A 72,089-nucleotide genomic window follows, 5' to 3' on the forward strand; every position below is an offset into this window, starting at 1 on the left:
GCGCACAACTATTCCGCATCGTTCGCGTTTGAGGACGATAGCTACAATTTTTCCGATATTGATCAGTGAACTTTTGGTTCTAATAGAATCTTCAGCATTTTTCCTGTATGTGAGTGGGATTTCATAGAATTTCAGTCGCGAAATGTGATTCAAACATGCATAAATATTAACTGTAAACAAGGTACGGGTCACTCAACTATAAATTTGAGGTAAAATGTGAATTTTTTCGTTTTTTTTTACATTTTTATGTGGCGTTTTTTGCGATTTCGGTCCACACAAAGTTCTGTGAGGCTAATCTACGAAGTCTCGCGCGTACAGAATGTCATTAGTACGCAAAAATGTGCGTGTCCGGTAATACCATGGTGTCCGGTGACACCATGCTTGCCCCTACAATTTTATGTGACTTTGTGAACCTTTGCGCAATTTTGCATAACTTTGTGAAAAGTTAATGTAACTTTGTACAACTTTGCGCAATTTTTTGCAACTTTGTGAGAAGGTCATGCAACTTTGTACAACTTTGCACATTTTTGTGCAACTTCGTGAGAAGTTTATGCAATTTAGTGCAACTTTGTACAATTTTGCGCAATTTAGTGCAACTTTGTACAATTTTGCGCAATTTTTAGTGCAACTTTGTACAATTTTGCGCAATTTAGTGCAACTTTGTACAATTTTGCGCAATTTAGTGCAACTTTGTACAATTTTGCGCAATTTAGTGCAACTTTGAGAAAAGTTTGTGCAACTTTGTACAATTTTGCGCAATTTAGTGCAACTTTGAGAAAAGTTTGTGCAACTTAGTACAATTTTGCGCAATTTAGTGCAACTTTGAGAAAAGTTTGTGCAACTTTGTACAATTTTGCGCAATTTTGTGCAACTTTGTGAAAAGTTTATGCAACTTTGTACAACTTTGCGCAATTTTGAGCAACTTTGTGAAAAGTTTATGCAATTTTGTACAATTTTGTGCAACTTTGGTCAATTTTGTCAATTTTTGGCAACTTTTGTCAATTTCCACTGTGACATGGGGCCTAGCTCTATGACCCGTAGTACTGGGCTGTATGACTCAGGGGCTGTATGACTCGTGGGCTGTATGACTTGCAGGTTCGAACTGGTGACGAGCACCCATTTTGAGGGCCCCAGCAACAGTATTCAGCTATGTTATGAAAGAGAAATACTGTTTATTGTATAATTCAATGATACATTGGATGTTTATATTATTTGATTTGTCTTGGAAAAGTTTATGTTACTAAAAGCTTTATGTTATTATCATTTTATTTTCGTTTGTATAATGAATGTATTCCTGAAAAAAGTAGCACAAAAATTGAAGTAACCTCTCATACTGTATGATGTAAGTGTTGACGCATATATTCTTTTCCTACCTTTGAATATTGTTATCTAAACTTTATAGATTGACAGCAGAATTGCATATGTACAAGGAACATTTGATTGGAAAAACTTTTTTTTTTCGTTGACAACGCTAATATCCGACATTGTCGTGTCTTTTGTGATTACAAACTTGTTTCTGTGACTCACGCTTTAAGAGTCATAAGATGAAACGTTTCATTATTTTAAGTAAACGAAGAAATACTAGCTGTCTTCTGCCCGGCATGTTTCCATGAAATTTATTGAGACTATGGTTACACCATAATAACCAACCACACACCAAGTATACAATGAGAGTATAATCATGTCAAAGAAAGAAATAGAACCATTGTTTTATACGCTTTTCATACAAAAAAAAATATCGATAACAGACTGCATAAGTATGATGATACCTTCAACTGGAAGGTCTACCTACTCTATTAACTCTTTATGTGCCACGTTCGCACGTCCGACTCAGTCGACGGCGTGCCAACTTCGCATATTCTGCTTAACAAACAAAAAGCCAAAACCGATCGATAAATCACTAATTACTGCTAATCCGGCGGCACAATGAAAGCGTTTCTCGTGCTTTTGTTCACACGGATTGCATTCCATGTGGTGATTGACTATCAAGTGGCGTTCCCAACTAGATTTACTCGAACATTCTAAGTTTTTGTCACGGCTTTATGTGCAAAAGTCATGCCTTTACAGTAATGTAGCAACTGGTCATTCAAAAGAAAAAAAATCAAATAGATTTGTCACACAATTTATATCGAAATAAAGCTTGGCATTCCTCTTTAACTTTGCCTACTATTCTGCCCATCTTAGCAGAAATTTGTAGAAGTTATACAAATTGGAAAAACAGAATTCTTTCTCAAAGCATGACTACCTTCCTGTCTCAAAATAACGTGGCACACAGGGGGTTTCCACCATGGCACATAAAGAGTTAAGTATAATGCAGCTTTAAACATTTCAAGGTTAATAATGTCTGCTAGAATGAGCAGTTAAGGTGCAAGTAATGTGGATGACTACTACTTATACATTGATGTTAAAGGGATAGTACAGTTTTGGTTGAGATGAGAATTAGGCTTTTAAATTTTTGCAAGATACCAAGAAAACACTTATGATATGGTACAGAGCCTACCGTTTTAAGAGGAATTCAAAGTTTATTTGATGAAAATCGGGTTTGGAATAACTGAAACATCCAAAAACAAAGTAAAACAAAGCGATCGTTACAAAGTGTGGGTCCCACACCTTACTAGAATCGTTCTTTTTTGGATATCTCAGCCATTTCAAAACCAATTTTTATCAAATAAACATTGAATTCCTCATAAAATTGCATGCTCTTTCATATTTCATATGAGATTTCTCTTTATCTCACCTAAAAATGTTAGAAACCTGAAATTACGTCTCAACCAGAACTGTATGATCCCTTTAAAGCGACACTCGATGAAATCGTTTATTATCGTTGGTCTGATGCTTCCCGGACCAATATTCAAAATGAAATACAAGTCTGTCTAAAACACCAGCTAGCACATTAACCACAAATGTTATATTTGACTTCATGACGGTACACCACGTCTCTCATCTTCATAAATCTACATAACTTACTAATGTACAACTGAAAGGCTGGCAAACTGATAACATTTTAGCGATTTTAATGATTCTATAGTTTCATATTCAAATTACCAAATAGGCTTGATGGTTATCTATTCCGAAACTTCGTTTACCCAAAGTTTCACATTTCCGAATGTGAAGTAAGGTTCGGTACACTGAAAATGAAATAGGGTTCGTTTATCCGAAAAGGCCTCTGAGTGGTCCTTTAGAATGACCTTTTCTTCACGCTTGTTTCATCGTGATGGTGAAGGGGGGGGGGGGGGGGGGTGAGAAGGGGGTGATGAGTGAGAAGAAGGGGAGCTGGAGGAGAGCATAATAAACTCCAATTAATTTCATCAATAAAACAATAATGATATTAACAAATCACGATAGTTTTGTATTCTTTTTTTTTAAGTTTTCAATCTTCAGTAATAATAAATGTGTGCATTTGTGTATGAGTGCCATGAATATGTGTGTGTTCGTAGAAAGTTATAAGTAATGCCTATAGGTATCCCACTGTCAAAAGTGAACGTTGCCTTTCCTGAAAATTATTGAAAATTGAAAATGGTTGTGCTGAAATTCACACGTGAAGTTGTAGGAATGCAGATGAGCAGAAGGGAGGATGGGGTTTATGGGCACACAGCAATTTTACGGGATGGTGACTACAAAATGACTTTTCGGTGAAACAAGTCAAAATGCTTTACTTTTTACCGATCCCATAATCACTTTTAAGCTAACAATCATAATTATTGTAATCATTATCAGGAATGATGATTATCGTTGCACAATCATTATCGTAATTATTTCTGTAAATATCATCATCATTACTAGTGGTGGTATAAGAATACGAGCAACTTCTGATCCCTGTCCTTCCATTCTCCATAAGAGAAAAAAAATTCTGAGTCGGAAACCTCTTTGCGCCATTGTTCATGTGGAAAATTGTGTATTTTGCGAAATACAAACTCATGAACTATCGTCCCCTGACACTATCATATACTGATAATTTGATACGTCGTATCCCACTATCATTACACCGTGTACACATTTCTCACTAACACAACTTTTTGTTTGTTTGTTTGTTTGTTTTTGGAGCAGTGAACCCTCTTTCATTTTCTGATTAACGAGCTGTAACCATCAAAAGACGATAACATCATTCTGCCATTTCTTATAACATTTACAAATTGGAATTATTATATATATATATATATATATATATATATATATATATATATAATATATATATATATGACCCTGCACCACAAACCAACAAAAAGTCGCCAGAAAATGGATTTTCAGTTAAGGACAGATTCTAAAAGGGCAGACTCTAAGTTTTAAAATGATATATGGCTTAACTCAAATGGATTCTCCTAACCTACATAAATATTGGAAAGAAAGCCTACACTCTGGAAAAGTTTGAACTGAGAAAAGAGGTTATGAAGTATAAGGTCTATTCAAGTGCTTAATCTTTACTAAGCCGTGCTACCTGTGCCATGAATGGGACAAAAAACATGATGTAAACTACTGTAGCAACAACAATGAAGGAATTATTAGATTAAGTTGTAAAAACACATTTTGTTCACAATAAAGGTAAATTTTCAAAGCAGTAGCATCATCCCTTCAAGAGTTATTACAGTTGAAAGTGAAGAGTGTGCAAAGGATTTTCAAGAAGTGAGAAGGGACCTCTAAGAAAAACCTGATCACACTACTCTCCCAAAAAGGGTTGTAGAAAACTGCTGAAAACCCACTTTCCCGTTCAATTTATGATCCCAAATTGAAGAATAATGTAGATGAAGAATAGCTCTTTCAGAAAATATGGAAAACTTAGAATTGACTTGGTTGACCAATTTCACCTTTCTTGAGTCCTCACTTAAAATCAAGGGGTGCTACTTTTTGTTTGTTTCGCGATGCACGGTCATGTATATATACATATATATATATATATATATATATATATATATGTTATGATACAAAATATTTCAACACGTGTGCCCCCTTTACTACTGCTTATTTCTGTGTATTTTTGTTAATGCGCATGCGCAATTGTTTGTTGTTGTCATAGAAGAAATCATAACAAAAGAACGCTTTCATCCACTGAGCTGATCCGAGTCCAACGTTACCGGACACCCCGCACTCTCGCTTGTTTTGTGGATAATTTATCCACATTTAACACCAGTTAATATCGGTAAGTTTGATAAGAAATATCATTTTATTCATTGTGTGACAATGTATGCAAATATTGATTATTTACAGAGTTATTTGAAGTAATTTTATTGAAATTTATTAGGCACTCGGATGCTGAAGTAAAGGAGAGTTATTGAATATTGATAGATTACACTTTGTCGAATTCTAGCCCTAATGAATTCATTTATAAGGCTAAATGTGTGTCATTTAATTTAAGATAAAGAATTTCGTTGACATTCTTTGAGTAAGTGCATCTTGTTCAAATCTTTCCTGCCTCTCTGATGATATGATTTATTTGATGTTGCATTGTCAATGCGAAGGATTGAATTGTTGTAAATATAGATTTATCTAACATAAAGAATAAGAAATTTGTGGATTTTGCCATTTTCGTGTGCGGTGTGCCGGTGTTCAAATGCGCTATGTGGATTACTTTTGGGGCACGCGCGGGGTAGCGCTTTCTTGATGCGCGCATCCTTGTAGGTGCACGCGCGTACCCCTGCTTGCTACCCTGGATGGGAATATGACGAAATAATGGCCATTATGACGTCAACAATACTGTTATTATTATGTTAACAATGATCTAATTAGCATATGCTGTGTAATGAAATTCCTTCTGTTTACATTGCATTATTTACATGTAATCTACTTGACAGTGAGTAATGATGAAATGGATATGTTTTGCAGGTGGCTGAGGCATACTCTCTCCATCACGGAGTTTGTCAGGACTTTGTTGTCTGTCTCCTGTTTTAACGGTAATTATAACCTTTGTAAATTGTAAATATTTTTAATACAATATTACGTTGGCGAGGCTTATAGCCAATATGTCTTTTTGAATATTTGTATCCTTGTTTTGCGTAGGTCGCCAATAGTTTGTAACTTGGTGTGAGAGGTTTTGCAGGTCTTTGTAAACTGTAAATATTTTTAATACAATACTACGTTGGCGAGGCTTATAGCCAATATGTCTTTATGAATATTTGTATCCTTGTTTTGCGTAGGTCGCCAATAGTTTGTCACTTGATGTGAGAGGTTTTGCAGGTCAATAATAATTTTCGTATGAATGTATTCGTAGAAGTAATACCAGTTGTACCATAATGTGTTTTATTGTAATAATCAATGTCATCCATATTAGTATTGATTTCTTTTGTTAAAATAAGTGAAAGTACTATTTCACTTCATCGCTATCTTCTTCTCCCTCTTTTTCTTCTTCGTCTTCTACTTCTTCTTTTTTACTTCATCTTCTTATTTCTTCTGGTGTGCACAGCCTGAGTGGATCACGATGAAGATGGTGTAGCTCTTATGGTTTAGCTCTTCACCTTGAACACAGTGTTGCGTTGTTTTAGGTTTAAATTTTAATTTCATTCTTTTTATTCTTGTATTCCAAAAAAATGTATTGTTTTGTAATTGTTATTCAGATCTAAAAAATAAATGAATAAATAAATTCACTATTCAATTTAAAAGAATTGCTAATAATGCGTCGTTCTTTCTCCCCCAGTCTTCTTATTTGAACAACAGATTTAGAAAATTGCTCTCCCACTTTGATATTTATATTTCTTTTGTATTTACTTAAATACCGAGTGGACGCCTATTTGTCCCGTCGGTGACATATATATATATATATATATATCATACACACACACACACACACATATATATATATATATATATATACATATATTATACATATATATATTGTGATTCAACGGGTTTACGAATGAAGCGTTCCCGGTAGAAAGTTCTCATTTACATAACATTGGTAACACAGAGTCCATATCAACCAAAGGCGATAGACACAATGATATTACACACTGTCGTGACTGTTGTATGAAGATTGACTACAGTTTGCTTTATCATGAGTCAAATTTGACGTTGATAAATCATCCAAATACCTATCGAAGCATAAATCTCAGATTCAAAACTAGATGTAAATAAGATTTCCTCAATGTTTGCAAATGTCAAAACGAGGAAGCATACTGTTTTGTTGAATAAATATCATAAAAGTGAGATTAGTGTTTCAGTGTGATTACCTCCATAAAGTGAGAATGTGAACAGTTTGATTGCAAAAAGACTCAATTCTTGTCAATTTGAGATATTTGCGATGAAATCTGCTAAAAAAAAAAAAAAAACAGGGAAAACAAAAAATGACAGAAGATATCTTTTAATCATAGCTTCAAGAATGTTCCTGGAAACGTCAACTATTGCATACATGTGACAGGAGATGTGCCATCCAAAGGTTTTAGTTTCCTCTATCTGATGATGGACTTCCTTTTCAATATTATGCTGTAAAAGTGGATATTTTCGCTCGACTAATTTTTCGCGCTTGGCCCGGTGAGAAGAATTTCGCGTGTTTTTAATTCCGCGGAATCAAGACAGTAAGTACAAGAACATAAATGGCAAGCAAAAATATTCGCGTGCTTTTATTTTCGCGCTAGTTTCGGGCTGCGCGAAATGCGCGAACATTGCAACACCGCGAAAATTTCCACTTGTACAAGGTTCAAAAATGCCGCTTAATTCAAACTCTTCATCTGTTTCTAGATTTCATTTTCTTTTTAAATCTTGTTATTCACAAAGATTTGCAAGAGTACGACCACATTTTAAGCAACAAAATTCCTAGAACATAGATTTATAGTCATTTGAACCTGTGTCCCGTTTCATAAAACTTGTTATCAGTAGCAACTGCCACATTTCTACGACAAATTTGCTCCCAGCCAGTCAGATGCAAGGATTTCAGTAGCTTATAACAACTATCGTAACTTGTTATTAATATGATATGATAAGGTCTTATTTACTCAGGGTAGCCTCTTCAGTGTTGCCACTGCTTTACCAGAGGGCCCTGCTGTTATTATTATCCTAGCGTCACCAGGTATCTAAAATACACCTGGGTCGAGAAGGACATGGTGGGTAAAAACATCTTGTCCGAGAACGAAAGCACTGGGTGGGATTCGAACTCGGGTCTTCCGATTGGTGTCCGATCGGGAGTCGGGAGTCTTATCCACTATGCCATCAACAAGTTTTATCAAACGGGTCCTTGATTCCTGCACTCGGCATGCGCCTATGAGCTCCTGAGCGAATATGAGCTCCCACGAACTACACATGCTGAATCGCTGCTGATATTGTAGGCATATTTGGAGCTTCTGTTCTTCCGGTTCTTCCTTTTGTAATTTCCGCATCCACGAAGCGCCGTAACCATGGAGATGGTTTGGGAATTTCTGACCACCGACGTCGGAATACGCAGAGGGAGATTTGACGGAAAAGTGGCTGTTTGAAACAATAGATGAAGGGGTTGATACAGGAATTGATGGAGTACACGACGGCTGTGAATTTGAAATATTTCAGATAGCACGATTCTGTCATTACACACAGCGAATTCGGGAGGACGCAGATAAAATATCCACAAACAACAAAGAAAAGATTCTTTGTGATTTCAATCTCACGTTTGTCGATAGTCATTCGCATATTAGAAGAATCATTTTTGTGTGGCGCCGCAGACTTGTGGGACTTCTCCTCGTAAAACTTCAGGAGGCTGCGGTGCTGCTTCCTTACGTACAGGTAGATCCGCACATAGCATGATATAATGATGGAAAAAGCGATGGCAAAGCTTACTGCTGCGAAGACGTTTAGCATCCGAAGCTGTAATTTAGTTCCGTCGTACACACAAAAGTAGTTTTTTGCATTGTACCCGAGGCTTCCAAAACCTAGAGACGTTGGCAGGACAATCGACAAAAGCGGCGCCAGCCAGGCAAGCCCTATCATCATTGCGATATTTCTACCAATGTACAGTCGCATGTACCTCGTTTTGGGACGGGTTATGAGAACAAACCGATCAACGCTTATTAGTGCAAGATGGGAGACACTCGCAATGAACGCTATAACGCATACCCCACCTGTCATTTGACACACCCATTCTGGTAAAGGCCAACCATCCAGGTTTAATAGTGCCACTATTTCAAGACTCAGCATGCCGCATCCGATCAGGTCGGAGAGGGTCAGACTCACCACGAAGACGTTGGTGACTGTCTGGAGCTGGCGGGACAGGGAGACGAGAAAGATGACGAAACTGTTGCCGAGCACGCCCGTGATCGTGATCAAGGCGACTACACAGGCCAAAATGCCATTACCGATAATCAATACTAAGTCGTCATGTGGGTTGTAGATGCTGGTAGCAAACGTCGTATTCATCCTGGTATCTGCCGCTACTGGACATTTTGAGGGAATTGATTGATTTAAGCAGATACCGAATTAATCGATCGCTTTCGAAGATACATTTTGAGTAGAAGAACAATACTGACTTTCACATCTTCCATTCATATTCCATACATATTCTTATGAGTTTTACATACAAAAGTGGCAGCCACTCCAACATTTGTTTGTGTTAATGGTAACCCACGACAGAATTTTTAAGAAAAAAACTATACAATGACTTTAGATTATGAACTTGTACTATGCCGATATAGAGACAACGTATATTCCATGGAGGGCTAAAAAGTTTGGAAAAAAAAAACTTTGATAGAATGAACATACTCAAGGCAAAAGGGTGAACTGCAGTCAGTACTATCAAAGAATAATTCAAAGCCTGTCTCAGGATGCGTTAAACGTAATCAGCTCTGTCGCTGTGAAACAGAACACAATTATAACATTAACGAATAATAGCGATTAGACTAAAAAGCGATGCTTCAATGTGGTGTTTTATCATTTTATATCCCGACTGTGATGATGCACCTTACACTTTGAACAATCTTTCAACATTGATGTACTGACTCTTAATCAAAATCACCAAGTCAAGTTTTCCTTGTTTTGACGGGACATTACAAAAATATCACGAGCAAGAGTTCTTCTCTCGAAGTTGACATCCTTCAAGACGAGTAAGGCAAGTCCTATAACTAATTTTCTTTCTTTTTTTCACATTGGATACATGACCTCTTATACGAAATGTCTGAAAACTTTCAGTGTGAAATCGCGTTTTTTACATTACTTCAAGTGAATTAGCTTTCTTACCTGACACGGCTTCACGGTTTCGAGGAGATTCTGGGAGGCAAGAGTTTAACTAGATAGTAGGAATTCGACTGCCACGCTATTAAATCTGTCGGCTCCTTCAAACGATGGTGACATGTGTTGAATTATCAACCCTTATCACCGATTATAAAGCGTTCTACGAAAGACAGACGATTGGCTCTTGGTCATGACGTATTATATGAAACATGTAACAATGACTCCGCCTCTTTTTTTTTTTTAAATCTGGCTTACATGAATATTTCGAGAATCATACATGAACTAACGGATTCATTCGCTTGTATAGGATCTTCTGCCGCTGCTGGAAAATGATAAAGCTCCCCCTAGCAACAATCATAAATCGATGTTAAACTTATTTGCCCAGAAAACATATCTCGAGAGAGGGAAATGGAGGGAGGAGGGATGGAGAGAATGAACAACTATTCAAGACTCGTGTTTTGTTTGTATGGTTAAAGTGTGTACTCATAAACCTTACTGGGGGAACGTGCAGCGGAAAAAAAAACCACAAACTTCATTATATAGAACTATCATAAATTATGTTTCAGTTGACGTATATCATTTACATGATTCAACTTCCCGTTAGATTTAACTTCTTATCGCTGTTTTGCGTGAAGAGCAAATGAATATGCAGTAATAGTACGTTTTGTTTTCTAAAGAAATTTTGGTCATTACTCAAAACGTCACTTATTCATTGTGATTTGTTACATAGTTAAACACGACTGCTTCCACAACTTGTCTTTTTTATTTGAAAATATATCCGTGAATTACCATTTGCCTCCTTTTCTTCTACGTTTTAGTGAATGCGGTGTGTCATGTTAGGGTAAAATGTTACAAATAGATTTGGAAATGGCAAATGTAACCTGCAGCGCGCACAGGAAGAGTCTGTCGTAAATCTGTCGTATAAAGGACGTTATATTGATGATGATTGATGAGATTGGCGATTTATTTTGTTGTTATTCCGAACTCATACAACAAACTAACATCACACATGCATGCATTTATTGTATATATATTCATGCATATATATATGATATGAGTACCGCTCTTCTCAATGAAGGAGCTACTAACACTGGAGACACACACACACACACACGCACACTCATATATATATATATATATATATATATATATATATAGGTACATATATATATATAATTATACATATATATAGTTGTATAAATACATCACACAGGCAAAGCAGTTGCTGAATATTGACAAGTTAAGCTTCAAACACATTTACCTTGAATTAATTTACAAAAAATACCGGTGCCTATATGAATGAATGGCAAAGTTTTCGTATACCCTTTGAACACTCAGACGGAGTGGTATACACTGGTATAGGGGTATTACAAATACCAGGGAGGTTTCAGCTCCAAACTAAGTACTAGTCCCAAAAAGCTGAACATCTGTTTGTTTGGGTTTTTTTAAGATGCAATCTGAAGTTATGAATATGAGGAAATTATTGAAAATCGAATGGTTCGAATTTGTTATTGTTTGTTTGTTTGTTTGAATTGATTTATTTCCACATTCAATCAGATACAAATTGAATACAAATTTCAAAAGCACAAAAGCAAGGAATAACAAGTTCAGTGATTTAAAATGATGATATAACATTACACAAATAGATAAACATAAGCGATTGTATTGAGCAGAATACATATTTAGAAACATGCGAAAAGATTTATAGTATTTTTCAGTATAAAGTAACACAGATAATTGAATGCAGGAGACCATCATCGTGAACAATTAAGCTTGAAATAGAAGGGGTAATTTCCTTATTCGACTCACTGGATAAGAACATTGATTGATCTTATGCATAGACTAGAGACTATATTGATTGGTCTTATGCATAGACTAGCATAATATAAACACACAACGCGGTATTAAGTGTTCCGGTAATAAAGTTAAATGGTGAAATGATTAAAACTATAGCCTGAAAACACATAGTGATCAACAATGTGGATGATAATTTGGGGGAGTTCCTGTCTTTTCTTTAAAGACAAGTATTGTCCTTTTTCTTTTTGCTTGATGACAGCTACCTCTTTTTCCTGAAATTATCTGAATGAATTTAACGTGCATTCAATATTGTTCTCACGAACAATTCTCATACAAAAAAATAGGATAAAACTCTGCTGTAAAGAAGCACGTCAACTGTGAAACGAAGTTATGTTCAAATATTCAAAAAACGTTAAACAGCAAATAAATTATCGCAGATTACTCGGTAAGCTATAACTATCATGTAATCTATACGGGAAAAAAGCAATCGCCATGCTACTAAATCGTTTTATCGATTAAAACTTTTATTGATTAAGATCTGTTATCGATTGACTAAATCGATTTATTTATTTCATCACTATTTTCTACGAGAAAGAAGTGAGTATAGTCATTCCTGCCATTCACAGTTTTGACTTTTATTTAAGCATTAAATCAATGATACTTTTAAATGGCACTTATTTTTACACAACTTTCACAACATCAGCGTCACTGCATGTTAGCTTGTATAGGGACATTGACAAGAGGTTCGTCAAAAAAAAAACAACTTTGGGTGCGTTCGAGCGCTCTAAAGCGAACCAAAGCGAACTGAACCAAAGCGCACCGTACCGAACTGTGCCAGTTTTTGAGTGTCCGAGCGCTCTGTTGAGAAAGCGTACCTCAAGAGTTATTTTTAGAAAAGGTCACGCATTTTCGTAGCAAGAATGTCATCCACCTGCGCTTGAACTACTCACAGCTGTCCCAAACAAAGAGAATGATGTTTTTGCATTGTGACGTATGCGCATGATACGCGCATTCTTTACAGCGAACTTTTGGTACGCTTTGGTACGCTTTTGGAGCACATCGGCAAGTGGTCCACTTTTGGCTCGGTACAGTACGGTAGGCTACACTTTAGGAGCGTTCGAGCATTTCTTTAGCGCGGGTACGGAACGGTACAGTTCGTTTAGGGGAGCGCTCGAACGCGCCCTTTGTTAAAAATGCCTTTCAAACCTGAAAAGAACTATGAGTCGTAGCTGTCAGGTCACATTATGTCAAACAATAATATTATGTCTTGTTTTCCGCTACTTGACAAAGAATTCCTTGTAATGAGTATTATGTGAGTTCTAAGGTATTGCTCAAATATAACAAATATCACTCGAGGTGCAATTTTATATGTAGTATATGCAAATATGGTAATAACTAAACAGGGATGTACTTTATCATCTGCTAAGCTGCAGAATAAATCTACATGGGAAAGGACGATTATTGGTTATATAACGGTTTGGCTGGGTGTATACTTTGGAAAGCGTGCAAAGAACCTCTGATAATAAGCATTTTGACTACTTCACCGAATTGTGAATTATTATGATATTACTGTTGACAAAAGATTACAAAAAGCAACCCCCAAAAAGTCTCCCTCCAAAAAACAAAGAAACAAACTCAAACTCAACACGCACAAAAAAAAAACAAGAACGAATTTAAAAAGAAAAACCTGCATGCGAAGAGTCACAATAATTCAGTGCTTATTCACCTACTGCTCGAAACGACAAATCATTTACAATTTTGGAATTGATAGATAAAACAGCTCAAATACTAAGTATGCCCTTCTCTATTACGTGTAATCACGGAGAATGTTATAAAACGATCAGCAAGTGCTGAAGGTCACCCGTATCGGGGCCGGTCATTGAATGCGGACGTAGAAGGAGACATTCGACAAAACACAAATGGTTGCTTGAAATAGTGATGAAAGCATTGCCGCATGAATTGCTGAAATGCACACTAGCATGTTTTAAAGTAATGTTGGTCACGACTTTCAAGGGGCATTCCAGACAATTTTCAAAATTTCACATCATGTAGTACATAAATCAACAGCTCCATGGATAGATTCGTGGAATTTATTGTGGTTCTTGAGCAGAGAAATCAATAAATTGAAAATCTAAAACAAATTACACTGAACAGTGCTGATCGTGATGACATCAGAGCCTCATATATTTCAGAAATGTAGCAGTCTAATTCCATTACAATACCGCTAGCTTAACAAGTTCACCTTTGAAGAAGTATCTATGCATGCCTTCTTCTTTTGTTCTGCTTCTAGTCCAGGCGCAGCGACCCAGAAAAAATGACTTCGTTCAGCCCACCCCGCAGAAAAGGTTTGACTGCATGGGGTGGTCGGTTGGACCCTCTGGAACACCCCTAGGTAGTCTGTGATATCAAATTGTGGTATCAATGAAATTTTACAGGCCATTTTAGTTGCGACATGACCATATTCTTCGAGGAAGCGTCTGCGCACACTAAGACTACTACACGTACCACTAGCACTGCTACAGGCGCCAATGCCAGTGGTGCGTGTTATAGTCTTAGCGTACAAAGACTTTTTCCGCGACAAACATCGGTTTTTGCCTGCAAACTAACTTTTCACGCTAAGCTGGGGTCGGTGTAGTGTAGTTTCCATACGTTTTTATTTCGTCTTTATTTCTCCGAGTTGAAGCAAGCCAAGTGAGAGTGCATACCCAGCGATTGTGACGCCCGAACCGTTCTTAGTGGCAATCATTGAGCATGCACCCTCACTCGGCTTAGCGCAATACAGCGGGCTTCTGCACAATACACAAGCTGTGTCTCAGAGAAATAAAGGCGAAATAAAAACAGCTAGAAATTAAGACTAGGGTCGGTAACGCTTGTTGCTATTGGGGCACTGAAAATGACAAAATTATCACAGTTTTTGCATTTATTTCACGAAGGATTCATCGAAACGCCTTAAAACTATATATGTGCATGTTGCTAGAGATGTCAGCAATACAATGGGATACATTGTAAGGTATAATATTGTGCATGGTTACCATGGTAACCGGATGCCTACAGGTGATTGGTAACTCCCAAAAATATCTGGAATTTAGACAGGTTTGTTTCTTTTGCCTTTCGTGCACATCACTCATTGAAGATGAGCTCTACACTGTGAAATTAGTCTGGATGAAAAGGGAAAAGACGCCCAAGATTTTTTCCCCATTCTCTCCTCAGCATTAAATCATTACTGCACGTTTTGAATAAAATTTACATATCATGATATTTCATTTCATTCTATTTATATATATATATATATATATATATATATATATATACATTTTTTTTACAACAGCTAACGAACACAAAAGTACGATTAATTCTTTGATGGATAATCCAGCGCACGTGTATATTCCTTCTTTAGAAAGGAATTTATCGGTATTCTTGAATAAACTTCCTTTAAGAACATAAACAATCAATTGCTTTCCTCTGCTCTTTTCCAGGATTGTTTTGAATAACCATCGCTCTGTAAATACTCGAAAGAGCTACTGTAGAATATTGGCTTTGCTTTCTGTATTCATCTTATTTTTAATTGAAATTTGTGTCCATACATTATTAAAAACTATATACATTTGCCTATGCTTTGAAGTCAAATTGTGTTGAAAGTACGACGGATGCAACTTTTTCATGCATTTTACTATTCGAAAATGATATTTTTCTTTCAATGGCCGTTTATTATGCCTTTGCTTACAAATTTTGCTGTAACTTGAGAATGCTTCAAAATATTCTTCACATAATGTCGTACACTTCATGCAGAAGGACGGACATGCTTATTGAGCTTTTTGAAATTATGGGCTTTAGTTTTTGAGTTATTGACAACTAAATTCTGATTGGATAATACTGGTTGCCATGGCAACAGGGAAAACTTTTTAATGAAAATCAATAAAAAAGTGTGTGTTTCTTTTTATTGCATCTATAAGATAAAAAAAAAACAATGTTTGCAGCAGGAGGAGGCATTTTGGGGGTTACCAGTCACCTTTAGGCATCCGGTTACCATGGTAACCATGCACAATATTATAACTTACAATGAATCCCACTGTATGGATGACATCTCTAGCAACATGTACATATATAGTTTTATGCAGTTTTGATGAATTCTTCATGAAATAAATGCAAAAACTGTGTGAGTTTGTCGTTTTCAGTGCCCCAAATAGCGACAAGCGTTTACCGACCCTAGTCTTAATTTCTAGCCGTTTTTTCGTCTTTATTTCTCTGAGTTGCAGCTTGTGTATTATGCAGAAGCCCGCTGTATATAATTGCGCTAAGTTGAGTGAGAGCACACACCCAGTGATTACGATTCGGTCGTCACAATCACCGGGTATGCGCTCTCACTCGGCTTGCTTGAACTCTTGAAATAAAGATGAAATAAAAACGGCTAGAAACTACACTACACCGAACCCAGCTTCGCGTGAAAAGTTAGTTTGCAGGCAAAACCCTTGTTTATCGAAGAAAAAGTATATGCGCGCTAAGACTACTACACGCAGCACTGGCACTGGCGCCTGTAGCAGTGCTAGTGGTGCGTGTAATAGTCTTGGCGTGCGCAGACTCTTTTACGTTTGTTCCAACAAATCATGATGAAAAGTGGCCAGTAAAATTCTACTGACACCACAATTTGGAACCACATACTACCTGGGGATGTTCATAGAGGTCCCATCTACCACCTTGTCTGGTCAAACCTTTTCTGCGGGGTGGGTTGAACGAACTCCTTAATTAAGCCTCTTACAGGAATTAGCGCCTTGACTATTCCTTGAGCCCCAACTCATGCATTCTTATGATGAGGCTGCCATGTCACCATCCTTGCTCAATGCAATTAGTCGTAAATTTTGAAAACATTCTCATTCCTCATCCCAATCACTATAAATTCTGAAACTCTGCACTTAGTTTAACTGATTTATACTTGTTCAAATGTAAATCCTGAAAATCATGCGGAGGTCCTCTTTCAACAAGCAGTATTAGTAGTAGAATGGTTTATTTGGTAACAATTGCAAACTCGTCGCCCCAAGGTTAAACTACATTGCAATGACATATTATAGATACCTTCAAATTCAATAGAATACATTGAACTGTCGTACATAACATCAATATCAAGAATCAAATCACGTGAAGTATGCGAGGGGATATTGTTTTTATTCTATTTGTTTGATAATGATATATAATAATAAGACCGCTACGATTATAACAACATAACGGTGATTGTGACATAGACGTAAACTGCTAATTACCGTTGTGAATAAACAAAGTTATATAAAAGTAAAATTAGTAAGTGATATAAGTGGTAACCTCATCGGACGAATTTCAAGATACTTATACATCCCAACAAATTCTGTGCATCTTTTTAATGAAGAACAAAATAAAAATGCGGGAACCATTTCAAGTAAACTGTGACTAGGATGGTGGTCTCTATACAGGAATTCAAGAAATTTTAAGAGAGAGGCCGCAAAATACGATTCAGAAGTTCTCTTTTATTTCGATCTATTATCATTTTTGGTGATTTCTTTGTGATACGATTGACCTCATCTTAATGACCGTCTAATTTTGAATTTTGGGGTGTCGGAGCTCTTGCACTTTACACATCCTGCGCCGATGGGGAGATTGATACTATGTTCAGAATTTCTGCTCTTCCAGTTGTACCTTCTTTCTTCATCTTTACATTCACCAAACGCTGTAACCATGGAGATGGCTTTGGGATGTCTGACCACCGACGCCGAAATGCGCAGAGGGAGATATGACGAAAAAGTGGCTGTCTGAAACAATAGATGAAGGGGTTGATGCAGGAATTGATGGTGTAAACGACGGCTGTGAATTTGAAATATTTCACATAACAAGATTCGAAGAGCACACAAAACGAGTGTGGTAGTACGCAGATGAAATATCCACAAACTACCATAAAAAGATTCTTTGTGATTTCAATCTCACGTTTATCTATAGTCATTCGCATATTAGAAGACTGTGGTTCCGGGGACTTTTCGGGCTTTTCCTTGTAGAATTTCAAGAGGTTTCGATGTTGCTTTCTCACATATAGGTAGATCCGCACATAGCAAGAGATGATGGAAAAAGACGTGAAAAAGAGGATTAGTCCGAAGATATTCATTATACGGAGTTGTAGCTTTGTTCCATCAAACAAACAGAGATAGTTTTTTGCGTTGTACCCGAGACGTCCAAATCCTAATGATGTTGGCAGGACAGTCGACAAAAGCGGCGCCAGCCACGCACACGCTACCATCATGATGATATTTCTACCATTGTACAGTCGCAAGTAATTGGCTTTGGGACGGGTTATGAGGATAAATCGATCAACGCTTATCAGTGCAAGATGGACGACACTTACAGTGAATGATATAACGCATGAACCACCTGCCATTTGACACACCCATTCTGGTAAAGGCCAACCATCCAGGTTTAATAATGCCACAATTTCAAGACTCAGCATGCCGCATCCGATCAGGTCGGAGAGGGTCAGACTCACCACGAAGACGTTGGTGACTGTCTGGAGCTGGCGAGACAGGGAGACGAGCAGGATGACGAAACTGTTGCCGAGCACGCCCGTGATCGTGATCAAGGCGACTACACACGCCAAAACGCTGTTACTGATTACCAACTCCAAGTCATCATAAGGGTCGTAAATGCTGACACGTAATGTCGAATTCATCCTGAAATCCGCCAATACTGGACATTCAGGAAATGAATAGATTAAAGTAGATACCGAATTAAAGAATATCGCTTATGTAGAAGAAAGACACTGCTTTTAACACCTTCATATCATCTTGTTTTTGAAGAGAAATTATTTTAAAAAAAGGTGCAGCAAAAGTGATTAAGTTTATTGACAATAGATCATAGTCAACTTTTGAAAAGATAAATAATATAATGTCGACGAGTTCTTTGTGGTGTACATTATGTTACAGTGTTATCGTTATTTTGTTGATTTGAAAAGGTCCTACTCCAAAAGTTTTACAAATCTTGCAAGAAACGCTGTATCTTTCAGAAGAGTATGATTATAGTAAATTGTTAAAATTTGAATTTAGACATGTATTCAATGATAGAGTAAAACAATATGAATTTTCATTCATCGGATATTACGCTTTAAAGTTAGATGAAAGTTTACACACGATATGACTGGTAACTATGGGAAAGATGTTGAAACAGTTGATGGTTTGTTGGATTGCCCACATGTTACCTCATTCTATCAGATATCAAGTTATTTCATTAGTAATCAATTCAATACTGATGAGAAAATCGTATTTATTAGTTATGATGATGAAGTTTAGAATATGATTTTTCCCAATGTTATCCTGATGTTTGCTCAATGTACAATTTAGTGCATATACTATGCTAATTTGAAATTTCTAGAAAAGAGCAAAAGATAAAGATTATTAATGAACAGTAAAAACAAATACATATTTTGTGAATTATGAATTGAACTTTATTTTTGATAAATTAGCCATGTTATCATAATTACGGTATTTGATGTCCAGTGTGTTAAAGCAAAAATGCACGTCCTTTCAACACGTAGGCGCCTAATACTATTAAAGGTAAAAACTCTGGGGTTTCCGTTTGGTTGCTCAGTTATCAATATTCGTATCTTTTTTCAACAGTTTGCGATATTCATTCTTACGCAGAAAGGTTTGAAAATTTCAATTAAAACCGTTGTGGATTTTGTTGAGAGTGAAATATCAGTGAAACAGATTTCTTACCGATAAAATGTTTCCTTTCCGTTTTCGACAAGGATCGAAGAATTTTATTAGGTAGTAGGAATTCGGCTATCAAGCTGTTGCTGTGTGTCCTTGGGGCTCTCTCCAGATGATGATAACATTTGTTGAATCCTCAACACTTATTGCCGATTATAAAGCTCTACGAAAGCCAGGCCATTGGCTGTTGGTCGTGACGCATGATATGAAACGTGTAACAATCACTCCACCTCTTTTTGATTTTGCTTAAAAGAGCATTTCGAGAATTGTAACCACAACCACTTTGAATCATCTGATCATACTCTCGTATAAGATCTGTCACTACTGAAAAAATCATAAAGAATACCCCTTCACCACATTCATAAACTGATATTGACAGTGACTCAACTTTATTTGCCGGGGAAAATACATCGCCAGTGAGAAAAAACGAAGGAAGAGAGAGGATGAGAAATCATTGTAAAGAATCATGTGCTTTATTGTATATGATTGAAGTGCGCACTCACAGTCATGAACCTTATTGGGAGGAAGTTGGTCTGCAGGTGTACATGCAAATAGCGACTATCATCATTATTATCATTATAACATAATTCATAGACTTTAGATTACCATTCATATATACATTTCCTTTCATCAATGTATATCATTTGAACAAACCATCTTCCCCTCAAAGTCAATATCCCATACGTATTTCACAACTTGTTGCATTTTGTCAACAACATGTGCACTCCCTAAAGCAATCATAGTAATGTACTTTTCCATATTATTCACAACGTCACTTATTTATTTTGCTCTATAATTACACGCGAGTATGATTACACCCTTAAGTTCCCAATCTTCTCTGTTGTATTTCTTATACTTTGCCTAATGATTTTTCCATAATTGAATGTTGTCATGTGCCATGTTTTGATTAAGTTTTGCAAATAGATGTGGAAATGAGAAAATGTAGGCTAGAATTTAGCTTTCAACCCTATGTGCAGAGATAAATAGCGGTACATTGGAAATTATCTTACCATTAATACGTTTTCGGTGAAAAAAAAATCCGCACTCGTATACAACATAAAACAAAGATTAGAACTGTTTATGTATAGCATATATAAATATTCCAACAACATGATTCTGAATAAGTTAACATAATCGAGAAAGTGTAGATCGCAAGAACATATTCGAAATACAGGTGCCTGCTTAATTATAGTGAATGACTGAATATTGGACTTAACAGATGAAATGTTAATTGATCCTTTCCACTGCATAATGTTTATAACATGGCATTTATCTAGAGTCCCGGTAATAAATCTGAACGCCCAATTTATGACACTTCCCTGAAAACACGAGGTGAGCAACAATGCAGCTAAAAATATGGAGTCTCTGTCGAAATTTTTCTGAAACATCAATATCTGTTTAGCGGCAATTGTCTCTTTACCTTAAGATATCTCCAATACTTAAGCATGTATTCAATATTTCACAATAGACAATTCTTGAATATTGAGCAAATGCCAATAGAATTAGTCCTCTCGTTATATTATAGACCCTGTCTAACATTGTAATGCAGCTGGTAATGTTAAAATGATTAGAAAACAAAGTCATTCAAACTTTTAAAAAAATCGAGGATCGAGGTCAGCACAAAGGAATTATTAAGACATTTGTGAACAATATCACTATGCTACTGTTAAACCATTTTGAATTTTCTATTCTCAACACTGTATTCTATGGATAGATACAATAGAATAGAAATATTTATTCGTTTTAATCCATCTTGTGAGTACGGTAATTCGGCCATTTTCAGTGTTTGCTTTTTCATATCTAAAGAGAAAGTTCAACAGGACTTCCGTTTTTACACATTTCTTACACAACATCGGAGACACAGTTTGCATGTATAATCATTAACCTCAGATTCGTCAGACAACCGGACCACACATGACTAAACGAAGCCTTTCACTCCTCAACATGTAGGAGTCGTAGATGTCACCTCACATAATATGTCAAACAAAAAGTCGTGTTTTCCGTTCCATGAAGTGACAGACAATATATCAGCACTTGGGGAATTTAAGATATTACTAAAATATAGATACTAAGGCGTCATATGCACGATATGCACATGAGTTTGTCTGATTGTTTTCCATCTGTTTTCCTTACTTGCAAGCCTCAACAAAAAAATATATAGGAAAAATACGAAATAGTATGCAATTAATGTTCTACAAAATACGCAAAGTTTTGAAGCAATTAATCTTCTCAAATTATAATTCTGATTTTTTTTCGGACAAATTCTACATACTACATGTATATCATGACAAATTCATTGCATTTTTCTAAAGAAAAACAAAAAGGTCAACCCCTCCCACCCACTCCATTGTAAGAAGGAATTGACTAGAATGGCGGCCCTAAAACTAAAAACAACATCATACAACCCATGATAAAAAGGGTCTTTGTAATTTGGATCTAATGTTTTCTCGTACTTTGTCTAATTTTAAATGTGTGGATGTCGGAGCTCTTGCTCGTTATACATCCTGCACCGATGAGGAGATTGAGGCCGTGTTTGGAATTTCTGTTCTTCCAGTTGTATCTTCTCTCTTCATCTTTACATCCACCAAGCGGTGTAACCATGGAGATGGCTTTGGAATATCTGGCCACCGACGCCGAAATACGCAGAGGGAGATTTGACGGAAAAGTGGCTGTTTGAAACAATAGATGAAGGGGTTGATGCAGGAGTTTACGGAGTAAACGACGGCTGTGAATTTGTAATGTTTCATGTAACAAGATTCGAAGAGCACACAAAAAGAGTTTGGGAGTACGCAGATGAGATATCCACAAACTACCATGAAAAGATTCTTTGTGATTTCAATCTCACGTTTATCTATGGTCATTCGCATGCTAGAAGACTGTGGTTCCAGGGACTTTTCGGATTTTCCCTCGTAAAACCTCAAGAGGTTTCGATGCTGCTTTCTCACATACAGGTAGATCCGCACATAGCAAGAGATGATGATGGAAAAAGACGTGGAAAAGAGTACTGCTCCGAAGATGTTCATCATACGGAGTTGGAGCTTTGTTCCATCAAACAAACAGAGATAGTTTTCTGCGTTGTACCCGAGACGTCCAAAACCTATGGATGTTGGCAGGACAATAGTCAAAAACGGCGCCAGCCAGGCCAACGCTATCATCATGATGATATTTCTACTATTGTACAGTCGCATGTACCTCGTTTTGGGACAGGTTATGAGGACAAATCGATCAAAGCTTATCAATGCAAGATGGGCCACACTTGCTGTGAACGCTACAACGCACACCCCACCTGTCATTTGACACACCCACTCTGGTAAAGGCCAACCATCCAGGTTTAATAATGCCACAATTTCAAGACTCAGCATGCCGCATCCGATCAGGTCGGAGAGGGTCAGACTCACCACGAAGACGTTGGTGACTGTCTGGAGCTGGCGAGACAGGGAGACGAGAAAGATGACGAAACTGTTGCCGAGCACGCCGGTGATCGTGATCAAGGCGACTACACAGGCCAAAATGTTGTTGCTGATAACCAACTCCAAGTCGTCATAAGTTTCGTTGACGTTTACACCAACCGTTAAATTCATCCTGAAATCTGTCACTTCTGGACATTTTAGAGATTGGATGGATTAAAGCAGACACCGGATGAATAAATCACATTCAGAATTATATCGTAAATAGTACAGAAATCAAAAAATCAAGAAGAGAGATTTTTTTTTTTGCTTATATATAATACAAAATAATTTACAGAAGTAGGTAAAAATCAGCATGTTGGGAGCTGATTTCTAACCATCAAACTTTTCATCCAGCTATCATTTCGTCTCCAGAGCTCATAATTGACCCTTTGTGTGTGTGTGTGTGTGTGTGTGTGTGTTTCTCGTTCGTATAATTCGAAGACAACTTTGTGTTAAATCAACTCAGCTTATCCTTGAGAAATTATGTAGAAGCTTTACGTTTTTCTTCTTGTACACTCAATACCTAAACTGGAACGCATTATTCCTCAATGCTCATGAATCATATGGATTTTAATTCGGTGCTTTGTTTACTACCTAGATCGATATAAAAGTACATGGATATCATGTGCAGGACAGAATGCTTAACCCGTAAACAGCTGAAGTTAAGGTTAAATCTTGCTTGAGTAGCAAATCACTCCATCCGCTAAGCATTAGATTAGATCCACATATTTTCAAACAAGAATACAATTAGGGGGAAGCAGGATTTACTAGTCTGCTGAACACACTCAAAGATGAACTGCAGTCAGTGCTACCAAAAAATAATTTAAAGCTTATCCTTTAATGACTTAGATGAAGTGTCCTCAGTTTCTTCACTGTGAAATGGAACACAATATCGACGAAATTCTACAGATAAAAAGCTAGATTTGACTTGTAAAGCAACTTATTCAGAGTAGTCATTTTAGTACTCTGATCACGACTTTAATGTTGTCCCTGGCATTTTGAAAACAACCTGCAGTATTTGTGTATCAAATCCTAATCAAGATCATCGGATCATTTTTTGTTGTTGCTTAGATAGGAGATGTCACTGAAATATCACGAGCAACGTATTTTTCCTGTGCAAGCAAAATTCAAGTCCTTGTGGCACGTTCGGCCAATTTTACGAGTTTTGTTAACAGCTCGATATAACTGTTAGCACGTTCCGTCTGGAAATGGACTATGAAACTTTTAATGTGAAATCAAACATTTTGTTGTGTGAATACGAGTGAAACACATTTCTCACCTATGTAATGTTTCTCTCTTCCTTTTGAGTAGACTTTAAGAAGGCAAGAGTTTGAGTTGGTAGTAGAAATTCGACTACCAAGCTGTTATATCCCGGGGGGCTTTCTCCGGACGATGATGACATGAATGTGCTGAATTCTCAACCCTTATCGCCGATTATAAAGCGCTCTCCGAAAGCCAGGCCATTGGCTGTTGGTCGTGACGCATCATCATGAAACATTATATCCCCCGCCTCCATTTGTTCTCGCTTACAAGAACATTACGAGAATCATACATAGTACACTCACTGAATAATTTGATCAATCTGTCTTATAAGATCTTATGCCACTACTGGAATATGATAAAGTACAATTACACCACATTCACAAACCGACATTGAACTTATGTTTCCGGGAAAATACATTGCGAGGGAGGGAGAATATAAGGGAGGGAGAAAGGATGAAAAACGATTGAAGAATCACGTGGTTTTATTTGTGTGGTGCACACTCGCATGAACCTCTCTGGGAGGAACATAGTGTACAATCACTTTCTTCATAAACCCATCATCTGTATAGTTCGTATCTTCCATTTGATGTGGAATCTTATGAGCCATCTACCCATAAGACTGGAAATATCTTATTATATATATAGTGCATGAGGCTGAATGCACTATATATAAGCACCGACAAATTCTGAATTTGCCCCGAAGGCCAGTTATATTCAATGAGGCCGCAGGCCGAATTGAATATAATTGCCTGAGGGCAAATTCAGAATTTGGAGGTGCTTGGTACTTGTTATAGTGCAATAAGATGTCATGCACTATGTGATATATAAAATAGCATACATACCCAGGCAAGATAAGCCTAGATCATTATTTTCTAACAGTTGCACGTGTCTACACAAGCAATAATACTAGTTTCTTTGAACCTGTGTAGACAAAATCCTGAAGATCCAAATTCAACTATAGAGTCTAGGGTCTACGTGGTTACATCTAACGTTTTCTAGGCCCTACGATAGGTTAGGTCTAGGGCCCTAGGGGTCCTGGCCTAACGTTTTTAATCTATACTAACGCTAGATCTACGTACACTGTATACTGTACGTCACTTACGAGCGACAGAGCTAGTTAACACTTGACCCTACAATAGGTCAACTAACAGTAACACGTTAGACGCCCTACTTACTGCACTGTGGGTCCAGGACCAGGACTAGATGATGTTTTGTAGGATTAGGGATCTACTGGATTTAAACACAAGGCTCGTGCCAGGCCCCATTGCTGCACATGCGGATTCCGAGAGTGTGTTGTGAATGTCGTAGTAAAGTTCATAGCGTAGCGTGATCAAAGAGCGCTTAGCGTACGAGTATACTGTACACACCACACGCTGCCCATTTCCACGGCGCACTTTCACGTAGAATGTACGGAGAAAGCAGCACAAATCTTGGGTTGACTTGCTCAGTAATATCCGTCGGATTGATTCCTTTTTCAGAAAAGTAGGAGTCCAAAATTCGTAGGGCGTATTTGATGGCATCCTTTGTGTCCTTATTGTCTAAGATACTGTTTATATAGATCAGTCTCTCTAAAAGTAGCGAACCTGTTCATTTCAGCTTCCATGTTTAAATCTACCGCTGAAAGTCTAGTCCCATCACACAGGTAAGTTGCTGGCAGAGCCAGCCTGCGAGAATTGAGAATAACGATAATATCGAGCAAAATATATCGCGGTTGTGGCGCAATCGCGTTGATAAGGTGCGGGATTCAAGTACTCGATGATTAAAATGAGGGAGCAAAAACCGATATCAAATCGATAGTGGGTTATCGTTTGCAATCGTTATATTTTGCGTGCACTATAACTTTTGTCGTGCACTGCCGGCCTGTATCATAAGTATGTATGCTATTTTATATATAATTATTTTCCACTACTTGCACCTTTGTGTCAACCAATGAACATCCCTCAATTACAGACGGTTTCGGTTTATAGTGGTTTACTTTTCCGTATTATTAATAACTCTTATTTGTTATGACTAGACACGACATCGATTAGATCCGTAAATTCCACAACTTGTAGATTTTATTTGAAAATATATCCTTAAATTACATTTCGTCTTCATGAATTTACAATGAACGGCATAGTCATGTGCCATGCTTGGGTAAGGTGTTGCAGATAGATGTGAAAATTACTCATGGAACCTACAGAGGAGGTGCCTATGATATAACTTTCTGCAACTTTTAACCCTATGAGTTAAGGATTGGGGCATTTTATTGGAAATTATGGAATGGTGAGAATGTAATTTTTAGCTGCTTTCCGCAGATTATGAATATACATACATATATATATATATATATATATATATTCATATATATATGTATTGTGACGAACTCGCCTTCTCGTCGTGAAGTAAGAGAGTGTATTTGACTGTTTGTACAAATGTCTCCGCGAGCCGTGTCAGGATGGCCGAGTAGGCGGGGTTCGTTTTGTTGCAGTTTACAACGATCCCTTTAAATTATTAAAACTACTAGTCTTTATGCTACCATGTATTATGTTGTGTCAGAAGCAGCTCACCAACACAAGCGGCACACATACCAAGTTCAGCATCACTTAAAGTATGCCACTCCCAAACGTCACTTGTAGAGGATGTTAAGTTGGTACACTTATTTGTTATCAACTTTTACTACCAACTCTTGCTACCAAGTTCTGCTACCAAGTGTTGTTACCAACTCTTGCTACCAAGTTCTGCTACCAAGTGTTGCTACCAATTCAGTCACGCTAACGTGGAACACCTTTCACAATCATTATGGTGGCACAGGTATCGTTGGTGGCACGGGGTAAAGTGCTATATCGCACCGTTACCAACTTCCTCAGGCGACGACTGGAACTTGGATTGGGCACAGGGCATATGCGACAAGTCACATTACCACTATTCCCGAAATCCAACGGCGACGACTGGAACTTGGATTGGGCACGGACTATGCGACAAGTCACATTACCATTGTACCCGTAATCCAACGGCGACGACTGGAACTTGGATTGGGCACGGACTATGCGACAAGTCACATTACCATTATGCCCGAATTCCAATGACTTGCTAGTTGGTTTTCTCAGGAACATGTACCACCACCCTCCATGCTGTCGTATTGTGGTAGAACACTCAAGAAGACACAGTGAAGACAGCAATTCAGGAACACATGTACAGTTTATTATGCAAAGAAGTGAACATTAACAACACATTAGAAATGTATCATACACGGGCTGCTTGTTGCGGACTATGTCACACAACGGCCACTTTATATGCCTCTCCTCCTATCGCGGAATGAGGAGGCAATCCCGCACGGCCGTGGGCATCGCGGATAATACCCGCAGTAGTCGTTCAAATTATTTACAATGTTGGCGTGGTTACAAAATTCGTACAATGATTATACGTTTTAACAGTATTTCTTGTACATGGTTACTATAATTCGGCATGTATCATCGGTCTAAACCGGAGTTGGTATTAAAATAATCCAAACTTGCCCATGACAAACAAGTAACCACATATGTAATAATAAATGTTAAAACTCATAATAATGCACTACCACATTAAAGCGTTTACCCAACGTTCCGATAATGCGCCCATTTCTATACTACCGGCACAATCGATTATGACAAATTATAATCGAACGGTTAAATCGAATTTCGTTACATGGCTTCCCTCCCCATGCAGGCTTCGTCCCTGGAGCCGAACATATGAAGAAAGAAAAAGTGACAAAAACAAAATTCACTTACTACTAAACGTATTGTGCACTTATTCTGTCACAAAACTCTTACAGTTCATAACAACGTTATGAGACAACTACAGTCTTTAGGTCACATCTGTCTAACTTTCATAGACTATTGTTCGTTGCAAACTCATCTTTCAAGAGTTCAACAGTCTCTTCGTTTGCTTTCCTGACCTGGCTGCTCCTTTGCAGCAGACAGGTCGACACGAGGGATGTCACATTTCACCCTGGCATGGTGTGCCAGAATGAATCGGATGTACGACGAGATGAAGAAGGGACGTGTCTCAACGGAGAGCGGTTCCTCGATCGGGGTAGATAATCAGGTGGTCTTCCCGGTGACCGAGAATAGCGTGCAGGTGAGGAAGAGTCGTCACACACTCGTACTGGTGCTGCTCTGCTGACGTTGACACGCTGGCGAAGTGTAGCCCTTCTTCCCAGCTCTGCCCGGCCTGTAGAGAACACCTCTGAGTCGTCTCTCAGAAGCTGGCATGCCGATGAATTGCTTTCTGGGGGAGTCTCTGTCAAACTGCATTGACAGAAGTCCACCAGATGTGGCGGCACACGATTCTGAGATATGCCTTCGTCGAGAGGCGTGGTCTCTGTGTCGTCCTCAGCAAGGCTGGTAAGGTTGGCTGGCACTGTCCCTTTTACCAACATCGGTGCTGTCGTTGCTGCACATATCTGTTTCTCATTGTTTATACATGGGAGAGATACCCATGGAGTATGCAGCTGCATGTTCTCGAAATCTAGCGTGGTGTCCAGACCAATCAAGAGATCCAGACCGAGGATGCCCTCAGCTCTTATGTCAGCTACTACCAAGTCAACATGGCACAAGCAGGAGCCAAGCTGAAGTTCCATGGTTGCATGTCCCTTTGTTTTCAACCGAGATCCATCTGCTTGACGAACGATGCTTGTCACTGGTTCAAGTGGTGGCTTTCGCTCAGGTCTCATTCTCAGGTACATTCCTTCTGAGACATATGACTGCGATGCACCACTGTCTACCAGAAACATCACCTCCTGCCCATTCACGTTCAAATTCACGTACAGTCCTTTCTGGAACGTGGATGACAGAAGTGAAGCTGCGGAACTAGGTAGTGGTGGTTGAGATGTCTCTGGTTCGGGTGCCTCTCTGGCTGGTGTGCACCCGTCGTCTGAAGGATTCGTACCCTCCTTGGATGTGTCCTCCTTGTTGTCAGAAGACTGACTGTCCTCCTGTTCGCTTTTAGGGAGTGTCTCAGTCTTTAATGCCAAGTCGTTTCTCAGCACTGGCGCTGGCTGCTCCTTCTCCCTCTTCTTTATTAGATTGCTCACTGCTTCGATCATGAGAGTGGTGTTATTTTCAGACACCCCCATGGATTTGTCAGCAGTGTCTTTATCCTTCACAGCCACGTCTTGTTCTTCCTCCTGTGACAACAAGACCCGGTTATACTGTCGACGGTCGCTCTCCATCCGCAGGAAGGCTTCTGTGTTGAGAGCAGCTTGGATTGCCTCGTCGAGCGTACGAGACTGAGCTCGGAAAAGGCCGATTCGGATATCCCGGTCAACTATAGCATCGAGAAAGTGACCTCGAGCCAATTTATCTTGGCCCGCTTCCTCGAATTCAGGATATGCCATGGATGTAAGCTCGCGAATGCTCTGTCCTAGCTCCTGCAAACTTTCTTCCGGTCTGCGTCGTCTGGTACGCAGTTCTGCCAGGAATACTTCTGAATGCGAAACAGGTCCAAAGCGGTGCTTCAGGCGGTTCACGAGTTCTTGGTACGTCAACTGACGTCCCGTCTGCTGTGCTAAAACTTTGACAGCAGCTCCTTTCAAGCTGGCAGCCAAATACTGAAGAGCTTCCACTTCCGTCCAGCGGTTAACTCCAGCGCAAGCTTCGAAATGGCAAAGATAGTCCAGCACAGGTCCTTTGCCATCATATCTGTCTGGTATGACAGCCGGTTTGCTGGTTCCGTTGCCCTGAACATCATAATGACGTCTCTGGTCCCAGAGCTCTGTTCGACGTCGCTGGTTCGGGCCAAACTGGTGTGGCATTACATCTGGTTGTCCACCAAATGTAACAGGCTGATCGCTTGTACGAAATGAATGCGACTGCTGCATTGGAGTTTGATGCTGCTGAGGTAGTAGCTTTGCCGATGGCGGAGCTGACAACTCCACCTCTCTATTCGCATCTCCAAACAGCTGAGGTGACACCACTGGTGAGGGTGGCAGTGACGACTGGTTACGGCGCCCTCCAAATGTCATCGGTGAACAGTGCGAATTAGGTACCGAAGTTGGTGCTACTCCAGTTTGTTTGCGCACCGACTCTGACACCTGAGCAATCAAGTCGTCGATTTCGCTAATCTTGCTCTCCAACAAAAGTGACAACTCCAACAATGGCGTTTCGCGTGCCATAGTGAAAACACAGTTAACTACATTTATTCATACAAAAGTTACAAATAGGGATCCCACTCCTGACACCATGTGTGACGAACTCGCCTTCTCGTCGTGAAGTAAGAGAGTGTATTTGACTGTTTGTACAAATGTCTCCGCGAGCCGTGTCAGGATGGCCGAGTAGGCGGGGTTCGTTTTGTTGCAGTTTACAACGATCCCTTTAAATTATTAAAACTACTAGTCTTTATGCTACCATGTATTATGTTGTGTCAGAAGCAGCTCACCAACACAAGCGGCACACATACCAAGTTCAGCATCACTTAAAGTATGCCACTCCCAAACGTCACTTGTAGAGGATGTTAAGTTGGTACACTTATTTGTTATCAACTTTTACTACCAACTCTTGCTACCAAGTTCTGCTACCAAGTGTTGTTACCAACTCTTGCTACCAAGTTCTGCTACCAAGTGTTGCTACCAATTCAGTCACGCTAACGTGGAACACCTTTCACAATCATTATGGTGGCACAGGTATCGTTGGTGGCACGGGGTAAAGTGCTATATCGCACCGTTACCAACTTCCTCAGGCGACGACTGGAACTTGGATTGGGCACAGGGCATATGCGACAAGTCACATTACCACTATTCCCGAAATCCAACGGCGACGACTGGAACTTGGATTGGGCACGGACTATGCGACAAGTCACATTACCATTGTACCCGTAATCCAACGGCGACGACTGGAACTTGGATTGGGCACGGACTATGCGACAAGTCACATTACCATTATGCCCGAATTCCAATGACTTGCTAGTTGGTTTTCTCAGGAACATGTACCACCACCCTCCATGCTGTCGTATTGTGGTAGAACACTCAAGAAGACACAGTGAAGACAGCAATTCAGGAACACATGTACAGTTTATTATGCAAAGAAGTGAACATTAACAACACATTAGAAATGTATCATACACGGGCTGCTTGTTGCGGACTATGTCACACAACGGCCACTTTATATGCCTCTCCTCCTATCGCGGAATGAGGAGGCAATCCCGCACGGCCGTGGGCATCGCGGATAATACCCGCAGTAGTCGTTCAAATTATTTACAATGTTGGCGTGGTTACAAAATTCGTACAATGATTATACGTTTTAACAGTATTTCTTGTACATGGTTACTATAATTCGGCATGTATCATCGGTCTAAACCGGAGTTGGTATTAAAATAATCCAAACTTGCCCATGACAAACAAGTAACCACATATGTAATAATAAATGTTAAAACTCATAATAATGCACTACCACATTAAAGCGTTTACCCAACGTTCCGATAATGCGCCCATTTCTATACTACCGGCACAATCGATTATGACAAATTATAATCGAACGGTTAAATCGAATTTCGTTACAGTATATACATATATATATGTATATATATTCATATACATATATACATTTATATATATATTCATATATATATACTTACATATATATATATATATATACACACACACTCACACACAAACAAACACTCATAATAATACAGTGTGAACACATTGCGAACACAATGTGAAAACACTGTGGGACACTGTGTTCTTTCCGTCAGGGTATGTATAGGTGTATATTCCAAAAAGACGATGAATAAGGCAATCTCAAAAACTCTTTAGATTGCGTGAACTTATTTGTAATATTGGTTTCAACTTAAATGAAATGACAAATGACTGAATACTAGTCCTTACGAAGGCTGGCTAATATTCGATATTTTTTTTTTGTTGCTTTAAACGAATGCATTCGGTGATGATTGTTAAAGAAAAAAATTGTGAATTTGACAGAGAATATAACTTTTTGCACTAACTTAAATGTTTATTCCGCCTTTGCATAGACAAACGTAAAAATGTGGCATTTGATGGTTCGATAATAAATCAGTCTAATGACAATATTGATAAAAATAAAACTGAACAGTTCAGCTGAACATTTGGACAATTACAGTTGAAATTCTCTTAAGAGATAGGATCTACATGAATTTAGTGGCAGTTTTCCGTTCTGAATAACTTTTACGTGCATTCGACATTGTGCGTAAGGACAATTTCTAAATTGAAACAGGGCATACATGCAACATGTATATATATATATATATATATATATATATATCAGCAATAGGTTTCTGCTTGGAGTCCAACAAAGTATTGATTCACAACAGTAGTCCATATGAAAACTCCGTGAGAGACGTAGTGAAAGAAATGAGGCACCGAATCTCTCGCACTATATATATATATATATAATTTTTATATACTTCCTCTTTGTAAAGAAACAGAGAGAGCCTTATAGCCTTGTCTGACTTTTCATTGCAATGATGTTCAAATGGTTAAAAAACATTCAAACATAAAAAAAAGTTTCGAAGATTAGTTAATATGCAGCCATAGTAGCTACCTACACATAAAATTAACCAATATCACTATGATACTGTTAAAGGGGATGGCGAGTAACTGATCAGTGGGAATCAGTGGAAATGATGGAGGATGATTGTTCCAATCCTTGTGGGATTCATTTCAGAGTACATTATATATTGTTGTGTGAAAATTATTTGCTCCAGAATGGTCTCATATTCAGGTAATGTGCAGTTTAATGTTTCCAGGTTAGCATGCCTGTACAGTGACGGGGCGATTAAACTGCACATTACTTGTATAGACCATTCTGAAGCAAATGATTTTCACACAACAATAGATATATAATGTACTCTTAAATGAATCCCACAAGGATTGGAACAATCATCCCCAAGGATTGGAACAATCATCCCCCAGCATTCCCACTAAATCCCACTGATCAGTTACTAGCCATCCCCTTTAAATGCTTCCATTAATTTATTTCAACATTGCTTTTCACAAACAAATAAATGAGTATGGTGATTCAGACAATTCACAATTTTAAAATCTATTTTAGGATTTAATGATCATTTAAATAACATTTGTGTTCGCAACATCTTACACAACATCAGAGACAATGTTTGCATAGAGGAGCATTGACGCCTGGTTCGTCAAACAGCCAACATCGTTAAACAACACCTTTCACACCTCAACACGACTGTGTAGGAATGATGTAGATGTTAGCCAACACGTGTCAAACAAAAAGTCTAATTTTCCTCTTCAGTGAAGTACCACAGAGAATGTCAGAATTTTGTTTTGTTCAGATTCAACGAAATGATACAAAATATATATCACTAAGGCGCTATTTTCCGTGCGGTATATGCAAATACCTAATGCCAATAACCAAATCTATCGGCTGCTGATCTCGAGCCTGACCCAAAATGGGAGTGATTGTCCATTAGTGATATCCAATTATGTCGACTTGCCTGAGTCTATACTTTTAAATTCAAAGTCAAAGTCAAAGTCAAAGTTTCAAATTCAAACTTTCGTAAGCCGTCAAAGACTATCTTAAAAATAATAAACTACTTCACCGAATTTTAAACTGTTAGTCGCCCCTCCTCTTAGAGGGGAAAATCCAGTCCAAATAAAGTTAGTCTGATAAGAAAGAGTACAATATTACGAGTTCAACAGTAAAATTTTGATCGAAATCGGGTGAAAAATAAGGAAGTTAAGACATTTTGAAGTTTCACTACTATTTCAGGAAACAGTTCTTGAACGGGTAATATAATATGCAAATGGAAAAGTGAGCATGTCATACCTTCACAACTTGCCATATAGTTTGTACATAAAATTTTGGCATTTCCAGTTTTCAATTCAAACACAATTATGCCCAAGGCTCAAATCCGGATATATGTAACTGATCACTCTTCTGAAGTTATTCAATAAGAATAACGTCATGTTTTAGACTTGAATGACAGAAACATTGAATTTTTGTCATTTTTTGTACCCGATCAATGAAAAATTGTTAGGTTATGACATGGAACTGTTTTGCAGAAATGAGCAAAACTTGAAAATCTCTTTACTTCCTTATTTTTCATCTGATTTCAGTCAAAATTTTACTGTTGAATTAGTAAGATTTTACTCTCTTTTATCAGATAAACTTATTTTTGGACTGGATTTCCCCTTTAAAACACACAAAGCATGAGTGAAGAGTTTGTTTGTTCTATTTCAGCTTTTTCCCGGCCAACATAAAAAGAGATAAAGCAATGAAATTACCTAGGAGTTAATGTTGAAGTGACCAAAGCTATAAAGCGATAGTTATCTGACGTTTAGATTTGTAACTTTATCTGACGAATTTCACAGTACTTTATGCAATATTACCCCATCTTGCCAACGTAGAACGAAATGGAAAAAAGCGGGAGACGCCCATGATTGTACGCATGCAGATCTTAACTAGGGCGGTGGCTTCAAATCAAACCTCATACAGTTATTACAAGCAAATTAAAGCTAAAGGCCAAAGAATATAATTCAAAGGTTCTTTGTTATTTCGATCTAATCTTTACTGATCTTTTCATTTTTAATTTGAGGGCGTCTAAGCTCTGGCACTTTAAACATCCTGCATCGACGCGGAGATTGAGACCGTATTCGGGATTTCTGTTCTTCCAGCAGTACATCCTTTCTTCATCTTTACATCCACCAAACGCTGTAACCATGGGGATAGCCTGGGAATATCTGACCACCGACGTCGGAATACGCAGAGGGAGATATGACGGAAAAGTGGCTGTTTGAAACAATAGATGAAGGGGTTGATACAAGAATTGATGGAGTACACAACGGCCGTGAATTTGAAATATTTCAGATAGCACGATTCTGTCAGAACACACACAGAATTCGGGAGGACGCAGACGAAATATCCACAAACAACAAAGAAAAGATTCTTTGTGATTTCAATCTCACGTTTGTCTATAGTCATTCGCATGTTAGAAGACTCACTTCCGTGTTGTGTGACAGACTTATCGGGCTTGTCCCTGTAAAATTTTAAAAGATTGCGATGTTGTTTCCTCACATACAGGTAGATCTGCACTTAGCACGACATAATGATGGAAAAAGCTGTAGCAAAGATGACCGCTCCAAAAATGTTCACCACGCGGAGCTGTAACTTATCTCCGTCAAACACGCAGAAATGATTGTTGGCATTGTACCCGAGACGTCCAAAGCCTAAGGATGTTGGCAGGACAATGGACAAAAACGGCGCCAGCCACGCGAAGGCTATCATCATGATGATATTTCGTCCATTGTAGAGTCGCATGTACCTCGTTTTGGGACAGGTTATGAGGACAAATCGATCAAAGCTTATCAATGCAAGATGGGCGACACTTGCAATGAACGCTATAACGCACACCCCACCTGTCATTTGACACACCCATTCTGGTAAAGGTCAACCATCCAGGTTTAATAATGCCACAATTTCAAGACTCGACATGCTGCATCCGATCAGGTCGGAGAGGGTCAGACTCACCACGAAGACGTTGGTGACTGTCTGGAGCTGGCGAGACAGTGAGACGAGCAGGATGACGAAACTGTTGCCGAGCACGCCCGTGATCGTGATCAAGGCGACTACACACGCCAAAACGCTGTTGCTGATTACCAACTCGAAGTCGTCATAAGGGTCGTAAATGCTGACACGTAATGTCGAATTCATCCTGAAATCTGCTAAAACTGGACATTCAGGAAATTAATAGATTAAAGTAGATACCGAATTAAAATAATAAATCGCTTTCGAGGCCACGTCTTATGTAGATGAGAGACACTGATCTCAACACCTTATAAGGAAAAAACAGTGCATTCGAAATGAATAAGTTTATTGAAAATGGATCATGGTAAAGTTTGTAAAGATAAATGAAATAATGTCGGGGAATTTTTCGTGCTGCATATTTTCTTAATGCAAAGATGCTTTCCCAAGGCTTTGGTTTGATAAATTGAATAACAATTTTTTGGAAAGATGTGATAACCAATACAAGAAAACAGACTTATTCAGATAAAATTTCATTGACATCTCAATATCAAAATCAAAAAACATTTTTATACTTATTTGGTTGATTTGAAAAGGTCCCCATTCAAAAGTTTTACAAATTTGGCGAGAAACACTGAATCTTTCAGAAGAGTATGATAGGAATAAATTGTTTCAATTTTGAAATTGGAAATGTATTAAATGATAGAGTAAAACAATGAACTTTCATTCATCGAATATTACGTTTAAAGAAAAGGTAGTTAGATGAAAGTTTACACCAGATATAATTTTGTAATTATTGTAAAGATGTTGAAACAGTTGATGTTTTGTTGGATTGCCCACATGTGAGCTCATTCTAGCAGATATCAAGTTATTTCACTAGTAATCAATTCAACATTGATGAGAAATTGTTATGAAGTGGTTATGATATTGAAATTTAAGATTTGATTCTCCAAAATGTTATTCTTAATTTTGCACAATTTACTACAGTGTATATGCTATGCCAACTTACTTCAAAACAGTTTTCATCAGAATTCAAACGAAAATCGATCAATAATTTGAAATTTCTTGAGAAGGACAAGATAAAGATAACAAAAAACTAAATAGTGTAGAGAATTACGCTTTCTTGTGAATTGTGAATTCACATTTATTTGCGATAAAACCATGCTCTCATATCCTGTGTATTAAAGCAAAATGCTGGTCTTTCCGACACATAATATCACCAAAAGCAAATTCTAGAGTTTCCCTTTGATTGCTCAGTTATTAATTTTGCGTCTTTTTTCAACAGATTGAAGGATGGATTCTTAAGCACACTGGTTTCAAAATTTCAGTGAAAACCGTTGTGGACTTTGTTGTGAGTGAAATATGAGTGAAACAGATTTCTTACCGATGAAATGGTTCCCTCCCGTTTTCGAGGACACTCTAGGACCGAAGAATGTTAGTAGGTAATAGGAATTCGACTATCAAGCTGTTTCTGTATATCCTTGGGTTTGGAGCTTTCTCCAGACGATAATGACATGTGTTGAATTCTCAACATTTATTGCCGATTAAAAACGCTCTACGAAAGCCAGGCCATTGGCTGTTGGTCGTGACGCATGATATGAAACATATAACAATCACTCCGCCTCTTTTTGATTTCGCTTAAAAGAGCATTTCGAGGATTATACCCACAACCACCTAATCATCTGATCATACTCTCGTATAAGATCTGCCACTACTGAAAAAAAAAACCGATAAAGAGAACCCCTTTGCCACATTCATAAACTGACATTGACATTGACTCAACTTATTTGCCGGGAAAATACATCGCCAGGGAGAAAGACGAAGGAAGAGAGAGGATGAGAAATCATTGTAAAGAATCATGTGCTTTATTGTATATGATTAAAGTGCGCACTCACGTCATGAACCTTATTGGGAGGAACATAAGTAGGTGTGCATACAAGCAGCTACTATTTTTATTATCATTTTTATTATTATAACATAACTCATGGACTTATCATAATATCATTCATATACATTTCCTTCCATTAAAGTAAATCATTTGAACGATCAATCTTCCCCTCAAAGTCAATATCCCATACGTATTCCACAACTTGTTGCGTTGTGTCAACAAAATGGGCACTCCGTAAAGCAGTTACAGTGGTTTGCTTTTCCATATTACTCACAACGTCTCTTATTACTTTGTTCTATGATTACGTGCGACTATGAATACAAACTAAACTTCCAAAACTTCTCTTCTATTTCTTACACTCATGCTTGAATTAAGTTTTGCAAATAGATGTGGAAATGAGAAAAATATAGGTTAGAGGAGGTGTTTATATCATATCTGACTTTAGCTTTTAACCTTCTGTGCAGAGTTAAATAGCGGTATATTGGAAATTATCTTTCCGTTAATAGGTTTTCGGTAAAAAAATCAGCACTCATATACAACACAAAACAAAGATTAGAACTGTTACATTACTCTGAATAAGCTAACATAATCGCGAAAGTGTAGATTGAATGAACATAGGTGCTTTCTTAAATATAGTCGTTGACTGAATATTGGATTAATATATATGAATGTTAATTGATCCTTTCCACTGTGTAATGTCCATAACACGACATTTATCTAGTGTTCCGGTAATAAAATTGAACGCCTAATTTATGACACTTCCATGAAAACACGTGGTGATGAACAATGCGGCTGAAAATTTGGAGTCGCAATCAAAATTCTTCTGAAACATCAATATCTGTTTAGTAGCAATTGTCTCTTTACCTGAAATTATCTGCATTACTTGAGCATGTATTCAAAATTTCGCACATAGACAATTCTTTAATATTGCCCAAATGCCACAGGATTATTTCTCTCGCCATATTATAGACCCTGTCTAACATTGTAATGCAGCTGGCAATGTTCAAATGATTAGAAAACATTCAAACTTAAAAAAAAAAACCCTCGAGAATTAGTCAGCACAAAGGGACTATTAAGACATCGTGAACAATATCACCATGTTACTATTAAACCATTTCGAATTTACTTGTCTCAACACAAATTTTTTAAGGAAGGATTTAAAAAAAATATTAGTTTCAATTCATCGAAAGAGTATGGTATATTCGACCATATTCAGTATTTTTTTTTTCAGATCTAACGAGAATTTTCAACAGCACTTTCGTTTTCATTTCCGAGACACAGTGTGCATGTGTGATCATTAACCTCAGATTCGTCAGAAACTAAACGATGCCTTTCACTCCTTAAAACGACTGTGTGGGAGAAGTAGATGTCACCTCACATAATATGTCAAGCAAAAAGTCTTATTTTCCCTTCCATGAAGTGACAGAGAATATCAGCCCTTTGGGAATTTAAGATATCACTACAATATTAAAGATAGCATATGCTCGGTTTTCGGTTCACCATGTGTGAGTCCTTAAAAGGACTGTTGGAATGACAGGAGGAAAGAAAAAGGATAGGATGAGAGGCAAGAATTGAGTGAGAGTATTCTATCTGGAGTGTGTGTAGTCCTGAAAAGCTCTTCTATCCCTCTCCGGTTCACAGTCATTTTCAGGACTACACACACTCCAGAAAGAATACTCTTACTCAATTCTTGCCTCTCATCCTATCCTTTTTCTTTCCTCCTTTCATTCTAACAGTCCTTTTAAGGACTCACACATGGTGAACCGAAAACCGAGCATATGCTATGTGCACCACCATGCAAACGCCTTCCTTAAAGAATCATCTGAATATCAAAGATACTACTAAGGTATCATATGCCAGATATGCATACGCGTTTGTTTGATTGGGTTTTTTTTTTAAATCTGTTTTTCCCTACTTGTAAGCCAGAAGGAAAAATAGTATAACAACGAAATGGCATGCGATTAATGTTCAAAATAGGCAAAGTTTTGAAACAATCAATCATCTCAAATTATAATTCATAATTTCTTCGGACGAATTATAAATACTACATGTATATCATGACAAATTAATTGCATTTTTCTAAAGAAGAACAAAAAGGTCAACGCCTTCCCCTCCATTCTAAGAAAGAATTGACTAGAATGGTCCTTAAAACAAAAACGACATTATTCAACCTATAATAAAAAGGGTATTTGTTATTTCGATCTGATCTTTGCTCGTACGCCGTCTAATTTTAAATGTGTGGGCGTCGGAGCTCTTGCTCCTTATACATCCTGCAGCGATGCAGAGATTGAGACCATATTCGAGATTTCTGTTCTTCCAGTTGTACCTCCTTTCGTCATCTTTACATCCACTAGACGCTGCAACCATGGAGATGGCTTTGGAATATTTGACCACCGACGTCGGAATACGCAGAGGGAGATTTGACGGAAAAGTGGCTGTTTGAAACAATAGATGAAGGGGTTGATGCAGGAATTGATGGAATATACGACGGCCGTGAATTTGAAATATTTCAGATAGCACGATTCTGTCAGAACACACACAGAATTCGGGAGGACGCAGACGAAATATCCACAAACAACAAAGAAAAGATTCTTTGTGATTTCAATCTCACGTTTGTCTATAGTCATTCGCATGTTCGAAGACTCATTTCTGTGTGGTGCCACAGACTTATCGGGCTTGTCCCTGTAAAATTTTAAAAGATTGCGATGTTGTTTCCTCACATACAGGTAGATCCGCACATAGCATGACATAATGACGGAAAAAGCTGTGGCAAAGATAACCGCTCCAAAAATGTTCACAATGCGGAGCTGTAACTTATCTCCGTCAAACACGCAGAAATGGTTTTTGGCGTTGTACCCGAGACGTCCAAAGCCTAAGGATGTTGGCAGGACAATGGACAAAAACGGCGCCAGCCAGGCAAAGGCTATCATGATGATTATATTTCGTCCATTATAGAGTCGCATGTACCGGGCTTTGGGACGGGTTATGAGGACAAATCGATCAATGCTTATCAGTGCAAGATGGGCTACACTTGCAATGAATGCTATAACGCACACCCCACCTGTCATTTGACACACCCATTCTGGTAAAGGCCAACCATCCAAATTTGATAATGCCACAATTTCAAGACTCATCATGCCGCATCCGATCAGGTCGGAGAGGGTCAGACTCACAACGAAAACGTTGGTGACGGTCTGGAGCTGGCGGGACAGTGAGATGAGCAGGATGACGAAACTGTTGCCGAGTACGCCCGTGATCGTGATTAAGGCGACTACACAGGCCAAAACACTGTTACTGATTACCAACACTAAGTCCTCATAAGGGTCGTAGATGCTGACATCCAATGTGGTGTTCATCCTGACATCTGCCAATACTGGACATTCAGGGAATGAATGGATGAAAGCAGATAACGAATTAATTACTTTAAAGGGTAAGTCTTATGTGGAAGAAAGACACTGATTTTAACACTTTCGAATCATCTGGTATTAATCATGAAAAAGTTGCAGTAAAAATGAATAAATTCTTAATATTGAAAATGGATCATGGTAAAGTTTTGAAAAGAAAACTAATATTATGTCGACGAGTTGTGTGTGGTGCATATTTCATTATGTAAAGATGCTTTCCCAATGCTTGGGTTTGATAAATGAAATAACAATATTTCGGAAAGATGTGATAAAATACAATAAAAAATATTTGATCCGGATGAAATTGATATCACAATATCAGAAACAAAACAGTGTTATACTTGTTTGGTTGATTTGAAAAGTCCTTAACCAACAGTTTTACAAATTTGGCAAGAAACGCTTAATCTTGCAGAAGAGCATGATTGGAGTAAATTGTTCAAATTTGAAATTGGAAATGTATTTGATGATATATCTAGTAGATGAATATGAATTTACATTCATCGGTTATTGCGCTTAAAGAACGTTAGATGACAGTTTTCACCGGATAATATTTGCAACTATAGTAAAGATGTTGAAACACTTGATGTTTCCTTGTATTGCCAACATGTGAGCTCATTCTAGCAGATATCACTATTTCTTTAGTAATCAATTCAACATTGATGAGAAAATGTTATGAATTGGTTATGAAATTGAGGTTTAAGATATGATTCTCCCAAAAACGTTATCCTGATGTTTGTACAATGTACAACATTATAGAGTTATTATGCTATGCCAAATTACTCCAAAACAGTTAAATGTTATCATTTCTCATCAGAATTCTAACGAGAATTGATCACTAATTTGAAATTTCTTGAAAGAGCAACAGAATGAAATTATTAAAGTACAGTCAAAAGAAATACAAATATTATGAATTGTGAACCGAAATATATTTTCGATAAATTAGGCATGATATCATTACAATTACGGTGTTTGATGTCTTGTGTGTTCAGTTATAAATTTTCGTGTCTGTTTTTCAACAGTTTGCGAAATTGACTCTCAAGCACAACCATTGGTTTGCAAATTTCAGTTAAAACCGTTGTGGATTTTGTTGTGAGGAAAAAAATATGATTGAAACAGTTTTCTTACCGATGAAATGTTTCCTTCCAGTTTTCGAGCACCCTCTAGGACCGAAGAATGTTATTTGGTCGTAGGAATTTGACTATCAAGCTGTAACTGTATATCCTTCAGTGTCCTTGGAGCTTTCTCCAGACGATAATGACATGTGTTGAATTCTCAACACTTATTGCCGATTATAAAATGCTCTACGAAAGCCAGGCCATTGGCTGTTGGTCGTGACGCATTATATGAAATATGTAACAATCACTCCGCCTCTTTTTGAGTTCGCTTAAAAGAGCATTTCGAGAATACATACCCACAACCACTTAATCATCTGATCATACTCTCGTATAAGATCTGCCACTACTGAAAAACCGTAAAGAATACCCCTTCACCACATTCATAAACTGACATTGACATTGACTCAACTTATTTGCCGGGAAAATACATCGCCAGTGAGAAAAAACGAAGGAAGAGAGAGGATGAGAAATCATTGTAAAGAATCATGTGGTTTATTGTATATGGTTAAAGTGCGCACTCACAGTCATGAACCTTACTGGGAGGAACATAGCAGGTGTACATAGTAGCAGCTACTATTTTTATTGTTTTCATTATTATAATTATTATTATCATAACATAACTCATGGATTTATCATAATATCATTCATATACATTTCCTTCCATTAAAGTATATCATTTGAACGATCCATCTTCCCATAAAAGTCAATATCCCATATATTCCCCAACATGTTGCGTTGTGTCAACAACATGGGCACTCCCTAAAGCAGTCATAGTGGTGTACTTTTCCGTATTATTCACAACGTTACTTATTAATTTTGTTCTATGATTACACGCGACTATGATTCTACCCTTAAGTTCCCAAACTTCTCTGTTCTATTTCTTATACTTAGCCTACTGATTTTTCCACAATTGAATGTAGTCATGTGCCATGTTTGGATTAGGTTTTGCAAATAGTTGTGGAAATGAGAAAAATATAGGCTAGAAGAGGTGTTTATCATCTGAATTTAGCTTTTAAACCTCCGTGGAGAGTTAAATAGCGGTACATTGGAAATTATCTTACCGTTAATATGTTTTCGGTGAAAAAATCCGCACTCATATACAACACAAAACAAAGATTAGAACTGTTACATGACTCTGAATAAGCTAACCTGATCAAGAAAGTGTAGATTGAATGAACATATTCGAAATATAGGTGTCTACTTAAATAATATAGTCGATGACTGATTATTGGACTTAATAGATATAAATGTTAATTGATCCTTTCCACTGTATAATGTCCATAACAGACATTTATCTAGTGTCCCGGTAATAAAATTGAACGCCCAATTTATGACACTTGTCTCTATACCTGAAGTCATCTCCATTTCTTGAGCATGTATTCAATATTTCGCACAAAGACAATTCTTGAATATTGCACAAATGCCAAACGATTATTTTTTTCTCGTTATATTATACACCCTGTCTAACATTATACATGCGGTAATGTTGAAATAATTAGAGAACATTCAAACTTCAAAAAAGAAATCGAGAATTAGTCAGCACAAAGGGACTATTAAGACATCGTGAACAATATCACTATGTTACTGTTAAACCATTTCGAATTTACTTGTCTCATCACAAATATTCTGAGGATGGATTTTAAAAAAAATCATTCGTTTCAATTCATCTAACTAACGAGTATGGTAAATTCGACCATATTCAGTTTTTACTTTTTTCATATCTAACGAGATTTCTCGACAGCATTTTCGTTTTTATTTCCGAGACACAGTATGCATGTATGATCATTAACCTCAGATTCGTGATACAACCACCACTACTAAACGATGTCATTCACTCCTCAAAACGACTGTGTAGGAGAAGTAGATGTCACCTCACATAATATGTCAAACAAAAAGTCTTATTTTCCATTCCATGAAGTGACTTGGGAAATTTAAGATATCACAACAATTTTAAAGATACTACTAAACTATCATATGCCAGATATGCACATGCGTTTGTTTGATTAGTTTTTTTAATCTGTTTTCCCCCTCCTTGCAAGCCAGAAGGGGGAAAAATAGTATAACAACGAAATGGCATGCGATTAATGTTCAAAATAGGAAAAGTTTTGAAACAATTAATCATCTCAAATTATGATTCATTATCCTTCGGACGATTACAAATAAAACATGTATATCATGACAAAGTCATTGCACTTTTCTAAAGAAGAACAAAAAGGTCAACCCCTTCCCCTGTCTTTCTGTGAGAAAATTGACCAGAATAGTCCTCAAAACGAAAACATTATTCAACCTACAATAAAAAGGGTATTTGTTATTTCGATCTGATCTTTGCTTTTACGCCGTCTGATTATAAATGTGTGGGCGTCGGAGCTCTTGTTCCTTATACATCTTGCAGCGATGCGGAGATGGAGACCGTATTCGAGATTTCTGTTCTTCCAGTTGTACCTTTCTTCACCTTCACATCCACCAAACCCTGTAACCATGGAGATGGCTTCGGAATATCTGCCCACCGACGTCGGAATACGCAGAGGGAGATTTGACGGAAAAGTGGCTGTTTGAAACAATAGATGAAGGGATTGATGCAAGAATTGATGGAGTACACGACGGCCGTGAATTTGAAATATTTCACGTAACAAGATTCAAAGAGCACACAAAAAGAGTTTGGGAGGACGCAGATGAAATATCCACAAACTACCATAAAAAGATTCTTTGTGATTTCAATCTCACGTTTATCTATAGTCATTCGCATGCTAGAAGACTGTGGTTCCTGGGAGCTTTCAGGCTTGTCGTCGTAAAACTGGAGGAGGTTGCGATGCTGTCTCCTGACATACAGGTAGATCCGCACATAGCAAGATATAATGATGGAAAAAGTCGTGGCAAACAAAACCTCTTCGAAGATGTGTACCATGCGGAGCTGGAGCTTGGTTCCATCAAACACACAGAAGTAGTTGGCGGCGTTGTACCCGAGACGTCCAAAGCCTAAGGATGTTGGCAGGACAATCGACAAAAGCGGCGCCAGCCACGCAAACGCTACCATCATGATGATATTTCGTCCCTTGTACAGCCGCATGTACCTCGTTTTGGGACGGGTTATGAGGACAAACCGATCAACGCTGATCAGTGCAAGATGGGCCACACTTGCAACGAACGCTATAACGCATACCCCACCTGTCATTTGACACACCCATTCTGGCAAAGGCCAACCATCCAGGTTTAATAATGCCACAATTTCAAGACTCAGCATGCTGCATCCGATCAGGTCGGAGAGGGTCAGACTCACCACGAAGACGTTGGTGACGGTCTGAAGCTGGCGAGACAGTGAGACGAGCAGGATGACGAAACTGTTGCCGAGCACGCCCGTTATTGTGATTAAGGCGACTACACAGGCCAAAACGCTGTTGCTGATAACCAACTCCAAGTCATCATACGGGTCGTAGATGCTGCCGATAAAGGTTGAATTCACCGTGATCTCTGCCATCCCTGTATATGAAACATTTAAACCCGTTAACTTTTCTTAAATGCACTCGAATCTAGAAGACAGGAAACAAAACAATTACTATGGCACTTCACATCATGTCCTTAAGCCAGTTGAAAGTTGAGCATTATTATCTTAACCACCAAAAACTGATAATCCATGTGATATATCATAACAGAAAAAAACCCTCGAAACTCGGGACGTGAAAATGCACAACAGTCTCCATCCAACAAAATTTGGTCGTTTTATTTGTAGCTTTAAAGCACCTCAAAAATCTATAGACCATCCATATCATATTAATCAATGAAAGTCTGGTGATATCATATTCATGACGAAGAAAATTCAGCAGGTGTTTACATAGCAAATTTATCAGGGAAGCATATCAGCACTGTTCAAGCGCTCCCTTTTTACAGAGAAAACTATGAAAAAAAGTATTTCCAGCATTTTCAAAGATAAGTTTAGTTAATATATCAAAAACGTAATGTTGTATAAGAAATTCAAACATTTCTAAAATTCTAAAGGTCATTGTCCACAAACTGATCACAGCGATTTCGAGATTTTGATACATATATCACAGAAATATTAAGTAACTTGCAATGAAATATTGAATCTTGAAAAGCCAAATCCGTAACTCTCTCCAAATTCTACTTGAGGTACTCTTTATCAATTTATTTCCTTTCTTAAAATGGTCTCTTAATGAATAATAGCTTTCATTATTGGTGCTGTGAATACCACTGAAGCATACTCCTTACCTAAAGATTCTTCTTAGTTTTCGGGCAGATGATCAGCTGTAACAATATTATCGAAAATGATGGAAAATCAACTGATGAGCTGTTTGATCCCCAGCAGTTGCTCTCACAATTGCTGCAAGTCTGAATTTCCAACTCCTGTTAACCTGAATAATTATAAGCCGCGTTCCCGAAGACATACGATTGGCTCTTGGCAGTGACGCATGTAATTTGAATACGCGAACTAGCTTTATCTGTACACACACGGAAACTGTGAACTTCTTGAATCAAATGACTTGAAAGCGTAGTCACTGTGGAAGAAAAATTGTGAAAAGAACTTAACGCCACATTTAACAAAGAGCTATTCCTCAACTACAAACTTTTCAAAAACAGATCGCACGGGAGAAAAAGAGGAAGGGAGAGATCTCGATAGAAATCGAGAGAGATTGAGAACCACGTGACACTTTGTGTATGGCCGAGGTTCGCCTTTGACTAATGTGAGGGGGAAATGGCTAGGTGTAAGATGGTATGACACGTCTTGGCTATTGCCAGTCCACTTCATTGTATGATTTGATATGATTTAATGCTGCAATTCATATATTATCATTACAGTACTATGGACTGTTGTAGAAGAATTTTTTTGACATCATGCTGGGTTCATATTGCTTCTAGTCAACAAATGATGAGTCTGTTCAGTTCAATTCAATTTAACTTAACCCGTTCCATACTGAATTCTGACATGCCCATAGACTTAACACGCAGGCCACCAAGTTCCCGTACAGAACGGGTTAATTCATTTCAAGTCAATTGAAATGAAATAACATAAAAAATGTAAAACACAATATACAAAGCAAAAATTCCACAAGGCATTTTGTTTTGATATAATTTAATTAGAAAATCGTTAGCAGTGGTATAAAGTGAATCATAGAAACGTATCTTAATAACATGTAAGCTCGTGAAGCAAAGAGTTCTTCCATTAAAGGGATTGTACAGTTTCAGTTGAGATGATGCTTCAGGTTTCTACCTTTTTTGATGACTTTTATGGAGATAACGAGAAACCTCTTATTAAAAATGTCAGAGCATATAAATTCTAAGAGGAATTCAAAGTTTATTTGATGAAAATTGGTTTTAAATTGGCTGAGATATCGAAAACAAAGCGATCGTAATAAAAGGTTGGTCCCACCTTTCATGAACATCGCTTTGTTTTTAACATTTTTTTTTTAGGGGGGATGTCTCAGCTATTTTAAAACCCATTTTCATCAAATAATCTTTGAATTCCTCTTGCATGCTCTTTATTTTCATAAAGCGCTTCCTAAGTATCTCGCAAAAAGTTAAAAGTTGAATTCTCACCTCAAACCAAAACTATTCCATGACCTTAAAACCGTGAATGTTTTTTTTTTTCCTTCTCTAGGTTCATCTATCTTTATGATAATGCTTCGGGACGTCAGATTTCTTGAAAAAAGTCATACTATACATGGTATGTAGTAACAAAATTTGAATGCTGTGAATATTCTTGTTTGTATTGTTTTGTGTTATCCCGATTTCTTTTCCTAAATTGTCGTCTGCTGACCAGATGAAATCATCCATTTGAAACATAATCATCTGAAATATTGTCAATGGTTCAACCTAGACTAAACTCCGTTTCCGCATTCATTCTAGATTACAGTGACAATATGTAGGCAATCTTGCAGCTTTGCGTTCAGACAAATCCTCTCCCATTTTCCACACATTACTGCTAAACCATTATCATCAATGGCTATTGGAGGTGTCAATTTACATCCCTGATATCAACCCTATACTTACAAAAACTGAGAGTGGGGTATCTAGTATGAGAAGATTGCCAAAGCTCGCATATACAAAGAATTAAATTCACAGGTGTTCTCACGATTTACCCAATTGCACTTAGATCTGAGGGGAGCAAAAAATTTGTACTCTGCTAAGTAAGATATTTGAGCTGATGGCAGAATAAAAAAAAAAACAAACATTTCATTACACATATTACAAGAATATGATTTATAGTGAAATGGAAGGATCATCACGCAGATTTTTTTTTTTTGTCTGAGAAACAAGGATTTTGCTCAGTTAAGAAACATACTTTCACATGTACTCGTTCGTGACTTCAGCATTAGCTTACATAGTACACAAGGCGTAATCAATAATTCATCTCATCAAGACATGATCATGTGAAAATCATTTTTGGGTGTAAATATGTGCTTCAGATCTAAACAACGAAAAGAAAAGAACCCTTAATTATCTTTTCATTTGTATCAACTGATATTCCCACTAATCACCAAATTGACAGTTTGCGTCCAATATTAGAGGCGTTATATACCCTCAAATATTTATCTTTATTTATCATTTAAATGACACAGATGTTTTATTTCATTGATGTATTAGGCAGCACAAATCTACCCATCACTGGAGCTGTGCTATTGATGCCGAGCTGGTGGCTGCCATTGAAGTCGAGCGGTCGGTTGTCATTGATGACGAGTTCGGGAAGTCCTCACCCGTCATGATTTCGTCTGTCGGCCTTTTTGCTGTGATAATACGCTGTAACCAAGGAGAAAGTTTGGGAATCTCTGACCACCGACACTGGAACACAGAGAGAGATATTTGGCGAAAAAGTGGCTGCTTGAAACAATAGATGAATGGGTTGATGCAGGAATTGATGGAGTACACAACAGCAGTAACTTTGAAGTACTTCAGGTAGCATTTCTCCGTCAAGACGCAAAGCGTGTTGGGAAGGATGCAAGCGAAAAACCCGCAAACTACGATAAAGAGGTTCTTAGTAATTTCGACCTCACGTTTATCGATGATCATACGCATTTTGATCTCACTTTGCTCTGGTGCCATCGACATGCCGGAGTTGTTCTTGAAGAGCTTCAATAAGTTGTGATGCTGAGTCTTGACGTAGATGAAGATTTTCAGATAACAAGTGCTGATGATCAAGAAAGTCGTGACAAAAAGGACCTCTTCTATGACGTATACAATCCTTACTTGGAACTCGTTACCATCAAACGTGCAAAAGTGATTAGCAGCGTTGTATCCTAGACGTCCAAATCCCAAAGCTGGAGGGAGAACAATAAAGAAGAGTGGACATAACCAGGCGGATGCGACCATGACAAACACGTTTCTGCGGTTGTATATCTCCATATATCTGTTTCTAGGGCGAGTGATAACCATGAATCTATCCACACTTATGAGCGCCAGATGAACAATGCTTGCTTTGAACGCGATAAGTAGGACTCCACCTGTCATTTGACACACCCATTCTGGTAGAGGCCAACCTTTCAAGTGTAAGAGCGCCACTGCCTGCAGACTCTGCATGCCGCATCCGATCAGGTCGGAGAGGGTCAGACTCACCACGAAGACGTTGGTGACTGTCTGGAGCTGGCGAGACAGGGAGACGAGCAGGATGACGAAACTGTTGCCGAGCACGCCGATGATGGTGATGAGGCAGACGATCGAGGCGAGAATCGTGTTAGTAATTACCAGAGTTGAATTAGAGTATGGATCATCTCCTCTCCCAATGAGTGTTGAATTTGTTTTAATGCTGGTAGACACGGCCATCGGATCTCACCTGCAAAATGAGGAAGAAAAATACATTTAAAACAGTGTCGATAGCATCAATCACACTGTTCTTTTTACATTTCGCTCAAACAAAGATGCACTTAAAACCATTTGTTTTTTGTACTTGTCATTGAATAATCTGTGGAAAAAATGAACCATATTAAGAACACTCACAACTAAGTTTTCGATGTTAGATATACTAGATATGGAATCACTGATGAATTGAGTCAAGTTTCAAGGAGCGCATGATTATGATACACTGGACTTTACATCTTGAGGACATGCATCTCCAAAAATATTCATGAGAATGTCAGCACATTTCCATTCAGTAAAAGTTCATTTTTTCTTCCTGATCTCTTGGAAAAGAAAGTTCAAGCTCTCTCTCTCTCTCTCTCTCTCTCTCTCCCCCTCTCTTTCTCTGGCTCATGTAAGTGATATTGTATAGTTCTTTAGAACTCATTCACATAAGTCACTTCGATTAAAGAAGTGCATTACTGAAGAAAAAAACAACAACAACAACAACTCACCTTGCTACTTATCTGACTGGTCCAGAAAATAAGGCGGCAGCTTACTCGATGTATGATGACACAGCGGAATAGGGATAAAATGATCACGTGTAATACCGGTCTTGTGCTGAGTCCTTCTGAGACAGAGTACGTTTAGATCGTAATGCATCGACGATTTATAGTGGGATGGCAAGTCTGTACATTATCGCTGCAAATTCATCCAATGAGCGATTACCACAATCCCCCAAAAAAAGGTGTGCACGTGCGCGTCACGCGACAACATAATGTCAACCGGTCGCATCATCACCTTAGAACTGCGACATGGGGAGTTCCATTACGGTTTGCAAAATTTATATGAGACATTGGTGATGCAATTTATGATATAACGTAAATGACATGAAGAGTGGCGTGCCCACAACGAGGAATTTGATTTGTTTCTTAGTAGCGGAACAATTTCAATAAACTCCCAATGTCAAGCTATCTATTAAAGCAGAGGGAAAGACTAATAAAAGATTGGCACGTGATGGTTTGATACGGATTACCACTGGCGCATCAGCGTGGTATCCTTTTTTGTTGCTTGTCTTGTTATTTCGTGGGTCGTTGCTTTCGATGTCATGTGATCTGATATTAGATATTGTGTTTGAAGACACAGGTATGAAAAGGACTGAACACATAGTGAATTTCACACAAACGCACATAAAAATTGCATAACATTACTTAAAGGACAAGATCAACTTAACATACATGTGGATGAGTGAATGTAGCAATATCAGTAGAACACATCAGTGAAAGTTTGAGGAAAATCGGACAATCCATTCAAAGTTAAGAATTTTTAAAGTTTCTGAGCAGTCATTGCGGGATGAGAAGACTACAGTGTGTGAGGTTACATGCATCACATGCATAGCACTATGTAAAGAAAATATAAAGAGAATTCCACAAAATGTCATTTTTCGGAAAAAGTATACATTCCCTCTACTTGTTACTGACGTATGTTAAGAGTAACATTATTCCCCCCCCCCCCCCTCCCTGCTTTCTGAGACAGGCAGGTCAAGTGCTTGTATGCGAGAAAGGTGAAAATATGTTGAATTGTCTTTATATTTTATTTGTATTGTTCTACACATGTGACATAACAAACTGTAGTAGTCTTCACATCCAGCGATGGCGGCACTGAAACTTCAAAAATTCATAACTTTTAAGCGGATTTTCCGATTTTTCTAAATTTTCACCGATGTGTTCTATTAATAATGATGCATTCACTCAATCCACATGCATATCAGAGTAAACACGTCCTTTAACGATCCACAACACGACATATCCGCATCACACTGTCAAGCCAGCAGCATTTCAAAATGAGTATTTGTAATGAATTTGTAAAGGTATGTGATATGAAATGTTGAACTATGAAGACAATAAATACCTGTTTGGGGTCCAAAAAAATTGAAATGGGTATGAATCGAATAAATTCATATTTCAATTCATAACTCGGATAAAAAAAAACCAAAAATAAATAAATAAATGACACTCATGTTACTGTACGTTGCCATGAAAGATGAATTTTAATCCGACCATCAACCCCATCCAACCAATTTGGAATGTAAAGCAGACTGCCCAATTCTTAGAACAGATCACACACAAATTATTTTCAAGCTACACAAAATACATCACCATTATTACATAATGTGTTTACATCACGTTTCCAGTTATGATGTGTCTGTGTGTCTTAGACCCCGTTTACACTAATTTACAGTGCGAGGCTCGGCCGCGGCTCGGCCAAGCCCCGCTTCAGTGTAAACGCGCAAAAGGCCAAATGCGAGGCCAAAATTGGCCTCGCATTTGGCCTCGCTCTGGAGGTGGTCTCGACCGCGGCCGAGCAGCGGCCGAGCAGCGGCCGAGCCCGGCCTTTTCTCAGTGTAAACGTAAACTGGGCCAAATGCGCGGTCAATTTTAGTCTGGCTTCCAAACCCTCTGCCTGTACTATTTCGCTAATCAGGATATTAACCCCCTCAACGTCGAAAACTAGCATAGTTTAAGGTGGTTTTGTCCTGCAAAGGATTGTTTCCTTCGGCAAAGGCCTTTGCCCGAACGGCGACTTCGTCGCCACGGAATTCATTTGGCAAAGGGTCTGAAAACCAGACAATACCAAATTGCATATGTTTACAAGCAGAGCGCCACTACGACAACATATTGAAAGGTTTGAATCAAAAGCGCGGGCGAGCCCGGCAGTGTAAACGGACAAAATAGCGGGGCCCGGCCTCGCAATTGAGGCTGGGCTCGGCCCAGCCCCGCTTCAGTGTAAACGCGCAAAAGGCCAAATGGGGGGCCAAACTTGGCCTCGCATTTGGCCTCGCTCTGGAGGTGGTCTGGGCCGCGGACGAGCCCAGCCTTTTCTCAGTGTAAACGCAAACTGGGCCAAATGCGCGGCCAATTTTAGTCTGGCTTCCAAACCCTCTGCCCGTACTATTTCGCTATTCAGGATATTAACCCCCTCAACGTCGAAAGGTTTGAATTAAAAGCGCGGCCTAACCCAGCAGTGTAAACGGATAAAATTGCGGGGCTCGGCCGCGGCTCGGCCCAGCCCCGCTTCAGTGTAAACGCGCAAAAGGCCAAATGCGAGGCCAAAATTGGCCTCGCATTTGGCCTCGCTCTGGAGCCCGGCCTTTTCTCAGTGTAAACGTAAACTGGGCCAAATGCGCGGCCAATTTTAGTCTGGCTTCCGAACCCTCTGCCTGTACTATTTCGCTGTTCAGGATATTAACCCCCTCAACGTTGAAAACTCGTATAGTTTAAGGTGGTTTTGTCCTGCAAAGGATTTTTTCCTTCGGCAAAGGCCTTTGCCCGAACGGCGACTTCGTAGCCACGGAATCCAGTTGGCAAAGGCTCTGAAAACCAGACTATACCAAATTGCGTTTGTTTACAAGCAGAGCGCCACTACGACAAAATATTGAAAGGTTTGAATTAAAAGCGCGGCCGAGCCCGGCAGTGTAAACGGACAAAATTTCGAGGCTCGGCCCCGCAATTGAGGCTGGGCTCGGCCGCGGCTCGGCCCAGCCCCGCACTGTAAACGGGGTCTTAGAAAACTTTGATAAGTACTTTAATTGCACTTTTATGTGCAGAAGTTCATGTCCGTGGGTTTACCATCTACATTGAACGTATACATCAACATATCTATCTTAAAATATTGCAGATAAACAACAATTAATTACAAGGCTACGACGTCAATCTAAAGAAAACTACTAAATACTTTCCCGTACTATATTAAATAGTGATTTATTGCGTCAGGAATATCTGCTGCAGCGATTGCTCCCAAAACAATTTTAGTTCAGGAATATATATCATATGATTAGCAAGCTAGAGTGAACAGGGTATACGAACTATTCACCTAAAATGTTAATGTTTGAACCTATTGCTTTTTGTGAAGGAGAATTTCATAGATCGATGGATACGATTCTCATACTGGCTCTTGTATAAGATGCTATCAAAGCTAGTAGAAAACATCAAGACATACACACACAAGAAAAGACGGGAAATTTCATCATACTTTGTGCCTGAAAATAATATTTCCCGTATAAAGTGAAAAACACCACTATTCCTGTGAAAATGAATATTTTCTACCACAAATTTAAATGCATTTTTCTGACGCGTAACAATAAAAAAGCCTTGCAAAGACAATCTCACCAATATTGCACTCTGCTTTACCGTTCTTCGTGTATCGTTTAAGAAATTAAATCAAGTTAAAATCAAACACTAAATCAAGACTACACATGCTTATGATAGGTTGACAACAAAGATATGTGGATTGTTTTTTTTTCAAAGTATTGATACCTTACTTTCTCATAAAGTTTAAACTTAAAAAAAAGTAATCACAGTCATATCATGAACATGCTCTGAATCCTACAAGTTTGACAATTTATCAGATGACTTTTTTTCACAGGGATTTTTTTCTCACGAGTATAACATACATATTACAAAGCCAGAATAAAATTATAATCATGTCATAGGGACATATAACATCCAATTTTCTTTTTTTTTATCATCAGATTATCGCTCGATCATATATTGTTGATCGAAGTTTGAATGAGACTATTTTGTATCAAATTCAATTAGATGTGCTTCTAGCTGTCTAGTTGATGAATATAATCACAACAACTTCTCATCCCCAAATTTGTAATTTTCTCGAACTTATATTTAGGTTGTTTGTTTTGACATTGACAATTCGCCCGTCGAAACCACAGATACATTATTTGATGCGTCATCATTTTTCATCACTTCTGTCTTTTTGTTCTTCGCTATTAGGCCCTGTAACCATGGAGATGGTTTGGGAATCTTTGACCAACGACACCGGAACACACAGAGCGAAATTTGACGAAAAAGTGGTTGTTTGAAACAGTAGATAAATGGGTTGATACAGGAATTGATAGAGTACACAACAGCGGTGAATTTGAAGTACTTCAGGTAGCATTTCTCCGTCAAGACGCAAAGCGTGTTGGGAAGAATGCAAACGAAAAACCCGCAAACTACGATAAAGAGGTTCTTAGTAATATCGATCTCACGTTTATCAATGGTCATACGCATTTTGATCTCGCTTTGCTCTGGTGCCGCAGACTTGCCGGAGTTGTTCTTGAAAAGCTTCAAAAGATTGTGGTGCTGGGCCTTGACGTAGATGAAGATTTTCAGATAACAAGCGCTGATGATGGAGAAAGTTGTAACAAAGAGTACCTCCTCGATAATGTACACGATCCTCAGCTGCAGCCTCGTTCCATCAAACACGCAGAAATGGTTATCTGCGTTGTACCCTAGGCGTCCAAACCCTAGAGCTGTCGGGAGGACAATTGCCAAAAGCGGACTTAGCCAGGCGAAGCAGACCATGAAAAACACGTTTCTGCTACTGTATATTTCTTTGTACTTCATTCTCGGGCGGGTGATAACGATGTATCTGTCAACGCTGATCAAGGCAAGGTGGACGATGCTCGCTTTGAAGGCGATGAGGGTGACCCCACCCACCATTTGACACACCCAATCAGGCAACGGCCATCCCTCAAGCGTCGTTAGCGCCACCGCATCGAGGCTGAGCATGCCACATCCGATCAGGTCGGAGGTGGTCAGACTGACCACGAAGATGTTAGTGACTGTCTGGAGCTGGCGGGACAGGGAGACGAGCAGGATAACGAAACTGTTGCCGAGCACGCCGACGATACTGATGACACAGACGATCGAAGCGAGAATCCTGTTACTGATGACCAGGGTCGAATCAGAGTATGGATCATAAATGCTTCCGTCAAGGCTTGAATTAATCGTAGGCATGATGTCAAAAATGTAAATTCCTGAAATAAAACGATAAACAGTGAGTCAGTGATTAAGCTCGCTTCTCAAATGAGTGTTTGTTTTCGTGTTTGTTTTTTTCTTTTTACTTCACATAGATTGATAATGAATGTAAAATTGCGATGGGATGAAAATCTGATATATACGCAGTGTGATTATCATCTCGCATCGCAGAACCATAAAGTTGCACTGGGAAATTTGTTGGGATAGGTTGGCTATGTTTGTGGGTCAGCTGTGTTGAGTTCCTCGTTTAACATGTATCTTAGTAAGTAGTCCTTCAAGTTTTTTTTGTCAAAAATTTGAACATAACTGGAAGTACCGTTCTGTTGATTTCTTTTCTTTTTAGATTTGTAAATCTATACTGTTTTACTGTGATGTCATTCTCAGTTACAATTGACAACTCTTCTCTGTTTTTATTTTAATGGTCAACGATTGCAACGATTGCAACTCAGGGGTAGAATCAATATCCAGCTGTGCAAGGTTACAGTAACTGAATGTAATATAATGGTATTAATGATCAAATAATTTTTTTTCGTAAATACATGTATTATTAATCTTCAGTAATGTTTGTGTCATGACCTATAATGCGCATTACGGATTGAATCCCATAGCAAGACAAGAATGTCGATGTTCTATGACAGATTTCTTCTTTTTTTTTATCAATTGTCACCTTCTGTTCATCGTAATGTATGAAAGTTCCGATCATGAATTTTCATTGTTTGTACAGTAAATAACAATTGGACCTAAAAAAAAAAGATCTGTCACGGCACATATTGGATCCTCTGAATTTATGATCTCTTTTGTTCATTCAAGATTGTAGAAACCTATACTTTCATTAAAGTATACCTCTGAAAATAATTTCAAAAGTGGCTTTTTTTGTTTGTTTGTCAGGAGACACTTTGAATGCATGGTAAGTTGTCCCGAATTACCCACATTTTGTTGCACGTATAAATTGACTTATTTGACTTTGTGCACTTCCCTTCTTCAGAAGAAAGCGGTGAACATGAAACTTACGTGTCAGGTTGGTAATCACTGAGACCGAGTATAATAGGCTACCAGCATCATAATACAGATTTAATGAATATATTACATAACAGGCCCCTTGTCGAGAGATCAAACCTTGTATTTAGATTACACCTCCACGGATTTTCATGCCAATTTTCTACTCAGTAATGGTACGCCCCACAATGAGTAACTGAGACAGGTACACACAGAGAGTTGAAAGTGCCTGACACCAGTTGATCAGGCTATTTCTTTTCTTCTTCTTCTTTTTCTTCTTCTTCTTCTTCTTCTTCTTCTTCTTCTTCTTCTTTTTTGATAGTGCAATAACAATTGATTCTGTTGAAATGCCCGAAGGCATTAGTTGCTCGGAAAAGGAAGGGGAAAAGCGATAAAAAAGCCTGAATATTAAACCTTGCATGATATTGTAGTCATTCTTCAGAAGTAGTGACTATCCTCAGTCATTCTACCGCGGAAAGTACAATTTCTAGTTTACAAATATACTTGTACGGTTCTCGAGCAGTATATCATATAATTCGAGTCAGATTTAAATGTTGCACGTGCACGTTATGTATTATAAGTCATGTATATTATCGTTATTATATAATCAACAGCATTATACGCGAGGGATTAAATTTTGAAAGATCTTTCGGACGTAAAGACCACATCAAACCAGATTATAGAAGACTCCTTTAGTACATGATGGACCCAGATTGTGAAAACAGGAGACAAAAAAAAAAATAAAAAAATCCCCAGCACTGCATTTGGGTTTCAATGCACAGAGCAAGAACCCGGAGCATAATACAATTCAGATTGACTGAAAATTCACCAGGAAGTGGAAATACCATTCTTAAAACATAAGAAAATGTTTTTGTTTGCCTTTTCCAAGAGAAAACAAGTGCAAAAAGGGGGTGCTGCAAACGTCTCTCATTGAACACGTTGGTGAATAAATTGTATGTTTTAACAGAAATTGCTCGTGCAACAACCTAATACCTCGAAAAGCCGGTGACTTTTAAAGGGATCAGAGCTTTGAGGACACATGAAGACAAACAATGAGGTAATTTGCTTGCTTGAAATGTTTGAGGTACTGCCATGAAATTTCTGTCTTCTTGTTTGTTTTTTTGTTTTGTTTTTTCCCAGAAAAAAGTCCTGATATCATAGTCTTCCTAACCTTCGGACAATCTTTTTTTTTTTTTTACATTAAACCAGTAGGCCCTAGCACTTCGGTTATAAATGCCCATACATATGTAATTTTAAAGAGGTAGGCCCTTCATATGTCTACTTTATTGTCCAAACACTCTTGTGCACCCAATTTCTACACCTGAATAAAGGACAGTTAGGGCACATTTTTGCCAAAGAATATAATCACAAGACAAAAGAGCCCTAAAAATGAACACTGGACCTTTCTCGGAAGTCAAAAACCATCACACGTCACATATTATTATAATTCACGTCGAGCACATCTGTATAAGTTCGAGGACAACGTTTTAACAAAATCTTTTTCGACGAAAATCTGAATAATTTCACCAAAGAAACACAAACATTTATGTTCCTGGATTTAACATAACACAGAATACCTATTAAGATCTTGATGATCATTACTACTCTTTTAATGTTTGGTCTGCTTATATCTTCCCTCTCAAGGGAGTTTCGTACAGAACATTGTCAGGAAGGGGAAAAATACAACCAAATTGAGAAAACTAAACAAATTATGATATTAGCCTTAGCTGAAAAAAGGTTAACACAAAGAAGAAACTCGAACACTAAATTCTAAGAAGTGTTCTCACCTGACAGCCGAGCAGGGTAATCCGGGAAGTCGAAATAATATTCTCACTGAAAACAAACCTGAAGCTACGGTTCATGTTTCACGGACTTCTACGTCTTTGCAGGTTGTGCAGTTCCCTTATATCTGGACACCATTCCACGATTCTCGCTGTCATGCAGAATTAATTCGTGTTGCGTCCAATGAAAGACCGTCATGTACGACATCTTCTCCGCCTTCTCCTGCGCGCATGCGCGTCAGTGGATGAACTGAATTAAAACAGAAGTGTACTGGCTGCTCGTTTTGTTGTATAGAATCCGTTCTGGTGATTGATTTAGCTGGTGAATTTATCTGGCTACCTTTCTTTTTCTCTGCCTACATCTCTGTATTCCTGTCAGTGACAAGCGCTGAACATCCACGGATAGGGCTCCCCCCCCCTTTTTTTTTTATTGGCAAGACCTGTTCGTTTTAGAAGGGCATGATCGTGTTGACGTTGAATAATTCATAATGATAGACGCATACATCTTTTCACTACAGCGAATGATTTTGCTTTGCAGTTTGAGAGTCAGTTTCAATTTGTCTTGTTTCTCCAGGTGTACACGATGACTACGACAAACAATTAATGTTCACATCAAAATATAAATGAGTAGGCCTACTTGAAGAAATTTAATGATACCTGTACACACGATTATGAAACTATCAATGAGCAATCTGCTTGACTGGAATGGCGGATTCTGGGCGATATAGTATCTTATAATTCCCTGTTATTCGTTGACGAGATTTGCATCCTGCTGTTCAAGTGAAGTGACGTGACATACTTGGACGTGCACTACCTGTGATTCCTATGGATAGAACGGAACCTCATGTTTCCATCATATTCATAAAAAAATGGAACGTTTGGCTTCCGCATCTACTGAACGGTTACATAACACACAACACTACTCTGCTGATCTTTATCTTGTATTTATTGTAACACGAGTTTCTGTCTTGATAAGGTTTGGGTGGTAAGTTTGTGACTGCCAAGCTGTAAATTCAATTTCATGGTGAAACCCTTTGGGCCGTATTCACGATGGTCCATGGTTTGAATTAAAAAGACCATGCATGGTTTTAATAAGCGTGGAATAGCCAAATCCTTATGTATCAACGCGCGTTTGTTACTGGACGTCTTGTTGGCGCAGTCAATCTTTTCAATTGTATTACGCAGAAGAAATTTGCTTAAACCATGGTTAAATTTAAACCCTCTTCAATTTAAACCCCCTTTGTGAATTCGTGTTTTTGTGTGCTTTGACTGCCAGCTGACACACAAAACCCCAAAGCGTTGCACATACAGTCTAGATTTCCTGCTCAGAGGGCGTTGATAAGAAAAAACAAAACAACAACAACAACACAAAGGGAAACATCCCTTCACTTTTTCATTTCATTTCATTTATTTTACAAATCAGGACGCAGGTTCAAAGTGTCAAAGAAGAAGCAAAGCCTAATGACCTGTCAAGGCTGCTCACCGATAATGAAAAAAAAAGATAACGATCATGTGTCTTGCAGTGGGACTAGAACAAAACAAAAACTATTGATTAGTGTAGCACTTTAATCAATACTAATGAATCTATTACAGGAACAGCATCATTACATAGCATCTTTATGAATTCACTATAATATTCTCAATGTTTTCTCTTGAATGCATGTAGACATATTTATAAGCATCTTGCTTAATAGTTTTTGGGAAACTGGTCCACATTGTTGAGCCAAAATATCTTAATGTGCATCGCGTGAAAACTTATAACTGGAAGTTCGATGGCTTGTTATTTTCCGCCTGTCCTGTATAGTACTCATTTACCTCAATGTTTGTTTAATTGTTTGTTTTACAAAATCGAAAACAAGAGAGCATCTCCACAATACACAATACAAAATACATGAACACGCAGTTAAAGTTCTTCTTCTTCCTGTTTGCATTATGTACAGTCCGCCGCTAGCGTATTATCGTACCTCGTTCTTGTCAAGTGTCGGGTGTAGGCCTACATTGTGCAGTTTTGTTAGATTCAAACATTTTCTTTATAAAGATTCAGCTTTCCAAACAAAGGATAGAAAACTAATGTGGTCTTGAATTTGTTATGATTCTTATTTTACGCTTCTGAAGAATTTGAATTCTATTCAAATGACATAATCATTAGTCGATGTATATATATTGTGAATTCTTTGTTTATGAGATATAACCTTTAAATTTACTGTAATAATTTTGATTCAAATGAGGTGTGAAAAATGACGACACAAATATAGATAAAATGATAATGGGATGTTTCCCCTTCAAATTGATGATAGATTTACTTCTTCAAAGCTATGATTTGTATCTGCATTCTTCAGTATAAGAATACGACTGACACAAAGAGAATGAGTAATTTACTGAAATCATTGCACCCACATTTTTCACAAGAAAATAAGACAATCAGAGCATGTTACAATCTGGCATCTGCCAAACACTGTTTCCATCAACAGGGTAGCAAATACCAAGGTGAAGCTCCTTGCAAATACAGAGACATTTTTACTCGATCCTCAATTTATGTCCTTCAGCCTACTACTGGAAAGGGTAAAGCGCCCCCCCCCCCCCCAAGAATGGCATAACATTGTTACTGAAGAAGACTGAGATGGGATCCTGAAATTCCCGAGGATTCTACAAACATGGCAACAACAAAAAAAACACCAACCAACAACAAACAAACGAACTACGCAACATCATTTAGGGGTGTTGCAGGAATAGAGCTTATAAATTTCCTTCATTTCTTTAAAAAAGGCATTTTACATGTGTATTTATCTTTACATGTTTACATACAGAAATTGTGCCTTTGAGTTACACCAAATAAATCACCATGATTACATTATATGTTTACATCATGTTTCCAGTTATGATATATATGAGCGTCTTCTCAGAAAACTATACTGCTTTCATATGTATGTGCATTCATATCCATGGGTTTACCGCCTACATTGGACGTATACATTTGCATATCTATCTCGAAATATTACAGATAAACAACAATTAATTACAAGGCAAAAATGTCAAGTAACGAAAACTACTAAAAGCTTTCCCTTACTACTAGTATCTTAAATGGGAATTTAATTCGCCCTGTTGTAAGCTGCCACTGAATCTTAAAAAAAGTTCAGGAATATTATGCTTAGCAAGCTAGAAAGAACTACGCATACCTACTACCGAAAGTAGTGCTTTTTGTGAAGGCTAATTTCATAGATCGACAGATAAACAAGATTCGCATACTAGCTTTTGTCTAATATGCTATCAAACTAGTAGAAAATTTCAGAAAATATACATGCACAAGAGAAATCGGGAAATTTCAACATGGTGTGTGCCTGAAAATGTTTTCCCGTATAAAGTGAAAAACACGATTCCTGTGAAAATTAATACCATGTACAACAAAAATAAATGCATTTTTCTTTCTGACTTGTAACAATGAATAAGCCGTAACAGCAGCAGAGTCAAATTTACAAATATTGCACATTACTCGCAGTTGTTCGTGTAAATTTTAACAAATTAAATCAAATTAAAATCAAACACTGCAAGTAAAAGAGTACTCACAGTCATATCTGAGCATGCGCTGGATCCTACAAGTTGGATAATTTTTCAGAGAACTATTTCACAGGGATTTACCTTTAACATAAAATATATATTTTTTTTTAAAGTATGATCACTAAGTGGGATATACGACATCAGATTTTCTCCTTTTTTTTACCATCAGATTATTGCTTGATCATATTGTCAATGGTTTAAACGAGGCTATTCAGAATCAAATTCAATTAGATGTGCTTCGAGGTGACGAAAATGATTAAAACAACTTTTGACTCAAAAATTCATAATTTCCCAAAACTTGCTTCTAGGTAGTTTGTTTCGACACTGAAATTTCGCCCGTCGAAATCACAGACACATTATTTGATACGTCATCATTTTTCATCACTTCTGTCTTTTTGTTCTTCGCTATTAGGCCCTGTAACCATGGAGATGGTTTGGGAATCTTTGACCAACGACACCGGAACACACAGAGGGAAATTTGACGAAAAAGTGGCTGTTTGAAACAGTAGATGAATGGGTTGATGCAGGAATTGATGGAGTACACAACAGCGGTGAATTTGAAGTACTTCAGGTAGCATTTCTCCGTTAGGACGCAAAGCGTGTTGGGAAGGATGCAAACGAAAAACCCGCAAACTACGATAAAGAGGTTCTTAGTAATTTCGATCTCACGTTTATCGATGGTCATACGCATTTTGATCTCGCTCTGCTCTAGTGCCGTAGACTTGCCGGAGTTGTTCTTGAAGAGCTTTAAAAGATTATGGTGCTGGGCCTTGACGTAGATGAAGATTTTCAGATAACAAGCGCTGATGATGGAGAAAGTTGTGACAAAGAGTACCTCCTCGATAATGTACACGATCCTCAGCTGCAGCCTCGTTCCATCAAACGCACAGAAATGGTTATCTGCGTTGTATCCAAGGCGACCAAAGCCTAGAGCTGTCGGGAAAACAATTCCCAAAAGCGGAGAAAGCCAAGCAAAGGAAACCATGAAAAACACATTTCTGCTACTGTATATTTTCTTGTACTTGATTCTTGGGCGGGTGATGACGATGAATCTATCGACGCTGATCAAGGCAAGGTGGACGATGCTCGCTTTGAAGGCGATGAGGCAGGTCCCGCCCACCATTTGACACACCCAATCAGGTAATGGCCATCCCTCAAGCGTCGTTAGCGCCACCGCCTCGAGGCTCAGCATGCCGCATCCGATCAGGTCGGAAAGGGTCAGACTCACTACAAAGACGTTGGTGACTGTCTGGAGCTGGCGGGACAGGGAGACGAGCAGGATGACGAAACTGTTGCCGAGCACGCCGACGATGGTGATGAGGCAGACGATCGAGGCGAGAATCGTGTTACTGATGACCAGAGTCGAATCAGAGTATGGATCATAGACATCAAGACTTGAATTAATCGTAGGCATGATGTCAAATGTAATTCCTGAAATAAAACGATAAACAGGCGTGTTTAGAAAGTCAGTGATAAAGCTAGCTTCTCAAGTGACAAGGGTTTTTTTTTTCACAGAGATCGATAATGAATGTAAAAGTTCGATAGGATAAAAAAACTAATATATACGCTTCAGTGAGTCAGTGATTAAGTTCACTTCTCAAGTGATGATTTTTTTTACGTCATTTAGATCGATCATTTATGAAAAATTTTGATATGGTGAAAATCTGATACATTCGCAGTGTGATGGTCACCCCGCCTCACCGAGCTAATAAAAGTTGCACTGGGTAATTGGATGGGATAGGTTGGAGTTCTTTGTTTAACGTGTATCTAAGCAATATAGTCTTATAGGTTTGTTTGTCAGAAATCTGGACATAGATTGAAGTAACATTTAGTAGATTTATCTATCTTTCTTTCTTTCAGTTTCATAGGACTACTTATATCTCTTTTTGTTACATCTTTCTCTGCTGCCCACGCATTGTGCACATTAAAATTGTATGACGATTCTTCATAATCATAAACTAACGACTGCAAGACTAGTAGGGTAGATACTTAGTCGTGCAAGGTTACAGTCAATGAATGTAATGCAGTTGTCTTAAAGATCGAGTAACTTTGTATATGATATTTGTTATCAGTCTTCAGTAACGCCAAGGTACACACAGTCAAAAGTGCCTAGTACCCATTGACAGTTGATCGAGCTGATTTTTTTGTTATTGCAATAGCCATTGATTCTTTTCAAATGGTCAAAGGCGGAAGGTTTGTCGAGATGCTTGGAAAGGTAACGGGGAAAATCGATAAAAAAGCCTGAATACTAGACTGTGCATTGTATTCATTCTTCAAGAAGCAGTGGTTATCCTTGGCTATTCTTAATATGAAAGTACAATTTGTAGTGTATGAATATTTGTAGGGTTCTCGATCTGCACATGATTGAGAAAACATTTTAATGTTTCTGGTGTAAAGTGCGTATCAAAAAAAGGAGAAGATAATCCAACTTTGGAGGGCTACTTTTTCCCCGTTGCGGCAATACCTATAGTTATGTTGACAGGTGCCATGCGTGACTGAGCACATGAACTTCAGAGACATCAAAGACAAATTGCACTTTTTCCAAGTTTGAGCGTTGTCGTGAAAAAAAAAACCGATTGAAATTACCTTACTGAATGGATGAGATCTGTCAATGAAAGTGTTCAAATTAACAGGCCAGCCTGCACAACTGTAGTTTTGTGTTTAGGGTTTCTTCTAACCTCTTATGTTCAATAAACCTTCATCATAATATAGCTATGTTGTCGATAACTTGGTCACTCCCACAAAGGCTAACCCATTATCCATTTTCTCTTTTCACATTTAACACATGGTTTGTCGCTGCGAGCTATGATAAATGTGTGGAACATGAACAGAGAAAAAAGTACTATATGGGCTCGCCTTTGGTGGGAGGGCCCAAGTTATCGGAAAGGTGGACATGTTGAGGGTTACGGACCATAAAATGTTAGAAGAAACCCTATGCACAAACCCTAAACACAATCCTTCCCTCGTACAGGATGACCTATTTATTTGGCCACTTTTCTTTTGACAGATCTCATCCATTCAGTGAGACATTCATTGTTCATAACAGTCAAACTTGGAACAAGTGTTATTTGTCATTGCTGTCTTTGAAGTTCATTCGCTCAGTCATGCATGACATTTGTAAACATAATTAGGTAAAAATGGAAAGAGGAAGAGTTCCTCTTTTTCCACAATCAACATTATGCTCTACATAGCCGACAAATATGAAATAGTAGCTCTCCAAAGTTGAATTGCTTTTTTTTTCTGATATACGCACTATATAATGTACGCTGTGCGTGATATGGTATTTCAAGTTCAAGTTCAAGTTTTTATTAACTCTTTATGTGCCACGTTCGCACGTCCGGCTCAGTCGATGGCGTGCCAACTTCGCATATTCCGCTCAACAAACAAAGCCGACAAAACCGATCGATAAATCGCTAATCCTGCGGTACAATCAAAGCGTTTCTCGCGCTTTTGTTCCTCTCACATACGGCTTGCATTCTATGTGGTGATTTAACTATCAAGCGTCGTTCCCAACTAGATTTGCGTGTACATTCTAAGTTTATGTCACTATTTTATGTTCAAAAGTCATGCCTTTACAGTAATGTAGCAATTGGTCATTCAAAAGAAAAATTGCAAATAGAATTGTTATACATTGTATATGAAAGCAAAGTTTGGCATTCCTCTTAACCTTGCTCACTATTATGTCCAGTTTAACAGCAATTCGTAGAAGTTATACAGATTGGAAAAACAAAATTCTTTCTCAAAGCATGACTACCTTCGTGTCTCAGAATAACGTGGCACATAGGGGGTTTCCACCATGGCACATAAAGAGTTAAACACTTGGCATAAAACATACAAAGATACATCTTACAAAATAAGACAATACAAAGATCATGACACTTCATGTAAAGAAATTATGCTGTAACTAATCAGCAGAAAGGGCGAGGCCTTATATAAAAGCTGAGACCCTGAGACAATCATAACAATTATACATTTAACACACACACACACACACACACACACAAACTCAGACGCAGTAATCACATGACAGTATAACTGTATAGAATTAGAATGTACAGATTACCTGATCATACACACAATCAATGTTCTAATCATATAGATGATGTAGTTTTCTATGAAAATTATTGCACATTATTCAACAAATATTGTTTATATCTCCTTTTGAAACAGTTTAAACTTTGACTTTTCTGAATGGTTTCTGGCAAATGATTCCAAATGTGCGGTCCTGAGAAAAATACAGATCTCTTGTACACAGATGTTCTAATTTGTGGCAAATGGAAATTATTTACATTTCTTGTATTATATATAACAGTGAACACTTTTATTCAGTTTAAAACACTCTAGAAGAGACTTTGGTAATAAGTTATTTTGGCAAGAAAGCATAAAAATTGCAACTTGAAATTTATACATATCATAAATATTAAGAAACTTCAACTTTAAAAACAAAGGTCTTGTATGTGCAAGATAGGGTGAATGGCAAATAATTCTGAAAGCCCTTTTTTGGAGTTAAAAAAGCCTGTTCATATTTTTCTCACTTGAATTTCCCCAAGCAGGTAAACGATAATTTAAATGAGGTACAATTAATGAAATTTCTTGAGGGAACCTTTCATCCTATTCAAAACACCCAAACACTTTGCAATCTTCAAATTGCAAATTACACCAATGTGATCATTCCAAGATAATTTGTCATCAATAACAATTCCTAAAAACTTTACGGAAGAAACTCTTATAATGATATAACTTCCAACTTTATTTCAATAATTTCTGTATTCACTTGTCGATTTGTAAAAACCATCAATTTTGTCTTTTTATAATTCAAAACCAATTTATTGATATGAAACCAATTTACCAATTTATCAAACAGTATTAATATGAATTGTATTTATTACGATTATTGTGATTTCACTATCAACATTAGTCAGTCAGTCCAGTCAAGTCACGCTCATGCCTACGGACTCCTGCTTCCTTGTTGAATCAAATGTAGACTACTGCCTTTTTTTATCTATATGATGCCATAAATGTTTTGTAATGATTATGTTATGATACGGCCCTTTTATACTGTTCCTTTGATTTAAGCGTTACGTTTTCAGAGTTTGGTTTAATTTTCACAACTATGTAATTTTATTTTTATCTTTATTTGAGAAGCAGAATGAATGCTAACAAACGAAGGAAACGAGCATTATCGTTGTAAATACAATCAACAATAGGCGAGCGATTGAAACATAAAGGCCAAATCAAACCAGTTTATAGAAGACGCTTCAGAACATGATGAACCCATATTGTGAAACAGGAGGGAGAAAAAAGAATCCCTACAGCAGGGCTCGACACTAACGGTGGCCCGGTGGCCCGGGGCCACCAAAAATGAAAGTCGGGCCACCAAATTTCAAAAAAGGGCAAATTTGGTGGCCCGCCTCGGGTCACCAAAATTTTTTGGAAAAGTATGTCAATAAATTCGTAACTTTTTGCGCCGGAAATTAGCAGTTAAATTTGTTCAAAGGATGGATGAAAAGGACTGAATGAATGCCTGAGAGTGAGTGTTGCAAGTTTGTTGAAGTTTATTTATGAGTAGATATGTCCAACTTCTAATTCTTACTATCATAAATCTAAGATATTTGACTCATTAAAAAAAAAGGACTTTTAATGTTTTTTATTGTTGTTTTTTTCGGGACACCAAATTTTTCTCTCGGGCCACCAAAAATTTGAAATTTAGGATTTTGGTGGCCCCATCGGGCCACCAAACAAAAAAGTTAGTGTCGAGCCATGCCTACAGTATTAGTGATTCAATGTACAGGGCAAGACCCACAAGCATAATACGATTCAGATTGACTGAAGTGTTAGCGAAGTGAAATATGTGATACCATTCGTAAAATATAAGAAAGTATATTATTTTTTTCTTTGCCCTTTCCAAGAGAAAACAAATGCAAAATAAGAGCGCTGCAAACGTCTTCCTGTGAACATGTTGGTGAATAAATAATTGTACGAAATTTTCGTCACAATTCAATAGACACTATGTATAAGATCTAAGAAGGAAAAGTTTCGACAAAAATTGCTTGTGCAACAACCTAAAAAGCCTGTGTCTATTAAAGGGATCAGAACTTTGAGGAGACAAACGTTGAGAACCCTCCTCACGAGGAAATTTGCTTGCTTGAAATGGTTGAGGTACTGCCACGACATTTCTGTCTTCTTGTCTGTTTTTTTTTTCTTTTTCAGAAAAAGTCCTGATATCATGGTCTAACTTACCTTCGGACAATCTCTGTAGTTTTTCCTACACTAAACCAGTGGGACCTAGCACTACCATTGTAATTGCCCATAGAGATGTAATATTAAATATGTATATAATTATCTCTACGTTATTGTCCAAAAACATGTTATACACCCATTTTCTACACCTGGTTCAAGAAGGAAATTGAAGGCACCATTTGCCAAAGAATGTAACCCCAAGAAAGAGCCCGAACACTGGACCTTTCTTGGACGTCAAAAACCATTACACGTCACATATAATACTTCATATCGAACACATCTTTAGGGTGAGGACAACGTTTGAACAGAATCTCTTTCGACAACAATCTGAGGAATTACACCAAAAAAACACAAACATTTATGTTCCTGGATTTTACAGAACAGGGTAGGCCTATTGAGATTTTGATGATCATTCTTACTCTTTTAATGTTCAATATCCTCACTTTTAAGGGACTTTTGTATGGAATATTGTCGGGAAGGGGGACAAAATAAAACTAAATTGAGCGAACTAAACAAATCAGTGATATTACATTTAGTTGAAGAATGGTCAACACAAAGAAGAAAATCGAAAACTAATTTTTAAAAAGTCTTGTTCTCACCTGACGACGTAGCAGGATATTAAGTAACCCGAGAAGCCGAGATAATATTCTCACAAGAAATCAAACCTGAAGCTACGGTTCATGCTTGACGGACGTCTTCATCTTTGCATGTTGTGCAGGACCCTTATATCTGGACACCATTCCACAATTCTCGCTGTCATGCAAAATTAATTCGTGTTGCGTCCAATGAGCGACCATTATGGGGCTGTTCCATGGAACGACATACACATCTTCTCCTTCTCCTGCGCGCATGCGCGTCAGTGGATAAAATAAGGCCATTCAAAAAGAAATATACTGGCTGCTCGCTACGGTATTGAAATTTGTGTTGTACAGAATCCGTTCTGATGATTGATCGAGCTGGTGAATTTATCTGGCTACCTTTCTTTTTCTCTGCCGACATCTCTTTATTCCTTTCAATGGCAAGCGCTGAGCATCTTTCTATTGGCAATTAGGCATGTACGTTTCAGAACGACGTGATATGCAATATACAATCACAATATACAATAACAATATACAAGCATGCTTTTTGGTGGACCTCTCCATTCCTTTTTTTTTTCTTTATTCTCAAAAAACATAACTATGTATTTTGCCACAATGCATGTATTGCGATCTCAGAATTGCGATGACAGAAGATCATCCAACTCCTCGTCTCTCGTGTTTCAACATTGCATGTTGAGCAATAATTCTCAATCGACACCCCATACTTGATTTGTCTCTGCTTTCTCGAGTAACGTATCCTCCTTACCATCCGGCTCCGCATTCAACTTCGTGATTCGAAGCAATTTAATACTCTATGAAACAGAGACAAATTTAAGTAAATGCAGTCTCTATTTGCTCAACATGCAATGTTGGAAATATCGAATCAAAACACGAGCGACGGGGAGTTGAATACTGTAATCTTCTGTCAAGATTTTATGCAGGAGCTCGCAGAAGGCTGAGGGAGTTAAGTCTATACTGTAAGAAACGATGTAAGTGATTCCGGGCGGCCTGTTTAGTTCCAGAACTAGGCTTAGGCCTAGGATAGGCCTAATTCGTAGTTGACTAGCCCCAGATATAGACATAGCTAGTTACTAGTTAGACCTAGTCTTAAACGATGAGTTATCAACCAATTAACTGCTCTGTATTCGGATGGTGGTGGATATTATCACTCCCTCGGTGCTTTTCTTTTCGGTATGAAATGCACCTTGGGAATGATAATTTACACCATCATCCCAACGAGCAGTCAATATTTGTATAGGGCCTACTATCAGACGATTTGACTTTCTATCAGAGGGTTTTTGTTTTCTATCACTTGACCTTAGGCCAAGAGATAGAAAGTCAAACCCAGAGGCAATGATAGACGGAACTGCACCAAGTCACATGATAAACTTTTGACAAATCAGTGATAAGAATCTTAATGAGGTATAGGCCCTATAGTTTCTATCATTTTCAAAGATATCGAAGGTACTAAAGGTTTTCCCAGAGAGAGAGAGAGGGGGGGGGGTGTCCAGTTTAAGATTTGCATCCTGCTGTTCACGTGGAGTGGGAATAGCGTCTGATCATGGCCATATTATCACCGGGACGAGGACTAGAACGAACAAGACTAGAATACGAAGAGGGACTGTCCTACCCACAGCGCATTGCGTTTCGGGCAAGCGAGGCTGCTGTGGCCGCCGGGGACATGATGTAAACGCAGCATGAGGCTGGATCCCAGCTAACATTTGGTCTGAACGTTTTTGAAACGTTCCAAGTTCGTTATTTGGAAGTTTTTTTCAAAAACGTTTTCAGAACGTGTTTTTGTGGAAGGTTTTTGACGTATTTAAAACATCTCAAATGGACGTGATAAAAACGCCTTTTAAACGTTTAAAAGACTAATAAAATACCTTTCAGAATTTTTAAGGATCTGCAGAAAACCTTTTGGACATCATAGACGTCAGAGAACATTTTAGATTTCTGTAGACGTTCTGCGGACGTCCATAATACATTTGAAAACCGTCTAGAATGTTCAAAAACGTTTTAAGAATGTGTAAAAAGTCTTATGACCCTTTTTGGAACGTTTAGAGAATCTTTCATATCCGTGTAATTGTTGAAGCCACAAATGTAAAAACGCCCACTTATGAGAACGTCCAGAAAACCTTTTTAGAACGTCTATTGTTTAGTTTTAATTGGGCATTAAAAAGAACAGTTGTGAGGTTATACAGGCACAATCTGGGATTAATGTACCCTAATCCTAATCCTACAATCCTATCCGAACTTTTTCCTAATGTCCTATCACCTACTTAGTATACCTACTACATCCTATTCCCAGTTGATGAATGTATATCACATTCTTTTATATACCGGTAGAAATGTTTTAATGCATGAAGACATGGTTACTTAAAATAAACCACACAGGTCTAATAACACAATTTGAAATTGTGAATAACTGAACAATAACGTAGGTACAATTTTAACACAAAAAGTTTGAACCCAGTGTAAGTACTGTAGAATTCAATGTCTTTTATCTATTTCCACTAGTTTTCAAATTTTACATATTCCATTTAAATATTCATCAATATGCATGAATATTCATGATAAAGAAACCAATGACGAAGACGTAGCAGACCAAATAAAAACGTTTTTAAACGTTCATTACAGACGAAGTCAAAACGTTTTGTGGACATTTATAAATGACGAAGAGGTAGCAGACATAATAAAAACGTTTTGTAACGCCCATTAACTTTTTAAAAATGTTTTCCAAAAAGCCTGTGCTTTGCGGTAAATTCTAAGTCCCAACTTGACGTTATATGTACGTTTTAAAAACGTCCATTTTAAACGAAGACTTGGGGAACCTTAAAAAAAAACGTTTGGGAAACGTTCTGAAAACGTTATGTGTTTGCTTGGACAGTACCGGCTGAGCCATTTCACCATGCAGAAGATCAGGTTATAGAGAGGGCAAGAGTAATGATAATGAAGAAAATTATGAGTGTTGGTAACTGTCTGAGATGAACACTACTCCCTTTGTATATATCATGAAACGTCCTTCCAGCAGAAAAAAACCCACCGTACTTTCATTTTGTTATTTTATTCATAATAGAAGACAGCATGAATACGGGAGAAGTAAAAGGG

The 72,089-nt window shown here is 38.0% G+C and overlaps 8 protein-coding genes and 1 pseudogene across 8 annotated transcripts; all 9 read right to left on the reverse strand.

Annotated features, from left to right (window-relative positions):
- Positions 1 to 8,217: 8,217 nt before the first annotated feature.
- LOC139734375 (melatonin receptor type 1B-B-like) lies at positions 8,218 to 9,309 on the reverse strand. Its single transcript, XM_071645165.1, has one exon. It carries the CDS (start codon positions 9,307 to 9,309, stop codon positions 8,218 to 8,220), a length of 1,092 nt encoding a protein of 363 aa, XP_071501266.1.
- Positions 9,310 to 17,515: 8,206 nt separating this feature from the next.
- LOC139734376 (melatonin receptor type 1A-like) lies at positions 17,516 to 18,598 on the reverse strand. Its single transcript, XM_071645166.1, has one exon. It carries the CDS (start codon positions 18,596 to 18,598, stop codon positions 17,516 to 17,518), a length of 1,083 nt encoding a protein of 360 aa, XP_071501267.1.
- A 3,531-nt stretch (positions 18,599 to 22,129) lies between these two features.
- LOC139734377 (melatonin receptor type 1B-B-like) lies at positions 22,130 to 23,215 on the reverse strand. Its single transcript, XM_071645167.1, has one exon. The coding sequence runs from the start codon at positions 23,213 to 23,215 to the stop codon at positions 22,130 to 22,132; it is 1,086 nt and encodes a 361-aa protein (XP_071501268.1).
- An 11,705-nt stretch (positions 23,216 to 34,920) lies between these two features.
- On the reverse strand, positions 34,921 to 36,015 carry LOC139734378 (melatonin receptor type 1B-B-like; annotated as a pseudogene).
- Positions 36,016 to 39,975: 3,960 nt separating this feature from the next.
- LOC139734379 (melatonin receptor type 1B-B-like) lies at positions 39,976 to 41,070 on the reverse strand. The gene has a single exon (XM_071645168.1). It carries the CDS (start codon positions 41,068 to 41,070, stop codon positions 39,976 to 39,978), a length of 1,095 nt encoding a protein of 364 aa, XP_071501269.1.
- Positions 41,071 to 44,610: 3,540 nt separating this feature from the next.
- On the reverse strand, positions 44,611 to 45,708 carry LOC139734380 (melatonin receptor type 1B-B-like). Its single transcript, XM_071645169.1, has one exon. It carries the CDS (start codon positions 45,706 to 45,708, stop codon positions 44,611 to 44,613), a length of 1,098 nt encoding a protein of 365 aa, XP_071501270.1.
- A 3,140-nt stretch (positions 45,709 to 48,848) lies between these two features.
- On the reverse strand, positions 48,849 to 50,003 carry LOC139734382 (melatonin receptor type 1B-B-like). The gene has a single exon (XM_071645170.1). The coding sequence runs from the start codon at positions 50,001 to 50,003 to the stop codon at positions 48,849 to 48,851; it is 1,155 nt and encodes a 384-aa protein (XP_071501271.1).
- A 4,691-nt stretch (positions 50,004 to 54,694) lies between these two features.
- On the reverse strand, positions 54,695 to 55,810 carry LOC139734383 (allatostatin-A receptor-like). The gene has a single exon (XM_071645171.1). It carries the CDS (start codon positions 55,808 to 55,810, stop codon positions 54,695 to 54,697), a length of 1,116 nt encoding a protein of 371 aa, XP_071501272.1.
- Positions 55,811 to 62,467: 6,657 nt separating this feature from the next.
- LOC139734384 (allatostatin-A receptor-like) lies at positions 62,468 to 63,577 on the reverse strand. Its single transcript, XM_071645172.1, has one exon. The coding sequence runs from the start codon at positions 63,575 to 63,577 to the stop codon at positions 62,468 to 62,470; it is 1,110 nt and encodes a 369-aa protein (XP_071501273.1).
- Between the last annotated feature and the right edge of the window lie 8,512 nt (positions 63,578 to 72,089).

Source organism: Diadema antillarum, unplaced genomic scaffold, assembly GCF_040938485.1.
Source record: "Diadema antillarum isolate AM-2024a unplaced genomic scaffold, OU_Dant_1.0 seq00000523_RagTag, whole genome shotgun sequence".
Taxonomy (NCBI): domain Eukaryota; kingdom Metazoa; phylum Echinodermata; class Echinoidea; order Diadematoida; family Diadematidae; genus Diadema; species Diadema antillarum.

Coding starts and splice junctions, on each gene's coding strand:
- LOC139734379 (XM_071645168.1), bottom strand. CDS start 41,070: ATGAACACCACATTGGATGTCAGCATCTACGACCCTTATGAGGACTTA.
- LOC139734380 (XM_071645169.1), bottom strand. CDS start 45,708: ATGGCAGAGATCACGGTGAATTCAACCTTTATCGGCAGCATCTACGAC.
- LOC139734383 (XM_071645171.1), bottom strand. CDS start 55,810: ATGCCTACGATTAATTCAAGCCTTGACGGAAGCATTTATGATCCATAC.
- LOC139734375 (XM_071645165.1), bottom strand. CDS start 9,309: ATGAATACGACGTTTGCTACCAGCATCTACAACCCACATGACGACTTA.
- LOC139734384 (XM_071645172.1), bottom strand. CDS start 63,577: ATGCCTACGATTAATTCAAGTCTTGATGTCTATGATCCATACTCTGAT.
- LOC139734382 (XM_071645170.1), bottom strand. CDS start 50,003: ATGGCCGTGTCTACCAGCATTAAAACAAATTCAACACTCATTGGGAGA.
- LOC139734377 (XM_071645167.1), bottom strand. CDS start 23,215: ATGAATTTAACGGTTGGTGTAAACGTCAACGAAACTTATGACGACTTG.
- LOC139734376 (XM_071645166.1), bottom strand. CDS start 18,598: ATGAATTCGACATTACGTGTCAGCATTTACGACCCTTATGATGACTTG.